General features: G+C 36.8%; 4 protein-coding genes and 1 long non-coding RNA gene across 7 annotated transcripts; 3 read left to right on the plus strand and 2 right to left on the minus strand.

The window, feature by feature from the left end:
* Nucleotides 1-6049: 6049 nt before the first annotated feature.
* Nucleotides 6050-23107, plus strand: LOC310728703 (discoidin, CUB and LCCL domain-containing protein 1). Its single transcript, XM_083546506.1, has 15 exons — nt 6050-6472; nt 9589-9810; nt 11222-11359; nt 14624-14675; nt 15187-15259; nt 16960-17093; nt 17300-17337; nt 17698-17880; nt 18041-18153; nt 18675-18843; nt 19110-19199; nt 19804-19897; nt 20013-20053; nt 20155-20262; nt 21994-23107. Exons 1-15 carry the CDS (start codon nt 6370-6372, stop codon nt 22383-22385), a joined length of 1950 nt encoding a protein of 649 aa, XP_083402632.1. The 5' UTR covers nt 6050-6369; the 3' UTR covers nt 22386-23107.
* Nucleotides 23108-26024: 2917 nt separating this feature from the next.
* LOC310730341 (ras-related protein Rab-39B-like) lies at nt 26025-30093 on the plus strand. The gene is made up of 2 exons (XM_083549245.1): nt 26025-26514; nt 28792-30093. Exons 1-2 carry the CDS (start codon nt 26297-26299, stop codon nt 29231-29233), a joined length of 660 nt encoding a protein of 219 aa, XP_083405371.1. The 5' UTR covers nt 26025-26296; the 3' UTR covers nt 29234-30093.
* A 2475-nt stretch (nt 30094-32568) lies between these two features.
* taf12 (TAF12 RNA polymerase II, TATA box binding protein (TBP)-associated factor) lies at nt 32569-38696 on the minus strand. 2 transcript variants are annotated; one of them, XM_083549498.1, is made up of 6 exons: nt 38537-38696; nt 36175-36402; nt 35577-35654; nt 35154-35268; nt 34121-34209; nt 32569-34037 (listed from the first exon to the last, which is right to left on the minus strand). In XM_083549498.1, the coding sequence occupies exons 2-6, from the start codon at nt 36343-36345 to the stop codon at nt 34002-34004; spliced, it is 489 nt and encodes a 162-aa protein (XP_083405624.1). In that variant the 5' UTR covers nt 36346-36402; nt 38537-38696; the 3' UTR covers nt 32569-34001. The 2 variants fall into 2 exon arrangements, with proteins under 2 accessions (XP_083405624.1, XP_083405625.1); XM_083549499.1 differs by lacking the exon at nt 38537-38696 and adding an exon at nt 37993-38062.
* Nucleotides 34227-35234, plus strand: LOC310730927. Its single transcript, XR_014535015.1, has 2 exons — nt 34227-34483; nt 34623-35234. It is a non-coding gene; the product is annotated as an uncharacterized lncRNA (long non-coding RNA).
* Nucleotides 38697-39781: 1085 nt separating the features above from the next.
* ctps1b (CTP synthase 1b) lies at nt 39782-47827 on the minus strand. Of its 2 annotated transcripts, none has more exons than XM_083546571.1 (18): nt 47651-47827; nt 47053-47233; nt 46794-46964; nt 45369-45469; nt 45157-45273; nt 44911-44994; nt 43340-43420; nt 43065-43216; nt 42818-42950; nt 42549-42637; nt 41941-42035; nt 41787-41849; nt 41668-41711; nt 41429-41525; nt 41242-41297; nt 41044-41140; nt 40820-40964; nt 39782-40572 (listed from the first exon to the last, which is right to left on the minus strand). In XM_083546571.1, exons 2-18 carry the CDS (start codon nt 47216-47218, stop codon nt 40494-40496), a joined length of 1770 nt encoding a protein of 589 aa, XP_083402697.1. In that variant the 5' UTR covers nt 47219-47233; nt 47651-47827; the 3' UTR covers nt 39782-40493. The 2 variants fall into 2 exon arrangements, with proteins under 2 accessions (XP_083402697.1, XP_083402698.1); XM_083546572.1 differs by lacking the exon at nt 47651-47827 and adding an exon at nt 47484-47592.
* Between the last annotated feature and the right edge of the window lie 24262 nt (nt 47828-72089).

Below are 72089 nucleotides of genomic sequence, written 5' to 3' on the forward strand. Positions count from 1 at the left end.
CAAAAATAGACATACTGCCTATACTTCATAGATTACACCTTAAGAACTACTGTTCTATAGAAAATAAGTAAGTGGATGAATGGATACAGTGTAATTGAGGTCACACACACATATGGAATGGACACCTGACCATATCACCCATATCTGGTTCTTCCCCAAACTGTTGCCACAAAGTTAAATACACACAATTGTCAATAATATATCCATATGCTGTAGCATTACAATTTTTCTTTTCTGGAACTAAGGGGTCAACATGTTTTGCAATGTGTTCTTTACTGAGCCACGACCTCAACCCTACTGAGCAGCTTTGAAATTAACAGGAGCACCAACAACAAATGGTAACTAACTCCATATGAATTTCTAAAATTTTGCAATGGGATGTTCAAAGTCAGGGGTCCACATATAGTGGAGTGAACTTGAGTAGTTGTAATTGGTTACTAATGGCACATTTGTACATTATGATTGAAATACTGTACTCTTATGTCATTTCATGTCCCAATTACAGTACAAAATATACTCCTGTTATTTTTACATATATTTGTCCTGTTTTCAAACCCTCAAGGTTTTCATTAGCACTCATAAAGGGTTATTTTTCTCTAAACCAGCCCATTAATGTAGAGCCACATATCAGTCAAATGGCTTCAGATTAATACCTAATCCCTTTGATTTAGCATTCAATTATTTTAGTTTAGCATCCAATCATGTTAAAATATAAAAAATCGTGACAGTTCATCACTGGTGCTGACCTTCTCATGCAGAAAAATGTAGTCCATGCTGTAGCATTTTGCTTTTACAGATGGATAAGCTGCCAAACTGCAGAATGGAATTTGAGAAGGAGCACCCACATGCAAGCTCAGAAAAATCTTTCTATATGCTGAAGTAAACCAAATTTTGTGAAAATGTAAGGTTTCCTTAGCCTCTCCAAAGGCAAACTCAAAGTCTGTTGACGTATTTTCCAAGTAATGTTAACTAGTTAGCAAAGTTAGCCTGTCTTTTTTTTTCTAATGCCAGATTTGGCTAACACTCTAAACAGTTTCAGAAAATGAATAAAAGTTAACAAATGACATTAAATGGCAACAACCTAATTTGTACAATTGTAAGATTACAGATTTACATGTCCCCATGTTCACAGGAATTACTTAGTACTTTGCCATATATAATTACTGTTTGCATACAGTGTGTGTAAAAACAAAACAAAAAAAACCACAAAAAAAACTTTTGCTTTGTTAATATAATGGATTAGAAAATTCTATTTATTTATTTGTTTTTTTATTATAATAAAAGTCTCCTTTAATATTTTATCTTATTTTTTTAAATAAGAATGTTGGACTGGTGGCTTATGACTGTTGTTATGTGGAAATAATCCAATTGGAGTTGGAACCAGCTCTTCCATTCACACTGGGCTAGATTATTTCCATATACCACTTACATCATGAAGCCAGTGTAAAAGAGTTCAATTAAATTCTATCAAAACAGTGTAGGTAATTCCTGACCAATACAAATTCCCATAACTTTCCTTAAATAAGTGAATTTTAAGTAAATGCAAGTAATGTTTTGTGGGGTTTTTCAGTACAGACAAACAAGGCACACTTATTTTATGTGGCAGTGTTGCAGCTACACTACAGATGCAGTGAATGGAGTTTAGATATAATAAAATCCCATGATACAGCTTGTAACTTGAATTACTTTCCTAAATAAAAAATGTCGCTTTGTCCTTGTATACGACAAACTGCTGTTGTCGAGAACTTGTAGTCCATTAGGCTTTACACTTTAATATTGATTTTTTTGAAATTCAAACCAAGGCGTTGCTTTCTTGTCTGCGCTGATGTACCCACAGTGTCTATTCTTACCTCCCTACTGGTTGCCCTAAGAGACACTTGAGATGTATGGTTTATTGTGCAAGTCATTTTTATCATGTTTCTTAATTCTGCTATGTTTTGTATTTTAAAACTCCCATTTTCTGGAAAATATGATTTGCATGGAAATAATAAAAAGTAGCTATTCATCATTTCAATGTATTCACAGTATTGTTTTCATTATCACTGTGGCCTTTTCTTAATAAACTATTTTTTTTTGCCATTTGTTTATAACAGCACTTGAAAAACTTTTTTTGTTTTTATGTTAGTAAAGTCCGTTTTGGTTGGTTGCAGATAGCCTTCTGAATCGTAACAAAGAATCAAGGTATGTATAGGGCTTTAGAGTGAAGGAGAAAAAATTTAAAGCTTCTAATACTTATAATCAATATAATTATAGGCCTTTTTTTTTAAGTGAACATAAAGGAGGAAACAAAGAAGAATACTGTTGACAGGGGGATTTTTTTCAGGATGTTTATGAATCAGTGCTTGAGAATAAGATTTAGATGTAATATAGTACAATAACTTCTTGTATCCATTAAATTAAAACATTAGCAATAAAAGCATAAAGTGTATTATATGCATTGACACTGATTGTTTCGATGTATATGGTACGATAATATTCATATTTTTTTAGTGTGTTTAATATTCCACAGTTTAGGTTAACAACAAATTTATGATTCACATTGTCCAACACTTTCTTGATAACATCAATTGTTGAACACTGGATCCACAGCTTCTTCTTTCTATCTATAGAATAACTCTCTTTCGGCTTCTCCCGTTAGGGGTCGCCACAGCGGATCATCCGCATGTTTGATTTGGCACATGTTTTTACGCTGGATGCCCTTCCTAACGCAACCCTCCCCATTTATCCGGGCTTGGGACCGGCACTAAGAGTGGCTGGGGTTGGTTCACTGACCGGGGATCGAACCCGGGCCGCAGCGGTGAGAGCGCCACATCCTAACCACTAGACCACTAGGGGACCATGCTATCTATAGAATGATGTGTGCTTTATTTGCATGTAGTCATTAGTCGTATAGATACATTTTATATGATGTGAATCACCATTTGCTGGATTTTCTCAAATCATTAAAGAAAAGTAAAAGATTCTGCAGTCTTTTATCTTATTCTATAGCCATGGGGACACATTGCAAATATATGAAAACAACTAACCTCTTTTCCTTTTTTTCCAAGTGAGATTTGAGCAAAAATACCTCCCAGTTTGGAACATTTCTTCATCTTCTTATTCTGCTCCCACTGAAGCCATTTTCATCCCTTAACAGCTACAATGTTTGTATCTTTATCAAATAATTTAGTTCATAAGTTCCTCCTAATGGCTCATCTGTTCAAAATGCAGAATACGATTTTATATTCACTCAGTTTGGTATCTGACCTTTAAACGCCTAAAATTATCTGGTTTCTCATTCTATTGCTTCCTGCAGAAACATGATGACCTCAAAATAGATAGTCATTCGTTAGGCAAAATATGTTTAATGTATTATGTCCCAGCATCGCATTTGGTCTGGTCAGCAATGTCATGAGCTTCCCCTAAATATGCCGCAGATGTCCTTCTCCTATGGACCATGAAGACAGGCCAAGTTTCATCTTTCACCTATGTTTTACCACGTTATCCTGATGAAAAAGAAAATGGGCTGAACGTAGTTGAACACATGCCCATGCAATTTGTATGTGTATTTTTAACACTTTATTCCCCATTTAGTCCCCATTTGCTGTTAAATTGACATCCTTAATAATCTGTTTAATGTACAGGTAAGATGTTATACTAAATTTTTACAAGGGCATTAGTAAAGTCGGGTACTTGTTTACAATGAGAAGGCCTGGGGTGCAGTCAGTGTTCCAGTTTATCCCCCAAGGTGTTCAAAAGGATTGAGGCCAAGCCTCTATAGGAGGCCACTGAAGATCTTCCACTACAACCCAGGTAGATCATATCTTTATGAAGCTTGTTTTGTGCACAGGGGCATTGTCATGCTAGAGCAGGTTTGGGTATCCTAGTTCAAGTGAAGAGAAAATGTTATGCTACCACAATTGTGTGCCTGCATCTTTGTGGTAACAGTTGGGGGAAGAACCACATATACACTACATTGCCAAAAGTTTGCAGACATCTGGTATGTGGTTTTTGGAGTGTGCTTGTGGAGATTTGTGCTTATTCATACTGACACGGGGGTGTTATTCAAGTCAGGTACTGATGTAGATGAGGTGAGGAGGCCTGGGGTTCAGTCAGCATTCCAATTTATCCCAAAGCTGTTCAATAGGGTTGAGGTCAGAGCTCTATAACTGGAGATCTTCCACTCCAACCCATGTAAAGCATCTCTTCAAGGACTTTGCTTTGTACACAGGGGCATTCTCATGCTGTAACAGGATTGAGTTTTCTAGGTCAAAGTGAAGGGAACATTTCATGCATATCCCTATCCCTATACAATTGTGTTATAGGGATATATATATATATATATATATATATATATATATAGGGATTTGTTTTAACTTTGCAATAAAAACACATATGACTGGAAATGTCCAAAAGTGTCCAACACCTTTGTCCATATAGTGTAGCTGGAAAAGTCAGGTGTCCCAATAAATTTGCCCTTATAGTGTGTCTTTCAATGTCATTATGTCCATATCCACATGACTTAAGGAAAGGGACATCAGGAGCAATTTATATTGTGGCTGCTGGAATTTTAAGCAGCATAAAAGTGATGTGTTCTGTGACATTGCACCTAACTGTTTATTTGTTACAGAGAATATATGTTGATTACAATGTTATATTACAGTGAGCCTGAATGTCACCATCATCCAAAAAATGTGCTATGCATACCTGTTTTCAGATGACAAAGAACTGAGAAGGACCTCTCTGAGGTAGCAGAAGACGCCAAAATATACTGGAGCAGTAATAGGATCATGTCAACTGTCAGACTAATACAGTTATTGCACAGTGATTTTGTAGTTTGTCTTAAACCATTTATTTGTTTTAATTTGAATAAATAATGTATTTTACAGCTACGGGCAAGTCTGATCCTGCTGGTTTAGGGATAACCTGGTACATAGCAAAATTCAGGATTATGATATGATCATGGAAGAGAGAGTGTGTGAGAGAGAGAGAGAGAGAGAGAGAGAGAGAGAGAGAGAGAGAGAGAGAGAGAGAGAAAGAGAGAGAGAGAGAGAGAGAGAGAGAGAGAGAGTGTGTGAGAGAGAGAGAGAGAGAGAGAGAGAGAGAGAGAGAGAGAGAGAGAGAGGAAGAGAGAGATACCATCTTATTTGACCAAATCTTAGCAGAACTCAGACTTCTTCCAGCTACTTCTATCAGTAGTCATATCATCAACAAACACCAGTGACCCAGATCCCCATACAGCCATAAATGTCCAGGCCATAACACTGTCCCCATATGCTTTGGATCTTGAGTTTATGAGTTTGATTTAATTAATTAAAGTTTCATCTGCCCAAGGAATCAATACAATCTTGAAATATTATGACTAGTTTATAATAGTCAAATTGTGAGTTTTCAACCAGGCCTATTCTATTATTACAGTGGGTTTTATTTGCTATACAGCAAAGCACAACAATAGTGTAACGAAATTGTCAATTTATTGTGATCTTTTGTACATGTTTGTATGGTTGCTTTTCTGTGGCGATAACTACCATCCAAAAAACTAACCCAAGGTGTCACCCAGATGAAGATGGGTTCACTTTTGAGTCGGGTTCTTCTCAATTTTTCCATCTGGTAGTATTATAAACTTATAAATGCAGAATTTATATTTGTAATCTATTTATTTCTAAAAAGCTGCTTTGAGACAATGCACATTGTTAAAAGAGCTATTAATAATAATAATAATAATAATAATAATAATAATAATAATAATAATAATAATAATAATAATAATAATAATAAATTGAACTAAACTGTTGCAGTACAGTATGTGCTTTACAGCGTTTTTGCATATTACACCAGTGGATGGCGCTGTATCATTTTATGTGTTTGTTGCTACCATAAAGCGTGCATTTTTTTATTTGATTCAGTCTGTCCGTGGATAAAACTGCATCTTGTTATGATCTAGTTCAAGGTGGGCTGAGATTGAGAAGTCTAGAAATAACAACCATAAATGGAGATGTTTTCATGTTCCTGTTTAGTTCCCAGCTGCTGAGTTGAGTGCACAAGGTTCAGCCTCTTCTTCTTTATCTACAGTAAAACCTTTAAGCAGTTTGAACGACGTTCTGTTTTATTATATCATCGTTTAAACGTAATCTGGAAAGACAAGCTGTTACCCAAACCCTTATTTTGGGATGGTAGTAATCAGTGTTAAGTGGCACACTAGGAGGCCAACGAGAGAGTTAACAGTGAGCTCTGTGATTCATGCCCTGCCCATACTGCTTTCCCACACACAGCCTGAGGAAGTGACAACACTACTGCACAACTTTAAATCCAGATCCTTCTGTGTGGCTGTTACCGAGGGATGACAACATTTCTAGAGTGTGGAATTTGTCCTACAATGCGAATTAAACCATGAAGACAAAGTTCGGGATTATTTGGGATGCTGTCCGAGTGTTAACTGCACTTTGGTCTGTGTTCAGTGTTCACACGGTTCTGCTGGTCCACGCGCAGGATGGTATGATCACTCATCTAATATTACTCACAAACATATGTATTAGGGTTATTAATCCGTATATTGCTACATAAACTTGTCATCTAACATCATTTGCAAAGAAAGATTCTCCATGCAATACGATCAGGAACGTGTGTGTGTGTGTGTGTGTGTGTGTGTGTGTGTGTTATAAAGAGCTATGTGGAGCAGTACCCCAGTACTCTGTGCATGTAAAACTCTTTTTTTGTTTGTGTTTTTGTTTGTCTGCATCTTGTGAAAGAAGTGTTTTCGAGCACTCATGCCTTGTTTTTTAGTTTACTTATTCATCATGCTCTTTGTCAGTAGTTATTAATTTACTTGGAGTTTACAAAGCAAATCAAGATTTTCTATTGGAAATGCTTTAAACAATTCTGCCTGGATATTTCTGGTCAAAATAATGTAAATTTTCCTTAAAAGTTTGACATGTACATCATATATATATATATATATATATATATATATATATATATATATATATATATATATATATATATATATATATATATATATATATATATATATATATATATATATATATATATATATATATATATATATAATGCTGAATGCTGGTTTTGTTTTAAATGGGTTATTTACGTATTCACTTTGACAAGTAAAGTGGCACAGAGAGTGAATATCACAGTGGATAGTTTACATATAGTAAAGCTAAAACTCTAAATATTTAGAGATCAGTACGTCATGACAGACACATCACGGCCCAGTAGTGGTAAGATTAGTTATGGTTAGACTGAGAGCGAGTGTTTGTTATAATGCTTGCTCTACCAGCTAGTGATAATTCTGCAATGTGAAACTTGTTCAAGATTGTAATGGACTGTCTGAGCTTCAGTCTCCTCTGTGTTTACTCTTACACACACCAGTTTGTTCCAACATGAGTGGGGTCAGTGTGAATCACCTTGGCCACGTCCACACTCTAAAGAGGTAAGGATTACTGGGTAAACACACTCCAACAGAGCCATGTCTCTGTGTACTGTGTCTACACAGTAGGGAGCAAACCTCTGGATTCTAGCTGCATCATCCCAGAGGAAGTTGACTGATGCTAGGGTCATTACTTTACATGATTCATTTGCTTTAACAAGCCACAGACATTTTACAAGACATCGGAATTAGGCAGCATAAGGAACAGAATAGACGAACTCCTGAGGTGAATTTGCTGTCACTACATGATGGACAGAAAGGTATTACGAAGGTGACAGCCTAAACAGCTGAACATCCTGGCAGGCCTGTGGGGACCTGCCCACACCACTGAGGTGGAAATAAAAATGACATGTTCCCAGACAGTGTGTGAAGAATACCTGACAGATATCCAGAGTCCTTGTTTTAGTTAGCCTTTGAAGTGATTCCTTTTGAAAAGATGAGATTCATTTATATGAAGAAATGTGCATAGCCCATTTAATCCGCTGTGACTTTTGTAAGAACCGAGTCATCTCATTCATGATGATGGTGATGATAATGATGATGATGATAATGATAATGAAAAATGGCAAAATATTTTGCTTTATTAACTTGAAAATGCTGATATATATAATAATGTTATGTTCTTTTATATATATAAGAATATGTTCTTATATTTAGCTACATTAAAGGCAAAGAATCACTGCAAACTCTGCAAACACACCCAGACATGTCTCAGCATGACTGGGGTCCTGAAAAGTAATTACAGCAGAAATTCCCAGTTGTTCCCAGTTACCACTTTGTTAGCCAACAGGAAAAATAATAAGACAATGATACTAAATAGAAACAAGACAGAAAAAATATTACCTACATTTGTATTACCTACATACAACAGCATCATAAAGATCTAAAACTTTTAAAGATTTACAGCAATCGAATTTCCTCATCTTTCATGTGGGTGGTGGCAAGTATAGCCACTCTGCCGTCCATGGCTACAGACCAGAGCACTGGTATTTCCAGGGAATCTCAGGGGAGGTGTGTGGGAGGGAAGAGGGCGAGGAAACAAATGAGCGGTACTAACCGATTAAGAACAGAAAACAGAACTCTAAAACATAAGATCACCTCATCATGGACCCTGAGTATGGACAGGGGGGGAAAAACATCTTAAAACAATATCCATTGTTTATATGGCACAGAGATAGAAAACTATAGATTTTGCTCTTTAGCCACAGTGAGTCATACTCATAGGCTGCTGAACTTCATGAAATGAGGGTCATTAACTGTCTGGCCACAAATGTGTGTTAGTTTTCCTGTGCCGATGATGAAGACTTGTTCATAGCAACAAAAGTATTTCTAATCATCCTTACATCAAACATAGAGAATGCAATGTGTCAGTGGAATCGAACCTGTACAGTCATCAAGCTATGTGGGAATATCAGCGTGGGTTGTGAATAAGAAGGAAAACTATAAAAGAGACTTAACTTCACATTTATAAACACACACACACACACACACACACACACACACACACACACCTTTTAGATTTTGCCTCGAAATAGGTCGCTTTCTGGAACTCCTTCTTACTCACCTTCACACAAACCCTATCATTAACAAGGACTTACTGTAATTATCATTTTAATTGAAATGTAAACTGAAAACCCCCTGGAGTATAACAAACACAAGGGAACTTGGCAAACTCTGGTTCCACACAGGACTCAGCTGTTGTGTACGCATTTGCCCAGACATTTTCACAGTTCTTATGCCAGCATGTCAATGTAATGTTATGGATAAAGCCAACCACCTGCACACTGCTAACAGTGTGTTATAAACACAACCACAACACCAAATTTGCCTCTTACTGGTAGTCTGATTAGAAATATAGACAACTCTACTTTGGAAATACATACTGGTTAAAAAAATTTGCTTTTTCCCCCACACAGGAAACAGAATTTAGACATGTTGCAATTGATAGCTGTTGTTTAGCGATTAATCATCATTCAAATTGAATAAACAAAACCATTACAAGTTCAAGTTATTAACGTTTCGAAAACAACTGTTCCACAAGACCGCATTTTGTTTGTCCAATATTTAAACAGCATTTATCTTGAGGTAATTATGTCTTGTAAATAAGCCAATGTGGTTTTAGAAGAGGAAATTCTTTATTTATTTATCTGTTGGTTTCACTCCAGGTAATGGGTGTGGACACACAATCCTGGGTCCTATGAGTGGCACCGTGGCATCTCGGAACTACCCTGGCACGTACCCTAACCACACGCAGTGCATGTGGAGCCTGAAAGTGCCTACAGGATACACACTGAACCTCATCTTTGGAGACTTTGACCTGGAGTGGAGCAAGGACTGCAAAGCTGGCTCTCTCACCATCACTGAGAAAACTAAAGCCTTCACTTTGGGTAAGAAATTCAGTCTTTTTTTTTTTTCTTTTTTTATACACAATTTATTGGAGCAAAATTAAATGCAGTAAAATATGGTCAACTTTCTAGATGGTTCCCTGTGTGTTTTGTATGAATCTGTATTGGCTTTAGTTATTTTTATTACACCAAATTACAAGTATATGCCAGATATACACTTATAGATTTTGGTAGCTGGGAATTTTTTTTTTCGGCTGATGTGTGTATACTGATTAGTTATAAATGATAATATGCATTCACATGACATTCACAAAAACATTCAAAACAGAAGCTGACAGAGAACTGAAACTTCTAAATGGTTAATGATTGACTCATTTCCAACAAGGTGTATTAAATCTTCCAGTAATACAGTTTAGCCATTGCATTGTGTGAGGTAGAGGATATAGAGATACACAAACACCTTTTGCTTTTATAGGGTGCCATTTCTTTTGTTTTAAATAAATAAATAGTGTTTATTTGATTTAATTCATTCATTGGTTTTGGATTGTTTTCTTTTCAGTAATTAATCTGAAACATGACATTTACATCATTTATTGAAATGTATTTGTTTATAAAATATAGTAACTGACACTAATGGCTTGTTTTTATGTCTTAAATATCAAGATCCACATTACTACTTAAATGAAAATTTGTGCAAACTCAATAGACAACCAGATAATTCTGGAGTAAATGCTTTTCCGAATGATTTACAAACAACTTGGTTCATATCCAGCGTGACAAATGAATTAATTATCCCATAGTGATCATGTTAGGGCCTGAAAACCACTTACGGATATGACATACACATTTCTTCAGATGAGTTCTTATCCTGAAGAGTCCAGTTGGTTCATCAAAGGTGCTCTTACATGTATATTACACCATACGTTGTGTTGTTGTTATTGGCAAATTCCAGACACCCATCTTCATGCTGTTCTCCAGCTCCTGCCAAGCCATGTGCCTGCCTACATAAGCAGGTTACATACCTCTCAGCAGAGGTTATGTGATAGTGACTCTTTTTACAAATACACACACATAAACATGAACATTTTGCAGGGGCAAGTGACAGTCATTAGCATGAGGAATTCAGGCTCCCTGGGGTCTGGGATATTTCTCAGTGGTACTTCAGCATTTTGCGTGTGAAACAGTCAGTGCCATATTTAGCAGTATGTGATTGTGCAGGTCTAGTAAGCCCTCAGGCTTACTTGTGATTCTCGTACTGAGAGACATGTGCTGTTAGCACTGTTGGTATGAGTCAGTAATTATGCCAGCTTCGTTCTGAAACACATTCCCGGCAGCCCTATGTTTTGTGGGATTTTTTTAAGTTGTCTGATACAGTGGATCAGCAAAGATGTGTATTTGAAAGAGTTTGTGTGTATAACTAATTGCCAAAAACAATTGAATGTGTGTTATACAGGACCTCTGTGCAGGCATCTGGCTGCTTCAGAAAAGAACATGTTGGTGAACAGTAGTGAAGTGACAATTCACTATGTGTCCGGCACTCACCGGTCTGGAAGAGGTTTCCTGCTGTCCTACTCAACCAATCAACACCCAGGTACCACACACTGAGATTTTAAATCTCTTCTTACACAATCCATAATAACCTTCACACTTATTGTTTTACAGTGAAAATCTTAAAAATGGAAGTTTTACAATGTTCTACACCTCTATAGTAATGTGCTTTTACTGATCTTCAGCAATACCCAGAAACCTTTCACTCCTGTATTTACAAGCCAGATGTCAAATCAAATCAAATTTTATTCATCACATACACATACATACAGGGTACGACATGCAGTGAAATGCTTTATACGACTGTCCGGCAAGAGGGGAATAGGGTGGGGAGAAAGAAAAAAAAGCAGATAAATAAAGTATAAAAACTATATAAAATAAAATATATGGTATATATATGATATCTACATTGCTAGAGCATCTGGTACATTTCATCATCAAACATGGCCAGAAATTTCCTGCTTTCATATGATGAGACTGTTTGAATAACACTGCTAACAAAATGTAAAAAAAATAATAAATTATCAGATAACCTTTTCAAAGATTTGACAATCACCTTTTTTTCATTGATAATTTTCTGCTTTAGACTTCCTGTCAGAAACATGTGAGTAAACATACAATCCAATTGTGGATACCAGATTCACTTTTCGAAGCTTTTGAAGCTTGTAGAAGGAAAAGTCATATTAAAAGACATAAGATGGACTGTGAATTGTGGTTAGACCATCCGAGGCTAAGAGCAGTTTTACACCAAACATAAGATATAAATAAAAGAAAGTGAAAATGAATGCCACCTATTTTCTGATCATAAGGAAAATGCTACATTAATCCAATTCGATTCAGTTTACAATTTTTTTATAAAGCATCTTTACACAAATAAAGAAATAAAAATTTAACATTTAGAAATGTGTCCCTAGGGGAAAAAACTTTCTGAGACAACATAAGTTGTAGAAATTCCTATTTCAATAATAGTATACTAGGTATATACTGTGCCCTCCACCAAACCTGGCACCCTTGGTAAATATGAGCAAAAGGGGCTGCTGAAAAATGACTTTATTCCTTAACCTTTTGATTGTTTGTTAATAAATTGACAAAAATACTCTTTCATGGATATCAAACAATTGCAGACACCACACAGTTTTAGGTAAATATGTGTGTGTGTGCCACAATTATTGGCACTTTTAGTTCATATATTTTTTGCTACCACCCTTTGCAAAGACAACAGCTTTGTCTTCTATAATGCCTGATGAGGTTAAGAATACATGGCAATGATGTGAGATTCCTTCATACAGAATCTTTTCAGATCTTTCATATTTCAAGGTCCATGCTGACTCCACTTCTTTTTACCAGAAGATAAATACTTTTGGCAGATACTCTTGGAACCAAGAAGTTTTACGATATGGACAGTAGTTCCAATTCATGAATTCTTCATGAGATCAGGTCCTCTATACCATGATTCACACTGATTGACCAGTATTTATAGTGTCTTGTGCTTCATCCTTCCTAAGGGACCGATTGCCAAAAGAATTCTATACTATCACATTGCAGCTGCATGCTGTGCTATAAAGGTAAAAATGCTTACGGCCTAAGAGGCAAACGCTATGTAACCATCAAATAATCTGAGAGGCACATATATATGTGTGTCTTTGTGTGTTGAGTGAGGCTAACATATTAGAATGTGGCTGTCCTGCTTCGCTGAGCTAAAGAGTGTTTGCTCTGTAAGCAGACTAGCAGGCCTTCTCTCTTAACCTGAATAGAGAGACAGAGGCTTTTGAGAGTGGCCACACATAGGGAGCTGGGGATTAGTGATGTTCCCCTCCTCCTCTACTTCCTCCTCCTCTACAAAGCACACAGCATGGCAGGTTAACCATCCCTTTGCCACACTGACATGACAAATAGCTTGGTTTATTAGCTATTTTCCAAAGTTGATCTAAGAAATGAATATTTGTTTGTAGCAAGTCCCTACAGTTGTTGTACACTATTAATCATATTTAATCATGCATGTGGATTTGGCTTTCTCATTTAATTAAGCATTTTTGGAGGGGTAATCATGTATAATAACTCAGGGTGACTTAGGATGGTAACAATTCAGTTCAATTATAAGAATCTTTTAAACAAAATGTTTATGAAGATTACTGTCTGTATACAATGAAATTCAGTCCAGAAATATGAATGGAGGTTTAATATTGTAAACAAAATGAACTACAGTTTTATTGTAGCTTAAAATTGTAGCTGTTATTATATTTATGAACACAATGCCTGGGGCTCAAATTAACCCAAAATGCGAGCTCCAACATTGACTAAAATGTCTGAGTTATCCTTCCTCTTTCTCGGGCACTGTAAATTGGAACCATATAACCTGTAATGCATGTTGGTCATTGTGAGCTATCAGTCCCTTCACAATTAAGATGATTTCTAGTAATTCGACAGGCTCTCCAGGAAAGAATGTGATAATGAGATCTGCATGCTTTCCATATATTTTACCTCTATGGGTTACACAAATAGAGAACACTGCTGTTCAAACAGAGCAGTTGCATTCCATACAATTATTAGATGGTTAATTTTCACTATGTAAATCACCCATTTCCACGATGGATTTTTTTGCATATATTTATGTAGTAGTTTGCATACTATGGTGACTAATTTATTAAATTTTAGCTCATTTGTCTATTATTACAGTCAGTATTTATATGATACAACTAATTAATGTGATAAGGGAAAGAATTATATTTTAACCGTATTATGTTTACTTACTCAGTCTACTTTGTAAATGATATTCCAGACTTAAACTGACAAAAACAAAAAGGTACCTTGGGGTGCACAGGCCAAGTTATTATACGTAGGGAACAAATTAAGAGTTTTCCAGATAGCTGTTGTGTTATAGAACAGAATTCAGCAAAGCAAGAAGTCAAAAAAAGGTCAGTTGTTCAAGAACAGAACCAATACTCTTTACACACGTTAGAATGTTTCAAGCACTCTGGGTTCTGTAATGTGAACACGTGACTTCCTGTTTTTTATTTGTTTGTTCAAATCACATCTGGAGCCAAGATCGTATCCCAGAGAGCTCCGATCAACTGCGCCACACTGTGTTGAGACACTGGGCTCATGCTCACACCCACGTAAATGCCTTTACGTATATATACATAGATCACATGCACACACCCTAATCATTACACAAGCAATCAACGTCATCATCACAAATTGAGGGACATGCAGTTAGTATATAAGAACAAGCATGTGGGATTGTGGGAATGTGAGCAGATTTATTTTGTGGCTTTGTGATTGATGCAGTCGTTTCTTTTTTTCTCAGACCTCATATCATGTCTTCACAGAGGAAGCCACTTCACCTCCCAGCAGATCAGGTAGGAGGCCGTTTCACACTGACTCATCTCAGCCGCAATTATAATTATATATTTTTTTTTATTCTCCCGAATGTGCATAATTTTTTTATATTCTCTTCTCTGTCATTTAAGATATTTTTGTTCCTTCTTCCTTTCTTTACATTGCTTTTACTTTTTTTTTTCTTAGTTATTCTGAGCATGACATAGGAACAGAAACAAAACCTATATATATATATATATATATATATATATATATATATATATATATATATATATATATATATATATATATGTGTGTGTGTGTGTGTGTGTGTGTGTGTGTGTGTGTCTTTGGCTTTCTCATTCTCTCTACAAATAACGACTCACCTCTTTGGAATTGAGTTCCTTAGTATTATACTTATTTTTCTATTTTCCACATTATCCTTATTATTTACGATAGTATATTCTGTTTATTTTTACAATGAAAGTAGGAAATCTGTACAATCCTTGTGGATTTGTTGTACTAATCATTCATGACCCTCCTGTTTTTCAGAGCTTTTTGTCCTGGGGGATGCAAGGATGTGGCAGGGGAAATCTGGGGTCAGCATGGGCAAGGCTACAGAGATGTAAGTACTCTTTTTCTCAGGCCTTATAGGCAGAAGCATTATTATTATTATTATGATGCTTGAAGCTAATTACATCCACTTGACAATGAGGATAGCTGTGCAGGGTGTCCATTTTGACAGAATTATTGCTTGATAAATGAGCAATGCCTGCACTTCATCAGGGTGAATGACAACTAACGAGGCTATGAGCTGTATTTTCTCGGTAGCGAAACTAGAATGTTCTGACATAATGTTTGTGTGTTATTATAATTTGTTGGGGTAAAAGCTATTCTTTTCATATTTCTTTTCCATTTTTCATGTTTGTATTCTGTTGTTATTTTTATAATGAAAAATGCGAATACTTGTGCTGTTTGCAAATGCTGTAGAACAACAGGGGGTGGGAAATTTGAAATCCACAGGACTGGTTGTGCTTTCAAACCAACTCTGGGCCAATATTTGGTGCTTTTGTTACTGCTTGCTGAGAACTCCTGTAAACACAATCACAAAGCCAAAATGGTATTTTTTCGCTAGTTTTGAACGCAGAATAAATCCTGTCCGGATTCCTTGGTTGTCGGCCCATTCAACATAAATCTGCTGTGCCACACAGCCAAACAAATACAACTGATTTATGTTATCTGCAAGAAATAAGAACAAATCACAGACAGAATCAATAAAATGTATAACTAAACTAATTAAATGGCAGAGTTATAGAGCCAAGGATTTAGAGTAGGATGAAAACACATTTGTTGTTTTGTCAGTCAGCTCGTTATTTTACCTCTCTCTCAGTGAAACTAATCGCATGCTATTATCAAAATGTCATTGCACCAAGTCATCGGAGCATGCTTAGTTTTGTAGAAGGAGTGGAAGCTTTCACAAGGCAGAGGCACATGGCTGTGTATGTATGTGTGTGCGTGTGTGTGTGTGTGTGTGTGTGTATTTTTTTTATTTTTTTTTTTTAACAAAAACATCCTGTGAGTGTATGTCCAGGCAATGTTTCTCCAATCTTCAACTGCCTAATTTCAGTGAAAGACTGCCCAGTTGCCTCAGATTTCTGTTTGTGGCTGACAGAAATGCAACCTGATGCCCAACCAGCTCACAATTCATGTAAAGAGAGCTATCTGTTCTCCTCTGATCTCCTCACCAGCCAGATATTTCCACTTGTAGAACTACATCTCACTGTATATTTTTATACTTATTTTATACCAATGTTCCTATGAACAATGAGTATACGGACACCCTAAACGAATGTGGGTATGTGTATATGATGGAATTGAAATGTGATGGAATTGCGTGTGCACGTTATTAAAAGAATGTAAAAATTTGACAGTATAAATACACAGGTGTGACAGAGAGGTTCTATTCAGAGCTGTTAATGAGAGCGTCTGCCTTTGGAAAAGAGTAATTTTGTATTGCAGCTTGCCCTTGACTTGAGCAGAAGCAGCAGGCAATTATGACTGAGGTCATGATGGAGTTGCTGTGTAGAATTGGACCAGTACTGCCTGGGGGGAGATTTTTTTTCCAAGCTGCCGCAGGATGAATCGCCTTTTCTGAGCCTAGAATCAAAACACTATTTTGGAATGCCAGATACTACAATGAAAAAGGCAGCAATGCCACATAAAGTGCTGTAAACCTACTATATATTGGTGCTTTCTTCATGATTATGAGCCTGTGTATAATGTAATTACTGCATTTTGTTTGTGTTGTTGTTGTTGTTGTTTTAGACCTCTGTGCTGTGCAAAGCTGCAGTGCATGCAGGGGTCATATCAGACAGCCTGGGGGGCATAATTAATGTGACCCAGCAGAGAGGCATCACGCTGTATGAGTCAAGTTTTGCAAATGGAGTTCTGTCCAGAACGTGAGTGTGCCACTCTGTCAGCTAAGCACACATACACTGTTCCCTGCTGGAGACCTCAATGTACCCACTATGCAAACAAATTTCCATCCATACTTATCATTTCAACTCTGTGGTAGCTAATGTAATAGTTGCTCAGCTGTTTGAGTGTACAATTTAAGAAATATGCAAATCCCACTTTCAACCAAAAATCTCTTCTTTCCCCACAGAGGGTCATTGTCTGATAAGAGGCTAGTCTTCAGCAGAGGTAAATCCAGTGCTGCTTTCAGTTATTACAAACATGAAACTTGACAAATAGCAACACTTTTAATAAACACCAGTAATTAAGTGACCACAGGTTTTTGGGAAAATGTAATTCTATGATTCTTTGAGTATGACCAATGGCAAGACGGCTGTACACAAAATTATAGAGTATCTAATATGTAGTTACAACTAGTGCTTGGTACTTACATATTACGTATCATCATTACATATGAGACAATTGTACATTTCCAGTGTACAAGGCATACAAAACATCTGCACTGTTTATTTATTCGCTGACTCGTAATGTATGAAATTACAGTCCAGTTCTGCCAAGTTAATTTCCCTCCCATGTTTCGCATATCAGCATGTGACAGCGTGCTAGCAGTTATGACCTACAACGCGTCCTCCATGTCAGAGGATGTGGACAGCCTGAACTGGATTCCAGAAAATGGGGTCTCGACAGTCCAGTTTGTGAAATGGCACACCAGCATTGCGGATCAGCAGCCATGGCTGGAGCTGGAGCTCTTTAATCGGAGCAGCGTAACAGGTCAGGAGGCCAAGAGAATGCCTTTTAAATGCCTTTTGTGTGCAGATCATAGAGTTCTCTTTTGTTTGTAAGCCTCTTTTTGACTGCAGAATGTTAAGATCACTCAGTAAAACCTGTCTGTGTTGAACACTGGGTTGATGATTCAAATTATTTTTTCCAGGAATAATAACAGAGGGAGTGTCAAAATCTTTCATCAAGACTTACACAATCAAGTTCAGCAAAGACCGCAAAACATGGAAAATGTACAAAGATGCAACCAGCAAAGAAAAAAAAGTACCCAAAAAAATGTAACATTCCATACCATGATACAGTAATCCCCCGCTCTACCGCTGTTCGGACATCATGTCCCCAGGTTTATCGCGGAATTGTATTCGCCACATAACTAATTTGTTTGGCTGATTTTCCCGGTCTCTCGCGGATAGCACTATAGACCAAAAAACCTATAGGGAATTGTTTTTATGGAGTTTTAAGTTAGAAATATCATTTTTTATAATTAATTGAAGTAAAATGTTAATACAGTACAGTTGTGCTCACTATAAATATGATAGTGTTCTGTATTTCTACAAATGTACACAAAATTTATCTCGCTATATTCTTGCAAATGTTTTCTGTGTGTGTTTAAAGTGTGTGGGAGGATGATTTCCGGCTTAAACAATTAAAAACAAGCATTTTTATCGCGGGTGTTTTTGGAACGTAACCACCGCGATAAACGGGGGATTACTGTATATCCATGTCAGCTGTACCCTAATTCAAGTGTATTGCTGGATTTTTACTTTTTTCTTCTTTGTGTGCAGGTGTTTGAAGCCTCATCTGATGGTCAAACCACTTTTAACAGCCTGTTTCCCCCAATAACAGCCCGCTACCTCCAGATCTGGCCCCAGCTCTGGCACAGCAGAGTCTCTGTACAGGTCCAAGTACTCGGCTGTCCGTTGTCTGCGTTTCGACCTCGATCCAACATTGGTGGTAAAATTCCATCTCTCTATTCTCACATAGGCTTTGCTCCATGTTTCTGCTTTATGAGGCAGTATATGAATTCCTTGTGTAAGTTTCTTCTATATAAGATCTTACAGAAACAACAAGACTATATACAGCGCAAGGTAATAAGGCCTCGGAATTTCAGAGCAGATTTTTTTTTTCAGAGCTGATAATTGCATGGTGTCCAGCATTCCACTGAGTCTGCTTAGTTTCCTGAATGCCATACTTATTAGTTCAGTCAATCTTCTCCTCAGGATCCAGCGCACTGAATCCAGTTCCCACAGAAACCGTGCTGCTGAGTGAGTTCTCCACCGAGAGTCCTTTGGTCATACACTCGAGCCAAAGTAAGTTTAAACACGTACAATTCTATCATTTCTAGTTCATTGGCTCGCTGTATTAATTCTTCAGCATGGGCATAAAAGCCGAGTAAAAACGTGTACATAATATAGTTTTATTCCTTTAACTTCCCGCTATGAAGTATTGAGGAACTACAGTAAAAAATAATAGGGAAAGTGTGCAGTTGGAAGAATGACATATAGAAAGATGAGCAACAGAAGAGTGATTACACGTGTATGTCAGTACATTTTTGTGTGGGTGCCATTGCCCAGTCTGGCTGCCCATCCTGCCCATGTCTGAATACACCACTTGGGCAACTTGCTCCCTGTTTTTTAAGCACCTGTTGTAGCTACAGTACTTAAACAGTAGGTGCAACAGTAACGCTCTCTAAAAGCTTTGTTTATTCAATAAATTTTTGCTATTTCATTAAACGTACACAATTTACAAGGACATAAATTGTGTGTTATTGTTACTGCACTCAGATCACTTCTGGTACACATTTTTTCTCCTTTTGTTTTATGATTATGGTTAAATGGTTCATGTGTTATATTGATTATAACATTTTTATCCATTAAGAAGAAAATGGTCACAAGCAAGTCTTTTTCTTTATAGGCTTTAACCTTCTAGTGATATTAGTGGTGGGTTTGGTTCTGTGTTTGGCTCTGTGTGTGTGGTGCCTGTTGGCAGTACTGTTGTGGAGAAGAAGGTATGTTTTCACACATGTGCTCTTCTCATTGTATAGGATCTTCCCTTGTGTCATTTGTAACAATTGCTTTTTAGTTACTTATAATCCAGTTTTTTCATTCAAACTTTTGTTTCAGGAAAAAGGGTGCGCCCATGAAAAAGTCATGCCTTAACAAAGGTAAGCCCTGGATATAGTGAATAATATTTCATGCTTGTTGTGCCAAGCTTGCTTTCCTGTGGCTATTTGCTTTATAGTTAACTGCATTTGTCTCTTGTCAGGTTGTCAGAGTGTCCACGGGACAAAATTGCCATATACAGAATCAGAGCTTGTGTCCTACCCTCTGGCTAGGAACATCCATGATAGCCTGCCTAACCCTCCTCTCAATGGTAAGATGCACTAGGGTTTTAAATCTAGCTTAAAATATATAAGAAGCTTCTCAGTACATTTAAGATCTGTCTTAAAATTCATGTGACAAAAACAGTGATTTAACTGTTGCTAACATATTGCACCGATCAGGCATATCATTATGACCACCTGTTCATATCATTATGACCACCTGCCTATTATTGTGTTGGTCTCCGTTTTGCTGCCAAAACAGTTCTGACCCATCGAGCATTAACATTAACTTCTTGAACAATTTGAGCTCCAGTAGCTCGTCTGTTGGATCTACACGGACCACGTGCATTAATGCATTACACGGAGCCTTCGCTCCCCACGTGCATTAATGAGCATCGGCTGCCCGTGACCCTGTCGCCGGTTCACCGCTGTTCCTTCCTTGGAACACTTTTGATAGACACTGACCACTGCAGACAGCAAACATCCCACAAGAGCTGCAGTACTGGAGATGCTCTGACCCAGTCGTCTAGACATCACAATTTGGCTCTTGTTAAACTCGCTCACATCCTTACACTTGCCCATTTTTCCTGCTTCTACCACAATAACTTTGAGGACAAAATTTTTACTTGCTGCCTGAAATATCCCACATACTAACAGGTGCCATGATGAAGAGATAATCAGTGGTATTTACTTCACCGGTCATAATGTTATAAAGTACATTAAAAAAGCTTTCAATCTTGGACTAATAACATTTGATCTGCAGTGAATAAAAATCTTGACGTTCATCTGAAGCTTTACTGAACAAACATTCTTCCAAAGCACACAGACAGTAATGATTCAGTATGATGGAAGAGAAAGTTTAGGATGTCTACAGCAGCAACAGTTCAGGCAGTGAGCATGACCTTTTTGCTCCCATTCTGCTGGTTCCATGGTTCAGCTCAACAGCCAGAGAAACCCGAGAGAAAGCCCGAGTGCATTTTTCTCTTCCGTTCTTTATTTCTTTCACTCTCTCCCTCCCTTTTAGTCACTCATCAGCAGCATAAATGTGCCTTTCTTTAGTCAGCTGAGCCTCTGTGAAAGGGTCTCTGTAATTGGTTCCCAAATGAGGGGCACTTATGCTAGAGCAGCGCTCACGTCCTCCACCACCACCACCACCACCCCCTCTCCCGCCTTCAGGCTAACAGACTCTACAGTGAGGCCTTTAGTCACAAAAAGGACAGAGGGTCAAGACAATCAGACTCCCTTCATAGTCATTCTAATTAAAGCACATTCATCCAATTGAGATTCCTCCAGTTATTATGAATAATAGACAATAAGATATGCATCAAGACATAAATCATGTATAACTGTATACTGTTTATATCTCCCGTGTATGTGTGAATATAAATGGGTAATACAAACATATCTACACAAATTCACTGTCATAAAGGCGAATTGAAATGTCTGCTAGTCACTGATCCATCCATAAACAACGATCTAATAAGACCTTTTTTAATCACTCATTTTTTAAATGAATACACTGATTTGCTTTGCTTGTTCTGTTTGCACTTATTTGCCTACTAGCTTTGTTTTTTATGGACTTTCTAATAGACCCAAATAATATGTGCACTTACGCATGAATATCATTGAATTGATTACATCTCAAAATTAAAAATATACTCAAATGGTTTTCATGAACTTGTCACTGTAACACAATGTGATACTCGGGTAATTGAAAAGCAGCACAATTCCTGTAAGACTACACACTTTTATTCGTATACGTTCTACCTTTTTTTCCCCAGACTACGCTGAGCCTGATGTTCTCGCAGGTGGACAGAAAGTGGGTGTCACATTCCGACCACCTCTGGATCAGGGCTACACCGTTCCCTTTTCCATTAACCATTATGACACACCGAATCAACTTCCTGAATACGCCGAGCCCCTGCGGCTCGAGCCAGAATACGCCACACCATTCAACGAGCCGGTCGTCGATCCCTCCATTCCCACACAGCTAAAAACTCTGCAGAACCTTTCTCACCTTCACACAGCAGCCGGTACCTTACAATATGACTGCCCTGCTCACCAACGCCTTTCTAATGGATACTGCACTCCTTTTAGCAACGGTGCAGCAAACTACAAGCAACCCCAGCCTGTAGATTTGGTTGTGCCGCATACATATCACAAGCCCCTTTGAGCGCCGAACATTTGGCTGTAAATCTTATCGGCAAAGGTCATGTTTGCAGTTTTCAACTGTAAATATTAAAAGTTTCCAGGCTACTGTGAGAAATAATGAATCAACTGTGTCTCCTTTGAGAAGCCTTGAGAAGTTGCACAAATATATACTGTATTTATTATCGTTAATATTTAGTAATGGGAAAAAATATATATATTTTGTACAGCTTTGTTAGGTGGGGTTTTACAAAAGCCCATTGATTCACTTCTATGCCATTCTTACACACACACACAGAATATAAGACACATAGCTGCAGAAAAGTACAGTTGGTGACATGCACTGTAACTACAGCTTTCCTCATGTTATGGACATGTTTTACACTTATAATTTATGTATATACTTGTTTAATTCAGCCTTGTGTGTATAAAAGAACCATTGTATATCCAAAGCAAATATCAAATTATCTTTCATAACAGTGAATTAGATTTATGTATTAAGGGTGCAATACCACTGTATGTGTTACTGACTAATGACTGTTTTATATGAAGTTCAGAAATGTAATTCTGTGATGGACCACTGATCTTTTTGTGACCTGTTTTTACAAGTGATTTTTCTTGTATCGAGACTAATATTAATATACACATGGTGCATACTATATGTGCTGGTGATACACAAGTATGCAGAGGTACAAAAGTTGCTATATTGACAAACAATACATAAAGATATAGTAATTTTATAGAAAACAGTGTTATCTATGACTTCATTATTATTTAAGTATTATTTGGGCCATTTTTATTCTGTATTGAAACCATTTTGACACTGAATACTTTTGGTTAATTACAATTTCACTAAGAAAACACTTTTTACTCCATAACTGTGGACCTTCAAAGAACAAATCTCACAAGTCTCTTCATTTTTCATCCAGCCAATCATTGTGTGCTGTACAAAAGTTAAATGAACTTTATTGAGCATCCAATTAGGTTCAAAAATGTACAAAAAATTTGTCACAACGTAGCTAGTCATGTGTGTTTGAATAGAGATAATCCTGCAGACTGCATGAAAGGTGCAAATAAGCACCTCGGCCCTATTTTAATAATTATTTTATATGCTGATGTAAGCTAAGACTTAAAATGAGGTGTCTTGTTTGCATCCCTTCATGAAGGCAGAAATTTGAAAAGGCATACCGAAGTAGGTTTTGTTCATTTCTTTACAGTAGCTAGCTATGTTGAACTAATGTAGCCTATTTACTTTGTCGAAGACAAGTTAGTGTGTAAATGACGTTTTCAAGCGAAACATAAACAATATATAAAATAAAAAATGTCTTCATATCAAAACATGAACTTAATGCTGCGCTGAAATTCTAAAATAATGCGCTGAAATAATCCCTGAATGTGTAAAGACCAAATTACAGACACTTGAAGAGCTGCAGATAGTGAGGAGTAGGGATGTGTCTCCACCTTGTGGCTGTTATAAATAATAGCTTTAAATGAAATTAGATTACGTAACTTAACAATGTACTGTATGTTGTTTCTTAATTTCGGATCAAAACATTTTTCAGAACATACACCAAAAATAAATGAACGTACATATTTGAATAATTATGTATTTATTTTCTTTAAAATAAAACTAGTTAAATTAATATACTATATGCCAAAAGTTTAAAGACATCTGTTCATAAGTTTGGTACCGTACTCAACATTTAGTCCATATTTGCCCTTATAATTCACTCCAGTCTTCTGGGAAGATGTTCCACTTGATTCTGGAGTGTGCTTGTAGAGATCTGTGCTCATTCAGACACGAGGGTGTTAGTAAAGTCAGGTACTGATGTAGATGAGGTGAGGAGGCCTGGAGTGCCGTCACCGTTCACATTAATCCCAAAGGTGTTCAATAGGTTTGAGATCAGAGCTCTATAGCAGGAGATCTTCCACTCCAACCCATGCAAAGCATCTCTTCACGGAGTTTGCTTTGTGCACAGGGACACAATGCTCTCTTATGCTCTAACAGGTTTAGGTCTCCTAGTTCAAGTGAAGGGGAGATTTCATGCTTCTGCATCCAAAGACATCAAATGCATATCATGTGGCTTCATCTTTGTGATAATAGTCTGGGAAAGAACCACATATGGTTGGAAAAGTCATGTGACTATGCTACCCAAACTATAATAGCAGACTAATAAATAGAAATTGAGTAATTGTATTACTAACTGCAAATGTTTATTCACCTTTGGCCTATAATATTATCTCATATCAGCTCTTTGGCATCGCTCCATCTGTAGGCTTTTCTAAGTTTCCTGGACTTGAAGCTGCTTAAGAAGCCTGTGCATGAGGCCATAAGTAGGCATGTCTAGACTGCAAAGAAAAACATTTTTCTTTTGCAGTGTTACCTTTTTCACATTACTCAGCTTTAAGCTTTTAATGGTTAAAAGGTTGAAAAAGATATATATATAATTTCCATATTTTCTCTTCCCCCTCCCCCCCTGAGTGCTCTAAAAGCGATATGCTTCTGTACAGTCACTGTGAACCTCCTAACCACATATCATTTCTAACCACATATATATATATATATATATATATATATATATATATATATATATATATATATATATATATATATATATATATGGAAATTTTATATATATATATATATATATATATATATATATATATATATATATATATATATATATATATATATATACATATATATATATATATATATATATATATATATATATATATATATATATATATATATATTTTTTTTTTTTTTTTTTTTCATATTTTCTTTTCCCCCTCCCCCCCCCCTGAGTGCTCTAAAAGCGATATTCTTCTGTACAGTCACTGTGAACCTCCTAACCACATATAATTTCTTGCATTATTTCCTAACAAAAGCAGCCTGCCACATTTAAAAACGAGAAGTGACTAAAAGATCATTTGAGATATTACTAATATGACTAACCTGAATTTTAAACAAACAAATTCTATTCTATGCAATGTCAATCTATTCTATGATTAAGGGTGGGTGTTGTCAAAAACTGCGAAATGTTTGGCATGATAGGAAGGAACATATGGTCAGTTTAAAAAAAACAAACAAACCTGTGAATGGTTGTTGTGAATCTCTCTGGGCTTTCTTCCATAAAACTGTCAGTGCTCTAAATTGACTGAAATCTCGACTTCCGTATTTGGTTCACAGTTCAACTTCTGTTTATTACCTGATGTAAATTATTTACACTGGTACATTGCCTTTTCTGACCCTGTGTGTACTAGTGAAGAATATTTGAAAAACAGTGAACAAAGTGCAATACATTTACTTCGGTTGCTAGTCCCTCTTGTCTGTGTCTTGAGGGAGGAAGTGCACTTGAAGTCCAAATCTTGTATGGAATGCTTCATTAGAGCAGAAATGAAAGGGAGGAGAAAAATAATTTTAGTTTTACAACCTTAAAATGTATTGGACCGCACAAGAACATCACGTGTGTTGACCTGAGTTTATTACTGCTGTGTATTTCTAGAACTCAAGAATTTTTTATTTGTGTATACATGGTATGAGTAATGTAATGAACTAAACTCAACAGGAAATACTGGGTTTGTCCTGATATGAAATTGCTTGGTCTGGCACTCTAAAGAATTCTGCTTCTCCCAACGAAACCACTCCCTCTAACAAGTATGAGCAAGCAACAATGATAAAGCACATCAGAACAGGGTGGTTCCTCCCTTTCACAAACTCAGTTGCTCTGCATGAGATTATTACTCCAACCTGACTGGGTATAAAAGGACTTTATAGACAACAGCTATGCACTGTAATCATCTGACTGAGGATGTATGGTGAGAGCTTACACTGGATCTACAGCACAAAAACTATTCTACAAAGTAGCACTGCAGTTGGTGATTTTGAATTGGTGAGTCTTGGCTGTGGAAGTCTGCTGTGAGTCTACAGTCATGGACCTGACACTGTGGAACTATCAGTTCCGTATCATCATGCTGGGCGACTCAACGGTGGGCAAGTCATCCATGCTGAAGCGCTACACAGAGGACCGGTTCCTGGAGTGTATAAACGAGACGGTCGGAGTGGACTTCTATGTGCATTTCCTGGAGGTGGAGCCTGGCATGATGGTCAAACTCCAATTCTGGGACACAGCTGGACAAGAGAGGTTTAGGTACAATACAAACTATTCATGTATAAAGTGTTAGATACTCCTAGTCTAGATACTCTTACAATTATATTAATTCAATGAATTGGATTCTGTGAATTATGTCCTTTCCATAAAGTTCTAGTTGAGCAGTCTTAGCCCAGACTTGGTTGGAATGTTAATCTTATTGTTTTTTTAGGTTTTAAAGGGATAATAATTAAAGAAAGCAGTTTCTCTGATTAGTTAAAAAAAAAATTAAAGATACACTTAGAGACACACTTACAGTGCAAAGGCTCATCACAACTGATCACATTTGCGTAACCCCATGTGAGTGAGAGAGCAGAAATGCAAATAGTTTTTCTTTTGACTCACACATCACTTCAAGACTAGTTACAAACATTTGGAAACATGCCAATTCATCATATATGTTTTGTTTTGTTTTCTAGAAAACACGTTCACTTAGCCTTTTTTAATCTACTGTGCATTTTGGTTTATATTCCTATTTACACAAAAGCTGTTGTTTTTATTTTTTTGCTGAATGTTCTGGCAAAAGCTGTCATGGAAAATGATGGCATGCAAAAAACATTTACCATTTACTTTAATGGTACATCTGTACACCTGCACTTATGCAATTATCCAATCACTCAATTATTCAATCATGTGGCAACAGAACAAAATCATAGTATATGCAAATCATGTAGAAACAGGTCAAACGCTTTAGCTAAAATGTCATGGATTGACAGGGGAAGAAGAGAGTATGCCATTCCTTCCATGAAGAGTGCACAGAGACACTAGCCAATCATGGGCATCTACCAGGTTTGTAGCTGTTATATAATGCAGCTGTATTGTACTGTAATGGGATGTTCAAAAAGGACATACAATATGGACATACAGTACGACTAGTCAAGTGTCCACGCACAAATGCATGCACAATTGTTTGTGTTCAGTTGAGGCTTCTGTCTTATTGTAAATATGATCAAATAATGTCTAATATCAGTCGTAGTTTTTTTTTTAAGGTAACAAAAGAAAAAATTCTTAACAAATATTTCAAGAGGACTATTTGAAGCACTCAAACACTCAAATTACAACCAATACAGTGGTGTGATATCTTATTTTTTTGCATGTTTGTCACACTTTAATGTTTCAGATCATCAAACTAATTAAAATATTAGTAAAATATAACACAAGTGAACAAAGCATGCAGTTTTTAAATGAAGGTTTTTATTATTGAGGGAAAACAAAATCCAAAACTGCATGGCCCTGTGTGAAAAGATGTTTGCCCCCCCTGTTAAAACTGTGGTTTATCACACCTGAGTTGAATTTCTCTAGCCACACCCAGGCCTGATTACTGCCACACCTGTTCACAACCAAGAAATCTCTTAAATACGACCTGCCTGACAAAGTGAAGGAGACCAAAGATCCTCTAAAGCTAGACATCATGCCGAGATCCAAAGAAATTAAGAAACAAATGAGAAAGAATGTAATTGAGATCAATCATTCTGGAAATAGTAATAAAGCCATTTCAAAAGCTTTGGGACTTCAGCGAACCACAGTGAGAGCCATTATTCACAAATAGCAAAAACATGGAACAGTGGAGAACCTTCCCGGGAGTGGCCGGCCGACCAAAATTGAGCGACGACTCATCCAAGAGGTCACAAAAACCCCACAACAACATCCAAAGAACTGCAGACCTCACTTGCCTCAGTTAAGCTCAGTGTTCATGACTTCACCATAAGAAAGAGACTGCGCTAAAATGGTCTGCATGGCAGAGTTCCAAGACGAAAACCGCTGCTGAGCAAAATAAACATAAAGGCTCATCTCAGTTTTGCCAGAAAACATCTTAATGATCCTCAAGACTTTTGGGAAAATACTCCTTAAAAAGGCGGTTTATGCTCGAAAACCCTCCAATGTGGCTGAATTACAACAATTCTGCATAAATGAGTGACCAAAATTCCTCTATAGCGCTGTAACACACTCATTGCAAGTTATTCGCAAACACTTGATTGCAGTTGTTGCTGCAAAGGGTGTCCCAACCAGTTATTAGGTTAAGAGGCAAACACTTTTTCACACAGGGCCATGTAGTTTCAACCTTAATAATAAAAACATTAAAAACTGCAAAAATTCATTTAAAAACTGCATGTTGTGTTCACTTGTGTTATCTTTTAATAATATTTAAATTAGTTTGATGATCTGAAACATTAAAGTGTGACAAACATGCAAAAAAAAAAAAAAGAAATCAGGAAACACTTTTTCACACCACTGAATCCCTGCTAATACTTAACAACTATTGTTTACCTGTTGTAGGTCAGTGACACGCTCCTACTACCGGAACTCCGTAGGAGGCATGTTGGTGTTTGACTTGGGGAATCGAGCCTCATTTGAGCATGTAAGAGAGTGGTACGAAGAAGTGTGCGATCATGTCATGCCTCATTCCATGATCTTCCTGCTAGTAGGCCATAAGAGTGACCGTGAGTCGGATGGAGAGCGCACTGTCTCCACAGTTGAGGCTGAGAAGCTGGCAGCTCAATATGGAACACCATATGTGGAAGCCTCGTCTAAAACGGGTGAGAATATTGAAAGATGCTTTGAGGTACTGACACGTCGGATCTACCAGGGGCTGCTGAGTGGAGAGGTCAGGATGAGAGAGGGCTGGGATGGAATTAAGAGTTCGGTTCTACAAGCACAAAAACAACTACAGAGTCTCCAAGACACAGAGCAAATGCAGGAGAAAAAAAGCTGCTGTTAGGCCTTTATAGACTGTCTAATAATTATACTATAATGGAACTATTGAATTATTAATGTCTATTGTGGAAATATTCCTCAAAGAGATTACTCTGAATATTGGAACCTGATGCTGGTACTTACAAAGCAGACCATTATTCCCAAAATAATTGATTTTGCCAGGTGGATTTTATTAAACTAAAACTACTCAAATTAAAACTAAAATTGCACTGAAATATTAAAATCTCACAGAACCTAACAAAAAACGGCTGTTGGACATTTCTAACAGGAAGAGTAAATCTTCTTTTAATTAATAATTTTTTTCCTGTTCCATGGTAACACTTGTCAGTTTTTTGTTGTTGTTGTACTTAATGTTGCTTTGTTAAGATATAGGAAGTTGTCAACCACACTGATCATAATCATCTGCATCTGAGATACATCAGATATATTTATAGACTGAAATAATGTCTATTTTTGTGTCCACTTTATCTTAAATCGCAGTTTTCTTATAGGACCCTATAGTTCTAAGGTTTTGGTCTGGTTATCTGTTTACTGTTTTTTAACTTCTGTTTCTCCAATGCATTATAGCCATTTTATCATAGCCCTCTGTCTAGGAATTCGGTAGCTCAGTAGTATAGCCGTTGGCCTTCTGATTTAAACAATATTAGTTCAAGTCCCAGCACCACAAAGATGACACTGCTGGGCCTCTGATCAACGCTCTTAACCTTCAAGTGCTCAATTGTGTAAATGAGATAATTGTAAGTATAAGGGGGTCTGCCAGATGCTGTAAATGTCATATTTCACTTTGTTTAATAAGACACTAGACATGGCAAATGACACAGGATACATATTTGAATATTTTTTAATAAAACTATAAAAGACAAATCTAATCTTTGAGGTTCTTTTTTTTTTCTTTAGTACAGATGCATAGTGATTACGCTAATAAAAAAGATGTTTATATATTAAATATATTTGATATTTACTGTTATAAGAATTTAGACATTTTAAATAAAAGTATGTAAATCTAAGCTTTATAAATGATTTAATTTAGTCAGTGAGGTTGAGGTAAGGGTGCTGTACAAACCATATTGGTACTTCTACCCGCAAACAATGACTTTCTGGACCTCACTTTTGTTCAGCGGAATTTTATGCAATCATATAGCCCAAATGTGACACCATTTTGAGAAAAGCTCATATATTGGGGTCATGGTTAGGATTCCACATACTTTTGGACATTGGTGTATTTTATTACTTTTTATTCTGGTGTCCAATCTGCACTTGAAAAATAAAAGGTCTTGAACATATTACATTTATTAACCTTCTGTTTCTCATGTATATTTAAGAATAAGTAATGATTATGTAGTAATGATTAACTGATATAAGGCTACATTCCAAAAACAAACAAAGCTCGTGATGTTATATTACATAGCTATGTGCCAACTTCTGTTTCCTGCTTCCCTATTTTCCCCCCTCCTTTTTCCTCCCTCTTTTCCAGTTGGCTTCCTCTTTGGTCTTTGGCAAGACCTTTGTATTTTAAACCGTAAATCCATTCAAATTACTCATGCCAGTCACAAATATGCTAGAGAGATAAGGAGTCTTTAGGAGTGTAAACATTTTGGACAATTCAGGCTCAGGTACAGCTGGATGGGCAAAGGCTTGGTAAAGGATATTACTATTACTATTACTAAGGGTTGACACTTAAATAGAGGTTCAAACCTGTACACTTAGTATTAATATATATATATATATATATATATATATATATATATATATATATATATATATATATATATATATATATATATATATATATATATATAAAGAAGTTTATTCTCTTCATTTCGTAGTGTTTCTCATGCTAAAATTTTATTCTGCACAGAAAATGCCCAAACAGCTAGCTCCAGTATTTTCAGTATATTTAATAGCATTCAAGCGGGGGTTTTTTCCCCTTTCTTTTAATGCACAAATGCATTGTTGAATAAAACTAAATCTTTGGCTGCTGTATGAAATGATTTTGTGTAGGAGTATGCTGTACTTTAGTTGTAAAAACATTAGGGCTGTCAATCGATTTAAATATTTAATTGCAATTAATGACATATTTGCCATTTCTTAACTCGTGATTAATCGCAACATAACAGCACATTTTATCTGTTCTAAATGTACCTTAAATTAATACTTTTAACGTTTTTAATACTCTAATCAACATGTGCATGGACAAATATTGATGCTTTATGCAAATGTATGTTTATTATTAGTGAAACCAAACTTAACATAGAGCATGAAGACAAAATATTCTTGTAAATGTTTTAAATTAATGATGGTGTTTTAAATTGTGTAACTCATCAGGATACCAAATTTAACTTTTGCTGTTTCCACACGGACCTTTTTAATTGCCGGATGTGTGCATCATGGTGGATTTTGGTGCTTGATTTGAGACTTGGCGCATAAACAAATGTTTAGTGATTTAAAATATTTTGCGGTGGAGTTTGATTTTAAAATGGCTTTACTGCTGTACTACTTCACCTTCATGTAGTTCCTTATTTAACTCCTTGTATATACAAAATAATATTTTACTCATGGGACATTGAAGGGCTCACACTAAACATACTATTAACCCAATAAATATAGATGAACTCATTCATCTAACTTTAGAGACACCAATACATCACAGGGCACTGCAAACACCTCCACACACATTCACACATAAGGGACATTTAGAGTCATCAGTTAGTCCAGCATGCTTTTGATGTTTTTGAAAAGTGGAAGAGAACCAGAGAACCAGAGGAAACCCCAGACAGTAATGAGAAGAATAAAGGAAACTACACAAGTAACCTGAACTCAGGCTCCAAGCTATAATGGGAATGCAAAGAGTTTCTCATGTTTCAGGCTATTCTTATTTCTTTCTTTGTGTACATGCTTTAATGTACATGTCTACTACTGAGGCAAGTATATCTTTAACTGAGATATGTGTTTGAATTAGTAAAAATCGAAATTTAACTTTAAAATAAAAAATAAAAAAACCTGTTGTGAACATCCATTTCATAAGCACAGATATAAATCATGTTGCTTTATATTGTATAATCCAATCTCAAAAATCCACACAATTTTTTTTCTTCTAGATTTTTTCTTTCAAGTTTAAGTCAGTTTATGGCATTTAATCATGTTCTTGATCTCTTGTTCCACTCTGCTTACAATGTCCAGCCATCATCTTGCACAATGATACATATATAAAAAAAAAAAAAATTGCTTCCTCATATGCTGTCAGTTGTCATCAGCTTCCGTTTGTTTCTCGTTTTGCATTTCTGCTTTTCCTCCTGCTTCCATTACAAATAAATAAGACTAATATAAAACATTGAGCTCTTTAGTTTAAAGTTCTATTTATTTTTAGCTTAGACAATAGATGGTTTGCACATGTCCTAACCTTCTGTAATATTCGACGTGTTTTTGCTAATATACATTTTCTTTCAACAAACACCTTTCTATAGCTTTGTCATGCATGTAAAGGAAGTAGGAAGATAATCAAATACATTTATTTTTGCAAAACAAACCCAGCCCCTCCCAACCAACCTTATTAATATACAGACAGACATTGTTTGGCTACACTATGACTGCAGCGCTGAGAAACAAAGCCTACATCAGATCAAAACACTACAAAACACTGCATAAACGCATGCCACGGGTGACTACGTGCCCTGGGCGTGTACTTTTTTGCAACAAAGCAATTGTGTAGAACATTTAATTCTAATAAGAAAGAAACTGCAAAAGACCAATGTTAAAGTACTAAAAAAAGTACTGCATATGTGAAGTCCCTGATGGAACATGATCCAGCTCCAGTGCAGAAAGTCTTAATACAACCACCATGACAAGCAAGACTACCGACCAATCACATAATGTGCATTTCTGCTATATTAAGCTATACTGGAGAAATACATTAACATTCACTTGACCAAGCAATCAAAATCATATTTATTATTATTAATAATATTATTAATGAAAAGCTAGCTACACGAACTAAATCGGAATAGCATTTATGGATTGAATTTAAATTGCTATGTAACCCACATGTATTGTTGTTACAAAATTACTGCATTAAATAATTCAATTTGAATTGAATTTACTGAAGAAGCAAAAAAAATAAAAAATAATAAAAAATAGCACCTTAAAAACAACAAACTTAGAGTGAGCCATTAGGGAAAGTCATTATACACACACAACAAAATTAAAAAGAAATTAAAAGATCCGAAGCAAGCTTCTTCTAATCACACAAAAGTCTATCATTTCTGGCCCAAATAATTAATGACCCCATTGTACACACTTAACTTGTAAATAATACCTCATCCTGTGCCCAGAACTCTTTACCACTAGAGGCAGTATTAAACTCTTGAAAAGATCATGGTCTTCAGAAATGAGAATTACAAGAGGGTGTATGATGTTGAACATGCAGAGATGGTTTCTACACAAGGTCATAGCGGCTGGTGTAAAAAAATCAATTAATGGCCACGGTGAGATGATCCAATCATCACGTTTTTATGCAGCATTTGAGATTCATTACAATATTCTGGCCTAGAACAGTATAGTTTATCAAATCATACAAAAACAGAACACAAATGACAACAGATTTTGGAAAATGATTCTGACATGTGTAAAGGTAAAACATTAGAAGCAGTTGCCTAATAACAGTGCTTCCATTAGGCTGCTTTTCAACACAAAAAAAATCTTTAGAGACAAAAACCCACAGAGCCAATTAAAAAAAAGAAAAGGAGAGAAAGATATGAAGGTCTCCTGCATTCTTCCTATTTTTTGGTCGTCTTGCGGATCAGTGCCATTCTCTGAAAAAACAAGTGACATTGAGCAAAATTAGCAATTTGCTCTTAATGGTTGCTTTGTGAGATGTCAAAGCATGAAGACCGACCTGTTTGTGTGCTTCTGTAGTGCACGCCTTTTTGTATGGTCGGATTTCATCGGAGCCAAAGCCAGGAATCCACATGTTCCACTGACGCTCTGTGGAGACACCGCACAGAAGCAGATCTTTAGATCGGTCGAGTACTTTATTAATCCCAGAGTGTAATTGTAATACAGTGTAAACCTCGAAATCACATTGCCAATTACATATTGTTAAAACCAGCTTAAACCTAGAAAAACACCAATCAGAGTCCTGGATTTCGGGACACTTATCTGTTGAAGGACAACAAGCATGGATCAAATCAACTTGTTGGCAACTAAGTAAACTAGTACACGTGTTCATGTGACCAATCCCACATCCTAAACAAGTCAAGTCAAGTTTATTTGTATAGCGCTTTTCACAACAGACATGGTCTCAAAGCAGCTTTACACAAATCAACAGTTAAGGTGAATGGTGTGAATTTGTCCCTGATGAGCAAGCCGCTGGCGACTGTGGCAAGGAAACACATGAGAATGAGGACGTCTGATCAATTCCTTCACTCGGTTTAAGTCCAGCTTATTTTTTTACACTGTTACTACTGTACTTTTCATTTCGTTCATACGTTGTCTAAACACGTGTGGCTCATCGTCATTGTCTATACATGGGGCAGAAAACCACAAAATCTACTTCCCTCAAATGCACAACAATAAAGCATGTTCAACACAACAAATGATGAGCGTTCATCGCATTTCTTTTAAAAAAGTCAGATAGTTCCACTGTGATTGAATGTATTTGGATGGTAACTGTTATGCGCTCCCAGATATTAATAGCATTACATTTTTCTTTCCTGAGTATGTTGAGTGTAAAATTGAAACTTTTTTTTACATTTCTTTTTTATACCGTGTAATATTTAAAGAATGCATAAAAACTAAAACAACTCGGAACCTTTAGACACATTTCCTATAATGCAGTATTTGGATGCATGCTTCCCATGCTTAAAAAAGAAACAAATAAAACATTTATTTAAATTAATTTCAATTTCTTTAATGTAAAACAGACTCACCAAGGTGCAACTGCACATCCTTTACTTCTAGAGTGTTGGATTTGCGGTGACGGGCGAGCTGACAAGCGGCAGTCACAACACTCTCTATGAAATCATCAGCAACCTGAAGCAACATCTAAAAGAAAGGACGAAATAAAGAGTCCCAATTGGAGCAGACAAACAAGAGGAAAGCATGTTCAATATTTATACAAACACTAGTTTTAATGCTTATGTATGTTCTTGTGTCTGTGGCACCTGAGAGAAAAAAAGCAGTATAATCTTATATTGGCATGTGAAATGTATCGTATGTGAGGTTTTTTTAAATAGATCGTCATTGGTTAGCTACATAAAAATAAACACAAATAAAACACATCAAGCGCATCTCCAACCCATTTATACAATTCTGTTTACACGTATTAAGCTAATCGGAGACTGATAAATTACCTCCTCAACATCTTCATCAAGCTGCTCGTTGGGGTCAATTTCACGCACAAGGTCCTGAAGTTTCTTCTTACTGAGCACCTGTAAAGCACAGAGCATTTAGATACATGCATCAGGCTTGTGCTGGGGTGTGTTGAAGTGCAAGAGTTTTTTGTATTAGTTAAAAACTGTTCTTAGAGAAAAACACATTTGAAGCAACAGAGGTTCAATTATGTGATCATATATATTAGGTGTATATTAGGTGATCACTTATGATTGATTATTACAGGGATGATTGTGTTCAAATTCCATTCATAAATGATCATCATTCATTCGAAATTCACAAAACACTTGTTATGAGGCGAAGTCATGCAGTGATAAAGGATAATCGAAAGCTGAAGAACTGAATGATCTACGAGTGACCACACCCTCATCGTTTAGCCTCCAAAAGATTAGTGCATCTGTTAAAAGGTTCGACAAGATGCAAACATCAACAGCGCTATTTATGTGCGCTTGTCTTGACAGTCCGAGAAAATGAACTCTAATCTAGTCAGGAACAACCGGGACTACAGCATTTTAGAACTGACTTTGTAACTTGTTTTGGCGGAGTAGACAGCCTCACCTGAGTTCCCTCAGGACTCACCCTCCCAGCAGGCCCTGGGGTTCCCAGGCCTTTTCCCGGAACTGCAGTGCTATTGGCCATGCTGGTGGCGAGGGGTGGAGTTGGTGAGCTCTCAGTTTTCACAGCGCTGTACAGGTTGGAGCGGCCAGGCTGCTGTTGATACTGATTCATGCTATGATCAGCAAAGGTTATCAGTCATTAGCCTCCTGTCCTCCAAATTGTGTTGAACTGTTTAAAAACACAAACACAATAATGATCAATGTGCTGATATGAATGAGATGAAATTGGACTAATACAACAATTTGAAATAACACACCATCAAGCACCTCATAGGGCTGGAAGATACCCTAAGTTGAGGGGGGGGAGGTTAGTACTTAATTTTGGAACAATAACAGTAATGATCATCCTTCATGTCTTACCTCTTTTCCAAAAAAAACCCCACATAGTGCACTGATGTATAGTGACGCACCGCTCACATGTGCTCACACATCATGCAAATGGACTAAAGAAGGCAGCTGATTTTGGGTCATTTCTTACAAAAGCACACAAAAGTAATGTGACACCAAACTGACAAACAGAAGTAGAGGAAGCTGCATACGTAGGAAGAGAGTGCAGATGACTACTGTGTTGTGGAGTAATCTGGGTTACTGGGCAAAGGTCTATTTATTGATTTCAGGTTGTTGTATGTGTTACGTTGTTTAATGGCACTCTGATTAGGCCTGGTGTTCTGATGTTTTTTTTCCCCCTGCCCTGTCCTCTTCCTGAATTACCTCTCACTGGGTACCTCACATTTTACAAATTAAGTCCTGCTGAGAGTGTAAATACGAGTTCACAGCATGGGCAAATTAGATCTGAAGCTCTCGGTTACATTTGTCAATTCTCTGGATGACACATTCATTCTTGAATTTTCCATCCGGTAGCATTAAACAGTACCTAGGGGGGTTCAAGGAGGCCTGGGGTACCATCAGCTTTCCAATTAATCCCAAAAGTGTTCAGTGCGGTTGAGGTCAGTGCTTAAAGCAGGCTCCGCAAGTTTTGGCTTCTCGAGTAACCTTAACAAACCCATGTCCTGTAGAGCTCACGCTTTCCACACAGAGGAGAACCGTCATGCTCAAGTTGTGGCCTCATAGTTAAAGTGAAGGAAATGTTAATGCTACAGCAAACACTAGCAGCTCTGCGTCAAAAGTTTGGAGAAGATCTGCATACGTACAGTCAGGGGATCACATACTTTTGGCCTAGTAACGTTTTGTATATTCTTCTCCAATCTTTCCAGCTTTTTACAATATTAACTTGCATGAGTGTTGTGTTTCTAAACAAAATTGTCTTTTATTAAAAAGTTTCAGCACAAAATATTAAATTAGGGTAAATTTTATGAAAGTATTTTGTACTCCTTTTGTAATTCACAAGGAGTAACAGAGAGAGAGAGAGAGAGAGAGAGAGAGAGAGAGAGAGAGAGAGAGAGAGAGAGAGGGAGAGAGACAGATAGAAAAGGGGAGAGAAAGAAAGAGAGACTAAGTGACAGGGAGAAAGAAGTTAGAGAGAGAAAGAGTGACATAGAAAAAAAAATAGAGAAAGAGAGAAAGAGTGACGGGTATAAAAACCGAGAGAGATTGACAGAAAAGGAGAGATAAAAGATGAAGGGGAGAAAAGAAGAGAAAAAGAATGACAGGGAGAAAGGGAGAAAGAGTGACAAGTGGATAAGGAGGGAAGGCGAGAAAGAGTGACCGAGAGAAAAGCAGAAACAGAGAGAGAAAGAGAAAATGACCGAGACAGACAAAGAGAGTTTGTGTTAACATTTGTTAAGTGTTGACGCCTCACCGGAAGTTTAGCACGCAATGCAACATGGGATTGAGTGAAATGTTTTGCTTTCCCACTCCGCACCCAGAAGCTCCTCTGTGTAACAGAACACCACTAAATACTACAGCGATATAAAAGACCGAGTAAATCATAAAGTATCAACTCAGTATATTATTAACTCCCAACACAAATCACTAACAGACACCAGAACCGCAATATCATCATTTACCCACCGTTACATTCAGCTTGATCAACATACTTTTAACATATAGAAATAAAAATGCGTCTGACATCACAGTAACCTTACACACACACAAATATACATCACACAGTGAACCGTTCACTAGGCAATATCACTCACTACAAGCGAATATGTGACTAATGTTTCTGTCCATATATGTAAAATATTATAAATATTGAATATTCCAGGTTTTCTCCATGTTTGTCCCACATTCTCGGCTCCACTCTGTACTACAAAGCAGCACAGCGCTAACGGCTAACGCTAATGTTAAACAGAGGGCGCAGGGTGATATCTTTTAGATTCACTGTCTTGCGAATACTTTACCTTATATTCAAAACGCGTTATTATTTCTCCATCTTTTATAAATCTCCACTATTAAATGGTTGAAATTGAAGTCTAATTCAGAGCCCCTCCATTCGCGGTGCAGCTCGTCAAGGCGGTATTAAATACAGTGACAAGACTGACGGACCGGAAATGGGACATTACAAAATAAAAGTTTCTGAACGTGTTCTTCACATTGTAAACAAGAAACATAGGAACAAAAAAAATTCACGTTTATTTTGTTCATAGCTACTTTATTTATTACGGGGTTCATCATGGACAACAAAACCATTTTATTGGTAAGAACGAAGAGTGTGAATGCGAGGTGGGATTATTCTGGACGTTGGTATCTCACGTATTACATGATTTCTTGGAGACATATTTTTCATTTCTGTACTAAGGTGCACTTGTGGAACAGAGATAAGTTACAGCTTTAAATAATTTAATCTGGACGCTGTAGAATTGTATCAAACTCCGGCTGTAATCAATTCAATTATATTGAATTCTGTGAACATTGTCCCAAAGCAGTTTTACAGAGATTACAAATGAAAAATTTAGATTATTTATTTATTTTATTTTTTTTAGAATATATACTTTTATCCCTAACGAGAAAGCTAGTGGTGACTTCTGGGTGATACAGAAGAACTATTCTTGTACATAATCCATGTATATAATCATCATGCATCACACGATTCCTTGGAAGCATATTTTAATTTTAGTCAAAATGTGCACTCCTGGAAAACAGATTTTTTTTTTTCTGGATTCTGTGTTCAGCACTTTTAACAATGGACATTATCCCAAAGCAGCTTTAAATAAAGAAATTATTACAAATGTATATATTATCCTCACATGTATACAAAATGAGCAAGCCAGTGGTTACAGTGTCAAGGAGAAACTCCGAGATGGTATGAGTAAGAAATCTTTAGAGGAACCAGACTCCGACTGAGACCCATCCTCATCTGGGTGCCACCTAAATGTCTATTCACTATACTTTCATCATTTCTGAGGTCATAGAGCTTTTTCCTGTGACTTACAGAAACAATACAACACACAGCTTTACAATTAAACCATTGTATACAGTTATGTTTTATAGTAAAGTCATTATGTGGTATCACCCAGTAGAGGACAGGTTCCCCTTTTAAATCCGATTTCTTCTAAATATACATCCAGATTTCCGTACAGTTGCTTTGTGACAATGCCTACTATTACAAGCTCTGCAAAACACAACAAACTTTATGCAGGCAGTACTGCATTTCAGAGGTTTATTAACACTGCAGCAACCAATACATGGAGAGTTTAAAGAACACCAAATTAAATAAATAAGTGACAATTTTCAAGATATGAAAAATAGTTTTGCGACCAACACAGGATCTGCTACATTGCTGTATGTTTCAGAATCTTACATATTAAAAATAAAAGTTTAATCCATAATAAATATCAGTACCTTTATACCTCATAGAGACAATGTATGTCTGCAGGCATGTGCTTTTAATACTATGTAGATATTTTTCTTGTACATTTACTAGTATTTCAAAAGCAGCACAGAATTGTATAGGGCTATGCACTACATTAATGCGTAATACAGCATAAAGCTGTGAATGGGGTTAGGACAATCGTTTGTATTGTTTATTTAAAGATGTACTGTGTATTATCCACAAGTGACTAGGATATCTTTCCACATATGCAAATATATATATTCTTATACATGTATAAATATTTCAACCCCCTATTATAACCCCCAAACATTAAAATAGACATTTAAATGTGTAGGAGTTTATTAATTCTGTGTTCTGCTGCACTGATTACTTAAAGCATTAACACCTTGCGTTTCAAAGTCAATAGGTCTCTTCTGCTCTCATACAAAATGATCAAAAGTACAGTCTGTAAAAGTAATAAAGTATAATAAGCTATGATGCTTTTAAATTTCCTTTGTCCATGTCCATTGTGTGTAAGCAGATCCCTATGTACTTGGTGGGAATCTAAGTTCAGAGAGCTCCAAATCTGGAGAACTACTGCCACTGTGGTCACTGTATACGTCCCTGAGACAAGAGGGGAAAAAAAGACGAGAAAAAAGTTTTTCAGAAAATTGTTCACATTCTGAACATCAGTTTACATGTCTTTTCGTTCATTACAACTAATGGGCTGATAAAATGGATACACATTTCCACCTTTCTATTTCTAAGCACTGCATGCATACAGGGACAAAAGCAGTGATTATAAGATATGAGATGGTTTCAGTAAAAACCTGAGTAAATGAAATATAAGATGTGAGTGTGCTGGGTTTACCGTGGTGAAAGTCTGCACCCTTTGAGCAGATAGCTCTGTAGTTTCCCTGCAGCTGCTAAAAGCAGACCAAAGTAAGGAGGTGAAGGCTTAAAGGGGCGAGAGGTGAACTCTGGATGGAACTGCACCCCTACAAAGTAAGTATGATCTGCCAAGACAAAAGAGGAAGCTGTATTCCAGAACTTCCACCTTACAGAGGATATTGTAACTACTGTATCTTCACCAACCTTCTATTTCAATAATTTCCATGCGCTCGCCCTCCTGATCCTGGCCAACAAAGCGGAGGCCTTTTTCTTCCAAGCAGTGCTTTAGCTCCGGGTTCACCTGGAGGAAGCACATCAGAGAACAAATGTATACAAATAAAAGACTGCCCAAGCCCAAGCACATAAAATGGTTCACATTGTATATATGTAAATTCTACATACCTCAAAACGATGTCTGTGACGTTCATCGACATACTCAGCATCTCCATACAATTTCCCTGGAAAGTCCAAAGATGGGAAATTCATTTCAAGCAGCATCATTGAATTTTGTTCAATCATCATTTTAGTGATATGTACTCTCTAAAAACAGCATGAATTATTCAATACTTCATCACAAATCATAACATACTGAGAATACTTGAGGTGCTTTTGAAGATGGTTCGCCTTTTCCCCAACCTCATAGTGCCACCCATTTGTCCAGGATTATGTTCTGGCATTTCAATCACCTGCATTAATATATGCATCAGGGATTCTTCAGAGAAGCGTTGTCGATATACTAATTATTATCTTAACACCTTTGTTTTATCCATAATAAAAGTATAACTATTTTTCAAAATAACCAACAATGTGGAAACAATGTTTGCTTACTACAGGGTGCGTTGTGTCAGGATCAAATTCAGTTGAGTTGGCATCTGTACAAAGACAATATCTGATAAATATAAGCACTGGTAAGATAAACAAAAAACTGGTTTGGAAACACAACTTGCCTTTCCAGCCTAGCACATTGCGAGCAAATTCGCACACAGCAAGCTGCATGCCCAGACAAACACCTGCAAAACACAGTTAAAAAATCATATGCAGTGATATATTTAAGCTTTAGAATAAAAGACATACTAAAGTAAGTATGAACTGTCGGTTTACCTAAAAAGGGCTTTTTATGTTTCCTTGCCCAGTTAATAGCATTAATCTTTCCCTCAGTGCCTCGGACACCAAAGCCTCCTGGCACCAAAACACCACTGGAAGATTAAATAAACAGCCGTAAGCCAAACATTAGATATTAAACAGTCTACAAGTAGGCCTCATTTGAAGCACATAACAAAAGAATAGCATTTTTTTTTCCAACACAGAATTAAAACCAATATTGTAATATTTATTATTATAATTTTTTATTTTTTTTACTGTCACAAATGAATGATTTTGTGGTTGAGAAAAAAAACCAGCTGAAAAGAAGCTGTAAAAAGTGCAGTGGCATTTAATTAATCTGTGAAATATAATTTACAATACACATCACTTTTCTTAATCACTTCACCCATTCACAGCAGGAGCCACACCTAGTGTCACCTGTTTTATTAGTTACTTTTGGCTTTGAGTAACTTCTGCTTAGTTGGAATGGAAACCTGCTTTCACACTGGCTCTTTCTGGATAAGCTTGGCTACCCCTGTGCCACAGCTAGAGCAGTTCTACAAATCATTGCGTTTTCACAGAGACAGCAGGGTGTATAGCCATGTGTTAGGTGAAACTGGGCTCACTCAGCACTGCAGAGCTTCTGCCAGGCTTCGTGATACTTCACTGGGTCATCCTGCTCTGTGCTCTGCTCCAGATATGCAGAGTCTATGTACTAAGACAGAAAAAGATTTCTGAAGTCTACTGGAAGTAATAAAGTAAATATATTAATATAAATGAATCTTCTCAGGGACACGAGCTTGAAAGCCAAATAAAACTAAATGAAATATCTTTAACAGCACTGATGAGCATCAGTTACTCATAAGTGAAGTCATGAATCAAGAGCATGGCTTACTTTCACCTCAAGCTTGTAGTTGATTGCAAGGGCAGAATGTTCCAGTGCTTTAATCACTGATGCGTAGGAGTCTGCAAATTTGGTGTACTTTCCGACTAACGCAATCGATGTGCTTTCCAAAAGGCGGTCAGTTCTGTCAAGAAAAACACACCAGTCTAAACAGAATACACAGGAAATAGTCAAAACATTCATGAAGCATTTGTTTGTATGTTAAATGTAAATGTAAGGAAAAAACAAAGATCCTGACCTATCTGACATTTCTTTCCATTTGGTGAGCATCCTGTGGGGTTTTGTCTCAATGGGGAGATTCAGGCGATTGCAAAAAAACCCTACCATTCCCTGATTCTCCATGAGCAGTGGAACTCTGTAGACTGAAAACACATCATGTATACAGATGACCTACAAAAAATAATAAAGTACATTAGGCACATTTAGAATTTTCTAAACAGATCTGATTCATTAAAATAGACAAAACTGATCTCTCAATAGCAATATTTCTCAGTTGGAGTCAGGTGAAGCTACCTGCTCTGGCTCTACATGACAGAACATTGAGATCTTCTCTTTCACTGCAGTGTCCAAAGGGTTAGCACACCGGCAAACGATCTAAAGAAACAGACACATTGTCAAAAAAGAAAAAGTTAGATTATAAGACAGTGGCAAAAATTTTGCTCTGGTTTTGTATTAAGACGTATAAGCCATTTTGACGTAATGTTTGCGTTTAAATTTGCAGCATTTGGCAGATGCCCTTATACTATACTATTATAGTTATCTTATTTAGGTTGAGGGAAGAGGTGACCATCTGTGAGCAACAGTATGGTTTCATGCTGAGAAAGAGCACTACGGATGCAATATTTGCTTTGAGAATGTTGATGGAGAAGTATCGAGAAGGTCAGGAGGAGTTGCATTGTGTGTTTGTGGATTATAGAAAGCATACAACAGGGTGCTGAGAGAGGAGTGATGGTACTGTATGAGGAAGTTTGGTGTGGCAGAGAAGTATGTGAAGGTGCAAGACATGTATGAGGACAGTGTGACAATGGTGAAGTGTGCAGTAGGAACGACAGACTGGTTCAAGGTGGAGGTTGGATTGCAGCAAGGATCGGCTCTGAGCCCTTTCTTGTTTGCAGTGGTGATGGACAGGTTGACGGACGATGTCAGATAGGAGTCTCCATGGACTCTGATGTTTGCGGATTTGACATGATTTGTGGTGAGAGTAGGGACTCTCCAGGTACGTGCTGGAGAGAAGTCGAATGATAGTCAGTAGGACAGAGTACATGTGTGTGAATGAGAGGGAGGGCAGTGGAGTGGTGCAGTTGCAGGGAAAAGAGGTGGTGAAGGTGGAGGAGGTCAGGTACCAGGGGTCAACAGTGCAAAGTAATGAAGAGTGTGTTAGAGAAGTGAAGAAAAGAATGCAGGCAGGATGGAGTGGGTGGAGAAGAGTGGCAGGAGTGATTTGTGATAGAAGTGAAAGGGAAAGTTTATAGGACTGTGGTGAGACCTGTGATGGGACATGGGGTATATCGGTAGAAGAATACTGAGAATTGAGCCACTAGGAAGGAGGAAAAAAGTAAGGCCAAGGAGGAGGTTTATGGATGTGGTGAGGGAAGACATGTGAGTAGTTGGTTTGAAAGAGGCAGATGTAGAGGACAGAGGGGTATGGAGACTCGAGTAGAGTACTCCTGGGTTTTGCATATGTGACCATCAGATAAAGTTTCCAGAAGAACTGTGCAAGATTGTTTAAAACGCTCAGAAAACTTTTGTTAGTTTTATCCTCATAATTAGCAGTCCAGAGTCTAATCTCTGCATAAGGAAATTTGCTGAAATTACACCATATTGACTGTGTTCAGTTTAATAATGGTTTCAGTGGATGCTATTTATTTAGTCTATTTAGATTATTTACTGTATATAGGAACTACTGTTTATGTGTTATAACATTACTGATATTTATAAATGTCCCACAGGATGGATGGATGGATGGATGGATGGATGGATGGATAGACCCCCCACAATAATGGAAAGCAGCCACTTGCATATTCATATATGCAAATGTGGGATTTGTGCATAAAAAAAAAAATAGGTAAGGGAATTTGACTGACCAGGTCAGGTGAAAGGCCCAAACCACGGAGCTCTCGCACACTGTTTTGTGTAGGCTTAGTCTTCTGCTCTCCTGTAGTACTGGGCTGAGAACAGACCATTATTTTTATTATTACTGTCATTATTATTATTAAAGCCACAACATCAGTTTCCTTCAAACATCAGTAAGCAAAATAGGTTAGTGTAGGAAATGCTGTGAAGCGTGCAGGTAAATAAATGACATAACTGTAAAGTGGGTTGTCTCTTACCTGAGGAACCAGACTGACATGAATGTTGCAGAAGTTCTCTCGTTTCACCTTAAACTGAAACTGCCTGAATGCTTCTATGAAAGGCATGCTTTCAATGTCTCCCACGGTACCTCCCAACTGTGACATACAAGTAAATAGCTGTTCAAGGTCAACAACACGTGGGTGACCTATCAACACTGTGAATTGCGTCAAAAATGGCAAAAAAAATGCACCTCTATTACACAGACTTGTGGCTCGACCCCGTCATCATCCACTGACACTTTGGCTTGCCACATAACCCATTCCTGAATGGCATCGGTGATGTGTGGTACCACTGGGAGAAACAGCATGGATCAAATCACCATAAACCTCCAACATTTTTAGAAATCCTCTATATCCATTAACTTCATTGCTTGTGATTTGTACTGAAGTCTCAGCTCAGGCACCTCAATGTTAAACTCTTTTGACTGTCAGATTATTTATTTGGAAATTGCTGAAAGCAACACTGAGAAAAACGCTGTCAAAATGCAGAATATAAATATATAAATATGTTGCGCAAAATGTTAAACTTTATATAGGGTCTATATAGGGTTCAACCATATATATCATGTCTATACTATCAGTTCATTCAAGCTGCATTATAATGGTGCACACTCCACAATCAATACATCGGCGTTTAGAATATCTGTCTGTGTTTTTTCAGAAAAGAAAATGCTATTTCTTTTATAAGTTATGAAATAAATTGAATTTGGTGAAGGTTTCCATAAGGAGACATTTATTTCACATGTATAAAAGGAGTTACGGCTGATAGCGTAGTCAGTTTTCATTTAGGATGGACAATTTTGTATGTTCCATTTGGACATTTGTCTTGATAACTATCATTTATTTTATTATTCTTGTCTTAATATCTATGAATTATTTTGTATTATAACTTTAAGAGAGAAGCTGGTAAAGGGGAAGCCAGTGTGCAATTTTATTTCGGAGTTAAATGAAAACATGTGGTAAAGTCAACGGCTCAATGTCATTCCGCAACATTACCTGCAACTAGAAACAGTAAAAAAGCACAATGTGTTGTTCATTAATACCTTTGAAAGGGTCAATGATGGGAAAATGTGTGGTATAAGAAAAACTAAATACTTTAGGGCATGCTGATATTGAGAAAAAAACAACCCTACACCACCATGATTTTTTTTCCTATGACAGCAGGTTATTACTTCCTTAACTGCAATGATTAAGTCTTCTTCTTTCTTCTTCTCCCATTAGGTGTCGCCACAGCGGATCATCCGTCTCCATACCCCTCTGTCCTCTTTCAACTTAACTACCTGCATGTCTTCCCCCACCACATCCATAAACCTCCTCCCTGGGAGCTCCATCTTCAGCATTCTCCTACTGATATTCCCCATGGCCCTCCTCTGCACATGTCCAAACCATCTCAATCTCGCCTTCCTCATCTTGTCTCTAAAACGTCCTCCATACGCTGTCCCTCTAATAAACGCATTTCTAACAGTGTATGATTAAATGCGGCAGAAAATCTCCAAATACTCATGAGATCAAACTAGTGCTCCAAACTCGCCAGGCGTAAACCAGAACAACAAAAAAAAGGTTGTTGTTGTTGTCAGCAAACAGGGAAAAAAAAAAAGATGTGACGTGTGACACACCTTGCACAGTTTTGCCAAGATAATCTCCTCTCCTCTCTTTCGTTATAACTGACTGATAAATCTTCCCGGTTGTCAAGTTGTTGTCTTTGGTTAGCCGGATATCCAAAAAGCGTTCATAGTTTCCTAAATCTAGATCAACTTCACCCCCATCATCCAGCACAAACACTTCACCTGAAAGACAACAACAGTGTGTGTGTGACGCTGAACAGCAGAATACAAGGTAATGCAACACAACTGGACTGCATGCAGGTAAACCCACCGTGCTCGTAGGGAGAAAATGTGCCTGCATCAATGTTAATGTAGGGATCGATCTTGATGGCGGTGACGTGGAGGCCACAGGATTTGAGGATTGCTCCCACACTGCTAGCAATAATGCCTTTCCCGATTCCTGATATAACTCCACCGGTGACCAAAATGTACTTCATGTTAGGGATGAAAACCTGAAAAGAAAACAGCACAGGTTCACAGATATGATATGTAGAGGCTGCACGTCTTCACATACAAACAACACCTGCGATTTAACCGATATTCAAACTTATTTCTGTGACGTCGTCAGGTGCTTTTTCAGCATGAGCCCCCCCCACACACTGGCTAGTGCTCAACTCATCGTCATAACTTTACTTAAAGCTCACGACACTCTCCAACTTGTTCCTACTTTTTATGTAGGGCGTTAAACAGTAAATATCTTACAGATATACGCTCTCTTATCTCGCGCGCAGGTCAGCATGAGCAGTCAGGTGCACTGTCAGTCCGCCAGCACGCGAACACGAGGTTGTTGTGATTACATAACACTGCAGCACTACTCAACTGCAATCTATATAACAAACAGAATGGGGCACGGTTTGCCAGTATCTTACCTGAGCAAATATATGTATATGAAATAAAATCTGTGTACAGATCCTGGGCGCCGCTTCATAGGCAGATCACTCTCTCGTGCAAACTGATCCAGCACGAGCACTGTAATCAGAGAAAACCCAGCCATGCATGCGCTAATCTCTAAACATACGGACAGACCGCTCTTAGCAGCTAATGCCTATTCACAGTGTTTAAAGATCGGCAGTCACAATAAACTTCCGGTACAGCCTTTGACATATGAAGTCCTTCTCTGTGTGTTGCGGTATGTGAACAAAACTCATATCATTCCTGGGATTATATTTACACCTCGGTCCAAAATTTACTTAAACTAAACGTCACGGATTGTTTTTTTCTGTCTTGATTTGGCATGTAACTTTTAAGGCAGATTTGTTTTATATATAAAAAAAAAATTCACCCATTTTATTTAATTGAATAACAAAAAGCCCAAAAGCGTTTGGTTCTCATTTGGTTCTTTCTTTCTGGGAACGATATAACAAGACCTTATAGTGAACTTAAAAACAAACAAACAAATAAAAGTATAAACTTTCAACTAATTTTGCGTTTACATTTATTTATGTATTTATTTATTTATTTATTTATTTATTTATGTGATGATACGCATGTCTGGTCCTGAAGTATTTCCGGTTTCCGGTTTTGACAGCATGGAGCGGTCAAAAAATAAATTAATTAATAAATTAATTAAATAAAAACACTAACATACTTTCTAAGTTTAGCTAAAACAGAACAGATAAGAGCTGATACAGTGAAATTAGCGGACTTTTTAAATCAGATATTGAGACTACACATTTTCACTCAGAACATTAAACATGTGCCTGAAGTACTAAATCCAAATGTGTATTAAAATCTGGTTAAGACCTTGTGTGTCCACACGAGAGTAGCGGTAAAGACTTATTGCAGTCTCAATGCCTACAATTACTTCCTTAATTAAGCAGAAAAATCTAAAATATTTGGTCCTACAATGCGGATGATGTTGAGCTTGTGTTGTATGAGGGTTGGGGTGTCACACGCGGTTTAAAAACGTCCTCTGGTTGGGTCGTTGCTATGGTAACCGCGGAGGTTATTAGTGCTAATTGCGATCACATGGCCGGGTAATTCTGTATGTCTATGATAATAATAAATCACATTGCTAAATGAATTCTGGTAAATGGTAGGAAGTAAAATGTAAGGTTATAAATGACATACTACAACTTTAAATAAGATCTGGAGATAATAGCGTGAGAACGGTGATTTGGAATCGCAGGAAAGAGCAGTCCATGCGGGAGTTGTGAGAGTGCAGAGAGAGAAAGAGATGAGATGAGATGCACTGTTTAATCCGCTGTGTCTTATGTACGGGTTACACCTCCTGATGTTCAATAAACATCAGAGTGTTGTAATCTCCCGAGCAACTTGTCGGGGTCTGGACTGCAGTTATAAAGCGATCAGCAGAACAAAACCAAGAACCCATGAACACACGTTACAAAATTGATTGTTGTGTTCGATCATAATTTTTTGCATAAATAATGAATTAATGTGATCCTTGTTGTGGAACAGTGTGTGTGAAATGCTCCATCTGAGCCCTGTGTATGGTCACGAATAAACAAGAGCGTGCAATACAATGCCGGCTAATGAGTCTAATCTAATCTAATTCTAATTTATATTAATCTAATTCATCATGTGTTGTTGGTTTTAGATAACAGTATATATTCTCGAGTTATTAGTCTGTATAAGCCTCCTGTCTTCACTGCTGCAATCCAAGCATCATGTTGTTGTTGTTTTTTTCAGAAATCTGAAAGCTTTAGCATGTTAGCTAAGCGAAAAATACCAAAGACATCACTTCCTTACATGAACGAATAGCAGTTAAAATTGTATATAGATGCATGAAAAAAGATGAAAAAAAGATGTTTCTAATTGTTTCTATTTGTGTTTTGTTTTGTGCTGATTAGAGGTTTTTTTTTTTTGTTTTTGGTAAAATACTTAACAAGTATTCTACATGTAAATTTAGCTTGGTTTATGTATTATATGTACAGTAGGCTAAAGTTTAAAAGTAATAATAATAACAATAATAATAAAGAAAGAAAAAAGCAAAATAAAACAGATCATAAACGTGAGCCAGTCATTGTTTTCCACCAGCAAGAAATACATAAGCCTTGCATGTTAATAATACTAATATAATAAAGTCCTATAATTGAGAGACATTGAAGTCCATTGTGATTTAAAGTGAATGTTTTGTCCGCTAGATGGCGCTTTTATGTTATTCAAATGCAAAACTGCAATACTGACAATCTGGACATGCTGTTTACAGCTTTTACTGTTAATTATGTGCTAGGATTCAATAACCATTCGTTTTTACATTTTCTGTATAATTTTATAAAAAAAAATAAGGCTTTACATATTTTGGGATGTAGAAGTTCATCACATTATCACTCCTACAGAAGCCTAAAGGACACTTTAAAGACTTTGTTCATTTGGTTGCTTTTAAACATTACGGTTTGTTAATTGTACTTCATGTGTTTTATAGTTTTACCAGTCTGATAGTAAGACAAAAGAAAATGTGCTTATATTTCTGAAATAAATCACTTAATATAAAAATTTTAAAGAGCTCACTCCATGAGTCACATAATAAAATGTGTGATTTAACCTGGCATTAAACGGATATTCCCACTTCCTGTTGGTTCATTGTGTTCAGACCTTAGGGCTCCTGAGTATGGTCTGTGTTGCATGGGAATTACATAACCACCAAGTAGCTAATGATTATAGATAAATGCTATTTTAAGCTATGATATTAGAGTATTTGGCCAGTGCTTATGCATTTATACTTTATAAAAGTATGTGCAGTTTGACTATGAGTACAGTATCAAAAAGACATTGGCATTGTATAGAAATAAATTAAAACTGAATAAAAATGACAAGGAAAATATTTAGTGGTACAGTTCCATGTACTTAGACACCTCCCACAACATCCTTTTCTAGGAAAACAATACAGCAGTTGGAGGGTGTAGTCTAGTGTGTGTCCATGCACAGCCAGCATCCTCCCTGTGCCTGGATAAGCCTAATTTGATTATGGGGGCGGGTAACGAGAGAGAGAGAGAGAGAGAGAGAGAGAGAGAGAGAGAGAGAGAGAGAGAGAGAGAGAGAGAGAGAGCGTGCACTGGATCATGCTGAGAGCTTCATCTGTCCATTTATAGCCTTACAAGCACAATCTCCTACATTATATTAATAACTATATTCATTTAGCAGATAATACAGTTTTGCTTTTGTTTCCTGGGCTGTTCAGCAGTGCCTCTGGTCTTCTAAACACAATTATCTAAAGAATGTGTTTTTTTTTTTGCTGGCATAGACCCCACTGTGAAGACTATGGAGGGGCTATTGACAGGAAATATTGTGCAAATCTAACTGTGTAATTAAATAAAAACATGTGGGTGCTTGTTTGCACCATGTGCACTCACACAACTCTGTGCTCTGTGTTTATTAGGATGGTGAGCAAAACCAGGCTTTCATGTGCCTCAATAGGTAGAAGAGAAACCTGCTGTGCGTGTGAGTGTGTCGGAGAGCGAGAGAGAGAGAGAGAGAGAGAGAGAGAGAGAGAGAGAGAGAGAGCGAGAGAGATGGGTTAAATGGGGTATTGGAGGCCTTGTACATAAAATGTATTATAAGCAATCATTCCATTGGGGATTGCAGTATGTGTTCACTTATCATTTATCGATGGGCAAATATTAAGTGAATAAGGCAGTTGCCATACGATTTTCCCTGGAATACATACCATTCTCAAATCAGGTGGTAAGCTAATGGAATGAACTCTTTGACACTATTGTTGCTATTCAATCGCAATGCTTCCTGCTCTAAAACAAACTGAACCAATTTTCTTTTTTTTTAATAAACAGCCGTTGTGATGCTGTAAGCGTAAGGATATCCTGGATATTTCACAACTCATTTCCATTTCTACCAGTAGATAACCAGAGATGGCAAAAGTACACACATCCTTCACTCGTGTAGAAGTACAGATACTCGTCTTTTAAAAGAGTTGAAATACTGACTGCACTTTTTCACTAAAGGTAAAGAAGTTTGGGTTCTGACTTGTATTTAAGAATTCCATTATTACTACCTGTTTTAGTGTCACGCTGGTAACTGGACCTCGCATCATATCTTAATACAAAATAATTTATAATTTGGCTATCTAATGAATGTCTCACCCACGTTATCCCCAGACTTCTTCTTGCCTTTTTCATTGCTCGTTGTTAGCTTTATAAACTAGACTACGTATGTGGTCCCAGAAAACGATACACCAATGGTAGGTTGATGGGCCGAAAACGGTGCAGAATAAGAGGAAACATATTGATAATGTCACCAAATAGATGAAAACTAAAGTAATGAGCCTGGTTTTAAAATGTAAAAAGTAGAAAGTACAGCTATGTGTGTAAAATATGTAATGGGTAAAAGTAAAAAGTTGTCTGAAAAATAAAAGTAAAGTACTGATACCAGAAAAACTACTCTACTACTACTGTACTCTACTTAAGTACAGTAACAAAGTGTTTTATCATCTAGTGAAATTTATGGGTAAAACTCTGTTTTAGCAAACTACTATCATTATTCAGTGGCTAATGAGAAATGTGTGTAGCCTGTCCTGCCTGGGTAAAAACTGCTAATGTAATTTTTGTGTAAATGTTGTTATTCTTATCAAGCGTATTACTCATTGTTAACCTAAACTTGTATTATGATGCCATTTTAAGACAAATTAAATTAAATATTTAAAAAAAGATAAAATTTTTTGTCATTGATCTGCTACTGAACTCCACACTACACTGCTAGAACACTAATGACTCACTGATGCTTTACTGATTTTACTGCTAGTAATCGTAATGCAGTTCTGCTCCACGCTGTACATTCTAAATCATTCTGAACATTTATTCTGTATATAATAGCATTATTCTTTTCAATCATTCTATTTATTTATCCTGCATATAATTTATTGTATATCCTAAATTATCCTAATATCTATCTATCTATCTATCTATCTATCTATCTATCTATCTATCTATCTATCTATCTATCTATCTATCTATCTATCTATCTATCTATCTATCTATCTATCTATCTATCTATCTATCTATATGTATATCTCTGCTATGCCATATTGTAAATTGTTATATCCAACATTCTCTACACATTTTGTGCCTTACACACATCCTGCTCTTATATATCTTCTCATATATGTTCATGTGTACAGTGGTGTGAAAAAGTGTTGATTTGAAGTCCTGATTTCTTATTTTTCTGCATGTTTGTCACACATTAATGTTTTAGATCATCAAGCTAATCGCGTCTTAGTTTTGCCAGAAAACATCTTGATGATCCCCAAAAATACTCTGTGGACTGATGAGACAAAAGTTGAACTGTTTGGAAGGTGTGTGTCCCATTACGTCTGGCGTAAAAGTAACACCGCATTTCAGAAAAAGATCATCATACCAACAGTAAAATATGGTGGTGGTAGTGTGATGGTCTGGGGCTGTTTTGCTGCTTCAGGACCTGGAAGACTTGCTGTGACAAATGGAAGACTTTGGAGTGGCCTAGTCAAAATCCTGACCTGAATCCTATTGAGATGCTGTGGCAAGACCTTAGAAATGCCGTTCATGCTCGACAACCCTCCAATGTGGCTGAATACCAACAATTCTGCATAGATGAGCGACCAAAATTTCTCCACAGCACTGTAACAGACCCATTGCAAGTTATCGCAAACACTTGATTGCAGTTGTTTTTCTAAGGGTGTTCCAACCAGTTATTAAGTTTAGGGGCAAACACTTTTTCTCACAGGGCCATGTAGTTTTGGACTTAGTTTTCCCTCAATAATAAAAACCTTTATTTAAAAACTGCATGTTGGGTTCACTCGTGTTATCTTTTACTAATATTTAAAGTAGTTTGATGATTTGAAACAAACATGCAAAAAAAAAAAAAAAAGAAATCAGGAAGGGGCAAACACTTTTTCACACCACTGTATATATATATATATATATATATATATATATATATATATATATATATATATATATATATATATATATATACATGTCAATATTCTTAGTGTACTTGCTGACCAGCTCCCACACATTTATACACTGCCCATAGCCTTTATATTTATTTGTACTTGCTCATCAGTTTATGGACATGTTTTCACTGCCACAGCCTTTACATTAATTTGCTGTACATTTATCCAGTTATATATTACATGTTTTACATATATTTGCACATTTATCGGCACTTGTCAACTTGCACTTGCTACGATTTGCACTTTTTTTAGATGCTAAACTGCAATTTGTTGCTGTGTACCTGTTTTATCTATCTATCTATCTATCTATCTATCTATCTATCTATCTATCTATCTATCTATCTATCTATCTATCTATCTATCTATCTATCTATCTATCTATCTATCTATCTATCTATCTATCTGCCAACCTAAACTATATCAGAAACACTGACTTACATTTTAATATGTTTTTGTCCATGAATATGTATACAATTATGCCTAACTGGTCTAACTGGTGTCCAGTCACATCAGCATTTTCAATCAGAGCTTACAACCACATCTGTAGCAAACTGCACAAGCTTAAATATATTCCTGTGGATTTAATAGCTGTTTTTTTTATTTCACAATGACTGACATAGAAGAAAAATGCAATCACAGATAAACTTACAAGGACATTTAGAAGAGACTTAAAAAAAAATAATCTGGACATCATAAGGAAAGCTCAGCCAAAACATTTTAAAACAGTTACTAAGCTTTTACATGATTCCATTTATACGTTTGCATTTTCTTTCCTGTAGAATTTGAACAGAAACATGCCATTTGCCTCAGTTTTAAATCCCCAGGAAAACTGTTGCAACGGCATTTCTTCTTTTTGCATGAGATACCTGCTTGATGCAGTGCTCCTATACTGTGTTTCTGTATAATATTTCTGGTTTCTATAGCCGTGGCGTAATAATGTCTATCGGTATTAAGAGGTGGATTAATTCAGGTAAGACACAACTGAAGGTGTAAAAAAAAAAAATCCAGAAATCACAATATATGATTTTTAAACTATTTATTTGTATGATACAGCTGCAAATAAGTATTTGAACACCTGTCTATCGGGTAGAATTCTGACCCTCAAAGAACTGTTAGTCTGCCTTTAAAATGTCCACCCCCACTACATTTATTATCCTAAATTAAATGCACCTGTTTGAGGTCGTTAGCTGCATAAAGACACCTGTCCACCCCATACAATCAGTAAGAATCCAACTACTAACATGGCCAAGGCCAAAGAGCTGTCCAAAGACACTAGAGACAAAATTGTACACCTCCACAAGGCTGGAAAGGGCTACGGGGAAATTGCCAAGCAGCTTGGTGAAAAAAGATCCACTGTTGGAGCAATCATTAGAAAATGGAAGAAGCTAAACATGACTGTCAATCTCCCTCGGACTGGGGCTCCATGCAGGATCTCACCTCGTGGGGGTCTCAATGATCCTAAGGAAGGTGAGAAATCAGCCCAGAACTACACAGGAGAAGCTGGTCAATGACCTGAAAAGAGCTGGGACCACCGTTTCCAAGGTTACTGTTGGTAATACACTAAGACGTCATGGTTTGAAATCATGCATGGCACGGAAGGTTCCCCTGCTTAAACCAGCACATGTCCATGCACGTCTTAAGTTTGCCAATGACCATTTGGATGATCCACAGGAGTCATGGGAGAAAGTCATGTGGTCAGATAAGACCAAAATAGAACTTTTGGGTCATAATTCCACTAAACGTGTTTGGAGGAAGAAGAATGATGAGTACCATCCCAAGAACACCATCCCTACTGTGAAGCATGGGGGTGGTAGCATCATGCTTTGGGGGTGTTTTTCTGCACATGGGACCGGGCGACTGCACTGTTCTAAGGAGAGGATGACCGGGGCCATGTATTGCGAGATTTTGGGGAACAACCTGCTTCCCTCAGTTAGAGCATTGAAGATGGGTCGAGGCTGGGTCTTCCAACATGACAATGACCCGAAGCACACAGCCAGGATAACCAAGGAGTGGCTCTGTAAGAAGCATATCAAGGTTCTGGCGTGGCCTAGCCAGTCTCCAGACCTAAACCCAATAGAGAATCTTTGGAGGGAGCTCAAACTCCGTGTTTCTCAGCGACAGGCCAGAAACCTGACTAATCTAGAGAAGATCTGTGTGGAGGAGTGGGCCAAAATCCCTCCTGCAGTGTGTTCAAACCTGGTGAAAAACTACAGGAATCGTTTGACCTCTGTAATTGCAAACAAAGGCTACTGTACCAAATATTAACATTGACTTTCTCAGGTGTTCAAATACTTATTTGCACACTTTTTTTTTTTTATTTAATTTCATCTTCTCCCGATTATCCGTAATTCGGGTCGCGGGGGCAGCAGTCTAAGCAGATTCCCCAGACACTTCTCCGTGTCCAGGGATCGGGCTGTCAAGGCCCCCGCCTTCGACTGCTGCCCAATCCTCTCAGCACCGGTCCCTTACGATCCCTCCTGCAGGTGGTGAGCCCACCTGAATATAAATATATATATATATATATATATATATATATATATATATATATATATATATATAAAGAGACTCTCTTTTTCTGTTTTTCTGACTCTGACTATGACACACACACACACACACACACACACACACACACACACACACACACACACAAACACAGTGTTACATTGTAAATAGGATCTCTGCTGACTCACCACCTGTCACCCAGGTGCAAGTCCAAGTGACCGGTTCGGTTCGAGTCATCACACAAAACAACACACATTTCTCTCAGTCACAAGCATCCCAGCATGTCTTTTTTTTCAGTAATCCTGTTACATCATTTTACAACAGTGCATTAATGCACACCTACTGTTAGAATGAAAAATAATTTCATCTATCCATTTGTATCAATCAGCAGCAGCTTCCGAGCCCCATTATTTATTTCCATCAGGTACTCAGTAGGAGTAAAGTGATTCACAGATCTATCTATAAAAGGACAAGTGGGAGCAACTAACTAATACCACACTCACTCTGATAAAGTCCATTGTGTTTTATTTTCCAAGTGTAACACGTGTGTCTATGCTATTGTATGTGTGTATGTGGACGCGTGGGTGGATATTTGAACCGCAGAATGACTGGTCCGACCATCTGGGCCTGAAGAAGTCGGCATGCTGTCAGTGTTTCATCCGCCCTTCTTGTCAAGCTCTAATCCTGCAGTAACCCAGAAGCAGATGCCAGCAGCATGAGGGAGGGAATAGTAAAAAGGAGCTGCAGCACAATGTTGAGCTCTGTCCAGCCTGACGTATATAAACACCATAGGTGTTAATTCAATATTAGGGGTTCTGCTTTATAAATGGCAGGTGGTATGACTTGTATTTGAGAGCACTTCACTGCTACCAAAAATGACAAAACAGAAAATAAAGTAGATTTTTATTTTTTATTTTTTTTACAGCAGAGCACTTTTTAAGGTGAGTTTTGACCTAAATTCAGACTGAGTGCAGCTTAATGAAAGCTCTTTGAATTCTAAGCAGAAGACAGACATGCTTGATTAACCTCTGCATTGTTCATGATAACTGTAATATTACCAAGTGCTTCAAGAGTTTCTAGAGTGTTTTTTTTCTATGAAGAATAATAACCTGCTGTGAATGATTGCATACTGGAAATATACCGCAGAGCGCGATCTGGCACTGTCAAGCTTGATTTCCATCGTTTTCCTACAGTATCTTAATTACCTACCCTTGGGATAGACAGGCATCTGAACAGCAATTTAACAGTGTCGCTTAGCACATAGTCTGTCAGCTATTGAAGCAGCTTCAAAAAGGTGATGCCAGAACATATACATAACTGGAGACTTCTGGAAAAATAAATCTGTACATAGAAAATGATGAGTTCTTGAATTTACTTAATTTTCCATATCATCTCTGATGATATACAATCATTTTAAGCCTGTAGAGTTTGAGATATAACTCTTGGGTTTTTACATTTTCTCTTAGCGTTGCATGCTCTGACCTTGTGAGAAATTCCTGGCATGTCCACTCAGGGGAAGATTTGCAACTGTCTTGAATGTTGTCCATTTGTGAATAATGGTCCTCACTATGGGATGATGAGCTTTAAATTGTTTGGAAACGGCCTTATAACCCTTCCCCTTTCCCCGGGCAGTAATACTTGCTTCTTAAAGATCATTGCTGATGTCTTTCCTCATTGGAGTTATGTTACTCACCTAAATGCTTCAGGCCATCAAACTTATAAAAATGCAGCTTTTATAGTCGTGGTCACATTGCTGATGATCAATTAATCAAGACCATTTGATTAGCAGCACTTGGGTGCTACTTAGCATCTAAATCCCTATGAAAGCAGTAAGGATGTACTTAATTTTTCACAGATGATTTCTCTATTTCTGCTTGATTTTTGTAAAATAAATAATAACAAGGTGTAATTAGAATCATCTTTATTGCCAAGTATCATGGGTTGCATGTACAAGGAATTTGTCATGGTGTGCTGGTGCTATAAAAATATCAAAAACTATTTAAACTAAGACATGATTTGTATTATCTACTGATACAAAAAAAAAAAAAAAAAACAGAATTCAAAGAGATAGTACTTTTTTTTTTTTTTTTTTTATAAATGACTGTCATTTAAAAGATTCACAGATTTTTTATTATTTATGTGCACATTTTAATATGGCATCATTAACAGCTTTCTCACAAGAAAGTTTATGGTTGACAATCTGCATAATAAACCTATAATAATTTACAGATTTAAAGTATGATATATAACAAAAGAAGAACATATAATCATTAATATGGTGCACTAAGGTTTTATTAAGCATTATAGAACGAATCTTGATTTGTGACATATGAGAAATAAAACCACTAAGGATAAGGAAAACAGTACATGTTGGGCATTATGTACCATGCTGCCTTTAACAATTCTGTCCTATAACAAACAGCCCTATTGTGTTATGTTCCTTATTTATTAAAACACTTTGCAGGTGTTTAGCTCATCTGTTGCACAGTTTGTGAGCCTCCCACTATCCTGCCAATTAATGTAAAATAGACCACCATAAGACCACCCCTATCCAGATAATATTAAATCCCTGGTCTTTTCTCAAGCAAGCAGTGATATAAAGGCGATACAGAGCCCACTAACTTTACGGTTCCTGATATATTCATGCCAGAAACACACAAACTATCACATCAAAGTTGCTGTAGTGAAAATAATCCCCCTGCAATAATATCTGCTATAAGGTGGTATGATAGTTTTTTTTTTTTTTTTTTACGAGAGTTTTTATTCCCCTCATCAAAACAAGTATGTTTAATAAGTTACTGAGCTTATGGGCTTTACTCATAAAAGTGCCCTTGTGAAATTTAATGAATCAAATTTTACTCTTTAGTGTGACATTTAGCAGAATAGACATTTGCTTCATTGAAAGCTGCCTCTTTTAAACCCTGCACTTGAAAAGGTTAAATCTATCATTCCTATGATGTTTGACCACGTAAGATAAGCTAAAAACACTAGATCTTTTTCATAAATTCTGAATGTGTGGCACACTTCAGACGACTGCCTGTCCACTTTGTTCTCTCATTTTCACTCCCTTCACCAACCTCCTCCACCACATGTAAAGCATGCTGCTCTTCAGCTGGGCCGAGTGGAACAGACATGGTATTAGCATGTCAAAACCAGTCTGGGTCCTCATTGAGAGTTGGGAGGAGCGAATGAAACGACAAAGCCACAACAGAGACAGCTGATCCACAAAAGGTGCCTGTTTAAGCACTCTTCCTCTCCGAGTCCAGCTGCTCTTCAGAACTGCTGCATCACAATGCGGAGGCGACACTGATGAGTACCATGGCAGACTAACCATATGTCTGAAACACACACACACACACACACACACACACACACACACACACACACACACACACTCCACTCAAAGAGGACAAAGACTACTAAAGCTGTATACTATATATGAGTATAGATATAGATATGAGTATAGAGATAGATAGATAGATAGATAGATAGATAGATAGATAGATAGATAGATAGATAGATAGATAGATAGATAGATAGATAGATAGATAGATAGATAGATAGATAGATAGATAGATAGATAGATAGATCGTGAACCCTTTACAATAACTCTTTACAATTGTATATTTTTCTTTCGTCAGTCAGATATTAGTCCTAAAAAGAGGACAGAATTAAAAGGTGTCACAATTTTTTATTTTATTTTATATCTGTTGTATTTTATTTATTTGTTTGTTTGTTTATTATTGTAAGCTAAATTATTAATTGTTTCTTGTTCAATTTCTTTGAGAATATCCAAAGTATATCAATCTTTGCTTTCAACAAGTGGGTAGTGGCAATAACTTCAACCATTTGGTGATCAGTCCTGCACAGTAAGCTTGGGGGATTTTTGGCCCACTCCTTACAAAACTGTTTCAGCGCAGTATGGGGCTTCCTTGCATGAACTGTTCTTTTTTGGTCCTTCCACAAAGTTTCTACTGAGGTCTTGACTTTCCCCTTACATTCTCCTGTATAATTTGCTGGTACAATAAAAAATTAATAGGCCCATCAATAATGGCAAGCTATCCTTGAACTGTAATCAGCAAAGCAGCCCCAAACCTTGATACTGCCTCACCTATGCTTAATGGGTGGAATAAAGCTCTTATGCTGGACTGCAGTGTTTGGTTCTTACCAAACACAAACTTTTATTTAAACCAAACAGGTCTATTTTGTTCTGTCCACAGAAAATTCCTCCAATTATAATCTGGTTTATCAATGTGGTCTTGAGCTAACTTCAGAAAGCCTGTGGTGTTGTTTTTGGAGAGTAGTGGCTTTCTCCTTGATATCCTGCCATGAACGCTGTTCTTAGTCATTGTTTTCCCAATGATGTACCCTGACATTATGAACATTGACACTGATTCAATGAAAGAGTGACCTGTAGGTTCTTAGACATTACCCTGGGGTTCTCTGTGACTTCCGGTTTTATTATATGCCGTGCCCTTGAATTGATTTTTGCTGGATGATCATTTATTGGGTGAGTAAGCATGGTCCTGAATTTCCTTTATATGTATACCAGCTGCCTCATAATGAATTTGTAGAAGCCATACTTTCTATAAATAATTTTGTAACCTCTTATTAGTAAGCATCAAAACCTTTCTTAGGAATCTCCTTTGATTAGGGTTTGATACACTCCCATAAACTTGGGTGGTGAAGACCAGACTTTGATAATGTTGTTTATGTTCTTGAAACATTGGAGGACCTGCTACACTCACTCCTGATTGCCTTCCTCTTGAATTAAACACATGATTTCAGTTAACTTTTTAAATGAACACCTACTCCTAAAGGTTCTCACACTTTTAGCCTACTAATGAATATATATATATATATATAAAACAAAAAACAGTAAAAGTAAAAGTAATCAACTTCTACTTTTTTATATGTATACATATATATCATTTTTATTTTTTTTTACTTTTACTGTTTTTTGTTTGCTCTGTTCTGGCACCGAGGTGGTGGAATAAACTTCCCCTAGATGTCCGTACAGATGAGTCCCTTACTATCTTCAAGCGACAGTTGACCTACCTCTTCCTGAAATACTTAAATTAGCACTTTCCAAGTTTGCTTTGTAGAATTCAAGAGTTATATTTATAATAAGTGTGTAATCTGGCATACCAGTGTAGATTTATTCATTGCTAGATACTCAAAGCACTTTTGTACGTCGCTCTGGACAAGGACGTCTGCTAAATGCCGCAAATGTAAATGTAATGTAAATGTAAATGTAAATGAAAAGCTTGTCATGTTCTAGGTGAAATATATACAGATTTACAGAATTGTATGTATCTTTTTGTGTGCATGTGCAATATGTGTGTGAACTCTTTTTTTAACCACATCCCAGCTGTAGTTTCATCCATGTAGACTAATTTGTCTGTCAAAGAATGTCCAAACTAATGCCACATGTGTATACACATGAAGTAATATACAGCATATTTACAACAAGCGAATGCATCAATCTCTGCCATGTGTACGTTATTGTCTTAAGCTTGAATGTTAACTAGTTTCCTAAGTATTAAAAGGTAGTTCTGTGTATTTAACAACAGCATTCAAATAATACACGTTGCTTCTTGTGCCTTTACACCTGGCACCCCAGATGTTGACAATGTAATCAGATGTTTTATTTCTGCCTAAGAAAGAGTTGACAGCTACAGCCATCGACAATGCAGCACAGAAATGAGGCACATTCTCTCAATGCTAGGAGATGATTTTTCAGACCTGCTAATGGCTGCATTTAAATGTGTTTTGCAGCATTCACACCTGGCCATCAACAACTGATTGTGCTTCAAATCCAATCAGTGATGCATCTCAGTATCAGGAATGCACAATGCGGCAAGATTGTAAACAGCTTCCGTAGTCAGAATGTTGTAGATATTCATTATATGGAATAAATAACAGCTGTATATTGCAAGAGGAAAATGAATACTAAAAAGTAATGCTTCAAAATGGAATGTTTAAGAAATATCATTAAGGCTAATCCAAATGTATATTATATAAACACCTAAAAAATATTTCATATTGTGTTTCTATTTACCAAATAACAGGACCACATGAATAATTCATAGATAAATTGCTGTTCAGATGTCACTGTAACAAATAATAATGTGCAGCTTATGTTGTCACTTTTGTAGTACATATCAGATAGTTAGACCAGCTATAAAATGCATTGTCTTTAGTCAATCTTTCAGTGTTGTTTGGGTGGAACTGTTGATCCACTAAAACATCACTGATAGAAATGCTCCAGTGAGCCTTCCCACTTCCTCTAGGGCTATTGTGCACAAAATGACAGGATGCAGCGAATAACTTGGAGCAGAACCCAGCTTGTTTTTCACAGAAATTTACTCCACCTTTAAACCAGTTTACTACACATATGTTTCCCTGAACACAAATTTTCTCCGGCACATTCACAATGGTAGATGCTTACATCGATGCAGAATAATTCCATTAAATAGAAACAGAGTTGAACTAGCTAATGTTGGATAAATGTATACAAGTAGATTTTAAGGCCAGAGAATATGTGCTCATTTTGCTGCGGTGATGTAGGCAGTCTATATTTGGAATCTGAGCTGAGAGACACACACGTCTTAAAATAGCTCTAATACCCCAATTTGGCCACTTGTGCTATTCAACTTCATCAAGTTCTGACTGAGAAGACTCAAGCTGTCATAGCAAAAAAGAAAAAACAAAAAAAAAGAAGGCATGAAAGATTTTTTGAAGGTCATTCCAGAAACCAACAGAAATGCCACATAACCTGGACCTGTCAAACCCAACACAATAGCGTTGGAACCTTGCAGTCAAAAGAAATCTGCTATGAATTTTATAATCCAAATTCTAATGCCGTCATCTGCTCTAACAGCATGTCATTCTGAGAAACACAACAGCCAGAGGGAGAGAGTGTGTCAGTGTGGCTGAATGCAAAAGGAAACCTAATCTCCTGGCAGTCGGTGCCCTTTGCTCCCCCAGAGAGAAGGGCGGCAACAAGAGAAGCAGCTGTCTCTTACAATGGAGCAGCTCAACAATTCTCATTCAAACCTGCTTCACCAATTCAGCATCAATGCTCAAACCCAGCTGATAATACTGGCACATAGGAAAGCCAGACTCTGGTGGGGGAGGTGTTGGGCATTGTGTTTGGAAAAAAGACACCAGGGTTGCATCATCACTGGATGAACTGCCACGTCGAACACAATCAAGCCCAACTCAACACTTAATCTGCTGCCAAGACACCAGGAAACACATGCACGCACAAGTCTTACCTATTGCTATTTATTTATTTAAGTTTGTTCATGACAAATGTCACCTGTAACTGTGGGCCTGTTAGAACAGTGCTTTTTCTATTGGCCATGTGTTACCATTACTTGTATGTTTTGAAGTCTGCATAAGATCGTTCAGTGGGGACTGGTGGTACTTCCTAAACTCAAACACTAAATGGAAAACTAAATAAAACAAAAAGAATGATTAGACATATTGGATTTGTTTGTATTTTACATAGCCTTGTTATGTAATATCCTGCACAAAAACAATTTCCCAAGTAGTAGTAGTATGTAGTAAAGTTGTATGTAAATTCTTTCATATGCCCAACTGAACTAAACATTTCTTCCAAATATACAAACACTACAGTAAGACTGGTTTTCTTCATGCTTATGCCTACATAAATAAACTACATGTCCAAATCATGACCATTACACAAATTAAAATCTCTCAAACTTAGTGCACCACCTTGCACCAAAATGAACACAAACGTAAAAGGTCTTATGCGATACAAAGATTTTGTAAGCTAGCTTGGATTGTCATGAATACCCCATTACATTCATAAACCATCCTATAAAATAATAAATAACAAATTGTTTAGTATTAATAGATAAATTGAGCTCTGGTGTGAAATTTATTTTACTCCCATCATATTGCTGTCAACTCATATATGCTGTGTTTATAATCTTGTTCATCTTGGACTTAAAAGTTATGTCATTCCACACTCTATCTATGTCAATAAAACCTAGAACCCCAGAAGCTTTTGTTGGTTCCTGTTTCTTGTCTTTAAATGTGTAATGGGGAAACACCCATATTTCACAGGGACAGTGTTTCTTTTATCTCGCTTTGTGTGTTTAGTCATTAGGCATCATTCGAGCTGGTGCTCTGGGGAAACATCCTGCAGAGTTAGCCTCTAGTTGCCGTAATTACATCCTCGTCACCTGAACTCACAGGGCTGTGCTCCCTAGGAGGTCTCAGGTCTTATCACGGTCCTGATAACTGAGGGGGAGAAGGACAGCAGAACATCCTGCAATTACTGTCCCACTCAGATACACTCATTATAAAGTGGTAGGGATGTGTAAAGGACTCAGCAATAGCAAAATACATACAGGTCATGCATGGCTGAGTGTCTTGGCAGGGGCACTAGTCGGTGGACTCTGGTCTGCATGCTAGATCAGCAAAGTATTTCGAAAAAACAGTGTAGCAGAGCTTTTTTTGTATGAAAAAAATTACCATAGTTCAGCGACATGAACCAGTGCAGCTCCTTTGTGTATTTTATCAAATCACAAGCATTTATATTGAATATAAAGAGAGATCAGGGGAGAGGGGAGAGTTTTCACAGAATAGTTTTTTAGTTGTTGTTGATGTTGTTAATTTTTACTCTGGTTTACTTAGCAAACCGCTGACATGGCTTGTGCAAGGAAATCGGCAACATATCGACAACAAAAACAAATGTTTAAAGCAAATGGAAAAGACTTGGGTGTATCTTCTCCCTGTGGAAAATAGCAAAGATATGTCTTTTGAGTTCAGAGTGCATGGCGCCAGTACCAATGGTAACATAAAGCACTACGACAAAAAAACACAACTACTTCACAGACTCTTATTTGTTAAATGTGTGAACATTTAAAGGAAACTAGTGTTGCCATGTAGTCATGTCCAGACCATTGGTTGAATTATGGTGAAGAACATATTTTGGTAATTGGACCCAATTTATTTTAGTTGAATAACACTTTTATAGGACTCCTGGATCATCATAAAGAATAAGGCAATAATTATTTCTAATAATTTTGTGCTACCACCTGGGAGTCTTTTTTTATGTGGTATTCCATTTGTTGCAAAACAAATTGACTTTTCCATTGGTTTGCCAATAAAGAGTCAAGGCAGATGCCCTACGCTCTGATATGGTTTTGCCTTTTTGTGTCTGGAGCCTCTCCAGGGACAATGTCTCTAATACAATAGACACACGGCTGCGTCCTGCCTGAAGCACTTCTCTTCTATCAAGTAGAGAAGTAACAGCCATGCCCTGCCCCCGTCCAAGACACTTCGACCTTCTCTCCCTTTCTTCTTCTTAGTCACTCTTTCTCTCTCTCCACAATGAAACTCTTCCTGTGTTTACCCTTTGCTGCCCTGTTAGTGTTAACCGTCTCATTAGATTTTAATTGTATTACACACTCCTCCCTTAGTGATACATACTGCATAAAAAATGTCTGCTTTTAACAAAACATCAAATTAAATGAGATTCGACATTTGCAGCTTTTTTCTTTTTCCTTTTCTGAAGGTAATTTCACCTCGCCTGGGTGACATTAATAATTCAGGGTTAAACTGATTCATTGCTTTAATTAAAAAATATATCCCTTAATTTTAACGGTGACATTTTCAGATCGTAAGTGTTTCAGGAGCACACTTGCTGGGGATTAGGACATAGGGCAGGAGCGTCGCTATCTCTGATTAATATGTTTGTGTTTGCCTTGTCTGCTATTTTTAACCAGTTGTCTCTGCCTCTGACCTCTTTCTCTCACTGATCTGAACATGTTTGTACTTCAGATGGGCATAACACCTTGAGTAATTTCCACAAGAAACCAATACATACAAATATGATGACAAGGTTAAACAGGTCAACAGGAAATTTATGAAATAATCAATATCACGCATGCACATTTTTGTTGGACTTTTATATTAGGTCATTTAGAGCATGGGAAACCAAACCAATAATAGTGGTAATTCCAAAAAATTCCAAGTTGAACATTTACAAAGAAATATTCTTTCTTTCTTTCTTTCTTTCTTTCTTTCTTTCTTTCTTTCTTTCTTTCTTTCTTTCTTTCTTTCTTTCTTTCTTTCTTTCTTTCTTTCTCTCTCTCTCTCTCTCTCTCTCTCTCTCGCGCTCTCTCGCTCGCTCGCTCTCTTCTCTCTCTCTCTCTCTCTCTCTCTCTCTCTCTCTCTCTCTCTCTCTCTCTCTCTCTTCCACTTAGGCACCTCACCCCCTCAGTCAGCTGAACAAACCCTTTGTTTGGGTAGAAATAGGATATGATGAGGAGGCAGACTTTGACCACCCCCAGCACATATACACCACACAGACTTACACAAAAGCACATAAATAAACACACACACACACACACACATGCACAAACACACACACACACACACACACACACACACACACACACACACACACACACACACACACACACACACACACACACACCTGTTTTCTCTCACATTCTGTCGTCTCTGGTCAGTGAATAGCTAATGATTAACAATTAGGCTTCAGTATCATGAAGGTAAGGAGTTATATTGACATTTATTTATTCTTTATAATTATCTATCTATCTATCTATCTATCTATCTATCTATCTATCTATCTATCTATCTATCTATCTATCTATCTATCTATCTATCTATCTATCCATATATACTATATACAGTACATACATATATATATATATATATATATATATATATATATATATATATATATATATATATATATATATATATATATATATATATATATATATTTATTTATATATATATATATATATATATATATATATATATATATATATATATATATATATATATACTCATATCTATTATAATTATTATTAAATAAATATGTAATTGTAATATTTAAGAAATCCTACCAACCCTTAGCCCATTTATTCACTGGATCAACCAAGTGTAGAGAAAACATTTTACTTCACTTTACTTGCTCTCTCTCTCTCTCTCTCTCTCTCTCTCTCTCTCTCTCTCTCTCTCTCTCTCTCTCTCTCTCTCTCTCTCTCTCTCTCTCTCTCTCTCTGTCCCTCGTTCACTCACTCACTTACACACGCACTCATGACCAAAGTACAGGATAGGTTTTGATGGATAGATTATAGCTGGAAAGGATTTGCAATGTCAAAACACTTGCCCTCGCCTTTCACCTGATTAAGCACTGAGCAAAGAGTTCCACCCAGACACAATATTTATGCAAAGTCCTTGTAACAACTTAGATTTCCTTCCAATACAACTCTTTTTGTTTTTGTCTTGGCAAATTGCTACTATTGGATTCAGCTCTCACAATCAATGGCAGCGATCAATGATCCTACACATCCTATTACTTACACCTCTTTCTCTGAGGATTCTCTATTCAAGTTCTTCTTCAAGTGACTGCATATATACGGATTGTGAATATCAACGATGCTTCTCACAACCCGCTAAAGAATAATCAATAAAGACACACTGTAATTTTTGTGATACATCAGCAGCTTGTTGACCAGTGACATCAATTCCCCAATCTGCACCACCTAGTACTCCACATCCTTCAAAAACAAAAAACACGACAACAAACCATTTCACACACAGAAAAAACCTACAAGTCCAAAAAGCCACTCGGTGACATAAACAAACAGGCTGTTTTCGAAATGTGAAAGGATCGCTTCCCATCCGTTTCCTCTGGCACACAATGTCCGGAAGCGATTAAATGACATGGGACTTTGTAAGGCTAGATGTGGACCATGAGCCTGTATAAGATTCGCTTTATATATCTGTCATCTTCTATTTGAAACATCATTTAGAATGTGATCCCCAGAAAAATCCTCCAACAGCTCATTTAGAATGAACATTTAATGTGACTACATGCAGAATTCACACATTCTCTTCTTACTGCTGCTGTGCAAGTGAAAAATGCGCCAGACATCATGAGCCATTACTGTACCTCTGAACATTATGCAAGGTTCTCTTGAAGTGAGATCGAACTGACTAGTCAGTTACAACAGAATTGCGCTACTGACTGAGTCAGTTTTTGACAGAGAGGTGTTGTGTCAAATGTGTCAAAAGCTGTTGGGCAGAATGAAATTAATCAATAAGAGATTCTAGAGTTTGATCATGATAACTAACAGTTACACTATTACTAATATTATCTTCTGCAATTCAAATGAAAAGTCTAGAATCATACTTCTCTTCTGTATGAGGATATGTGTCTGTTATTATCAGTGAAAACTAATCGTGCAGTTTAAAACAATTCCTAAAAAAAGTTTACTATTTACTTTATTCTGCTAATAAAACCAATGAATTAGAATATGTTTTTACATTTTTAGGAAATCATGTTGCATTTCTGTTGCAACTTTTTGCAATCCTGTTTTTTTATACGTCACATAGTAAAAGGTAGCTGATTTAATGTCATTGCAACACAAGCAAAGTTGAGACGTTTCCTTTTAAAAAGCTCACTTTGTTTCTGCTTATGCAACCCCATTTTTTCCCACGAGACCAGCGAAACTTAATCACCCTTAATTGCAAGTCTTATGTTAGATGATTTTTGTGATAGAATATGACAACTTATTGCACATTTCATCATCTGTTATAAAATATAGGGAGGGTTTTATTGTAAACCTTTTGTACAGTGTGAAAGGTATCTTAAAAAAGAGATTTTATCGAGTAAAAGATGTTTAAGACCATATTTTAATTCTTCATTCACTGCTAAAAAAAAAAACCCAGCTTGTATCATTTGTCCACCAGTCTGACTGAGATCATACAGTCAGCAAGGCCTCAATTGCAAGGTAGAATAGTTAGAGTCTTGTATTTAACCAAAAAAATGGTCACTTAGATAAAGTCTCTTTTACAAGAGTGACCTGGCAGACAAAAGACAAGAATTAAGATCAAGGCAGTGTTTGGGGAAAAAACATTCATATGGAAATAGAAAAATAAATAATAAACACAATAAAATCTCACAGAAGCATCTTACATTAAGGCTGTACTCAAAGTGCCATAAAGTTAACACGTAAATGGAATACAGTACATTATAAGTGTTATAATTTTTCATGTTGTTGTAGCTTTCAAATTTTAGACTAGTTAAGTTTTCCTAGTCAATTAGCATGCAAGCTCATAAGCATATTGCCTGATCAGCTAAATCGTGACCAAATCAGCACTAATAACCATAAACCAGCTTAAACCAGTATGAAATGCATGCTGATCCAAGCTGTTTTTTTTAAACCGTAATGTACTATGGCTGCTCTATAACAAATTGGGAAAGTACCATGCTAGTGTTTATGTGACATTACACCTGGACGTTCTCCTTTGACCCTACTCTTTATTGTAGCTCATTATGATGTCATCTGTTCAGGCAGCTTGTTTTTAATAAAAGTGTTTGTATAGCCAGGTGGTGAGCTATCACAATAAGCACCAGAGGATGTGGAAACATAGCCACTGTGTCTCTCCGGCCTGTTCTTGGCTTCTCAAGCTACCATCACATGACTATCAGATCAGTTTTGTGAACAAAGACTGTGTTTATACCCATGCTTCTGAGAAGGCGGTCAAATGACCTCCATGCTGGATTTTTTTTTTTTTTTTGTGAGAGTTCAGAGCTGACAACTACAGGTCATGCTGTTATGCCTGCACAAAGAAAAGCAATGTCTCTGTTTTCTGAGAAGCGACTTCTTATATGAAGTAGTCATCCCATCTCAAGCTTGGTAGTGTCTTAAGCACAAGGCTCCGTATTGAGTCTGTTCGTTTTTGTTCACCATAAATAGCCATCATTTTGTCATGTGTTGACATTTTGTCATTCTATATGAATTCAGTGGTCTAGCTTCTAGCTTCTTGTAAATGGCTAAACTAAATACATATGACATGTTGCACTTAAGTAATTACCATGTTGATATAGTGTCTGTCATATGCCCATTCAGAATTCCTACAATTACATTTTGTTATGTAATGCTGGGATGATTAATGATCATAAAAGGTGTTTCTTATTGTGATATAGTATATATATATATATATATATATATATATATATATATATATATATATATCAGTGACAACAAGAGAGAAAAGTAAAGGAGTATTTAAGATTTAAATAATTTCTAAAACTTTCCTTGGTAAAATTAATAACACAATAATATAATCAGGTATTAAATCAATCAAAGCAAAAACAATCTGATAGTTCCCTATATTTTAAAGACAATTTGCATTATAAGAGCTTCTTATAATTAATCAGAGAAGAGAAACAAGTGGAATTACACATTTTTAACAAGTAACATATGCTGTATTTTATATATAGATTTCTTTTCATGTTACATTGAAAATAAATTGAAAAACTGATTTCAAAATGTATTTATTATAAGTTCAAAAAAATATATTCATGATTCTGCATCACAAACATTTCTGGTCTCCTATTTAAATGTATTTACTTCTTTTGAAGGGAAGAGACAGTTAACCATCCTATGATTAAACACTTGTTTTAAAGAGTATAAAAAATAATTTAAATAATACAGTATGCTATGGCTTTCACAGTACCAGATCTCAATCCAGCTGACGTCTATTGAAGACTGGGGCACAAAACCATAAATCATTTAATGTTGCTTGTTGTTTAATTCATCACAAATCTCCAATTATAAAGCAAGCGACTCGATAAAATATACTAAAGTATACTAAACTCATCACACATGGTTTGGACATGTGCAGAGGGGGGACATGGGGTATATCGGTAGGAGAATGCTGAGGATGGAGCCACCAGGAAGGAGGGAAAGAGGAAGGCCAAGAAGGAGGTTCATGGATGTGGTGAGGGAAGACATGTAGGAAGTTGGTTTGATAGAGGCAGATGTAGAGGACAGGGGGTATGGAGACGGATGATCCGCTGTGGCGTCCCCGCTGTGGGAGCAGCCGAAAGAAAAAGAAGAAAAAGAAGAAGAACTCATCACATGTATATATTTAATTGCTCACACATACAGAAATGCAGAGTAAACATTAGTAACTCCAACTCTTATTGTAAAATTAGAGGATAATGTAAACATTTGGGTTGCATAATTTCTAATAAAATAATCTTGGCCAATCTATTTTTATAATCTATGATAGTCAAACCAAAAGGTCCAGTTGGATAAAAAAGCAGATGAGCAGCTGGGCTGAGGTGTTTTTCTGCCTACCATAAAAATGGACTGGAAAACATGCATAGGCAAATTGCACTTCCATGGCTAAATAAATTTTGAAAACAAAGAGCAACAATGGCTCCACCACACACACACACACACACACACACACACACACACACACACACACACATTTCTCCTGCATCCCCAACAGAGGAACACCCAGGCGTAATCGAGTTTGGTCTCCCTTGTGTCTTATCAGACAGATATGTAGCAGAAGCAAAGACAAAGTGGAAATTCACTGTTCCAGATAATCATATTGGCCCTCATTCAGCTGCACTCTCTTGCTCTTTTAGTGAGTCTGTGCTGTGATGTGCTGTTTTGAATGGAGAGCAAACAAACATCAGGCAGTGTTTGCACTAGGTTTAGGGTTCAAAGTGCAACACGCCGTCTGGCAACAGAGAACTACAGGGTCACATAAACAGAGTGAGGGAAATTGCTTTGGCATGCTTTATTGAAAATGAGCTGCTATGATAACTACTTACTGTTATTTTAAAATAATATTTTCCTAAATTAATTATGTAAAGCAACAGGTCAATTTTTCTTCCATTTGACATATCATTTTCAAGTTTTATTGAGAAATGAAATGAGTGAAAAAAGTGTTTTTTACAACCATTTTATACACTTTTATATAATCAATATACTGGTTTATATATATATATATATATATATATATATATATATATATATATATATATATATATATATATATATATATATATATATCTTTAT

Source organism: Silurus aristotelis, assembly GCF_946808225.1.
Source record: "Silurus aristotelis genome assembly, chromosome: 1".
NCBI lineage: Eukaryota > Metazoa > Chordata > Actinopteri > Siluriformes > Siluridae > Silurus > Silurus aristotelis.

Bases quoted from the DNA above. Each gene is read 5' to 3' on its own strand.
- ctps1b (XM_083546571.1), bottom strand. From the start codon at position 47,218: ATGAAGTACATTTTGGTCACCGGTGGAGTTATATCAGGAATCGGGAAA. The intron at 46,965-47,052 runs GTGGGTTTACCT...GTTGTCTTTCAG, and splicing joins ATTTTCTCCCTACGAGCACG to GTGAAGTGTTTGTGCTGGAT. The intron at 41,298-41,428 runs GTATGTTATGAT...TGGACTTTCCAG, and splicing joins AAGCACCTCAAGTATTCTCA to GGAAATTGTATGGAGATGCT.
- LOC310730341 (XM_083549245.1), top strand. From the start codon at position 26,297: ATGGACCTGACACTGTGGAACTATCAGTTCCGTATCATCATGCTGGGC. The intron at 26,515-28,791 runs GTACAATACAAA...TACCTGTTGTAG, and splicing joins GCTGGACAAGAGAGGTTTAG to GTCAGTGACACGCTCCTACT.
- LOC310728703 (XM_083546506.1), top strand. From the start codon at position 6,370: ATGAAGACAAAGTTCGGGATTATTTGGGATGCTGTCCGAGTGTTAACT. The intron at 11,360-14,623 runs GTACCACACACT...TTTTTTTCTCAG, and splicing joins CTCAACCAATCAACACCCAG to ACCTCATATCATGTCTTCAC. The intron at 19,898-20,012 runs GTATGTTTTCAC...CTTTTGTTTCAG, and splicing joins GTACTGTTGTGGAGAAGAAG to GAAAAAGGGTGCGCCCATGA.
- taf12 (XM_083549498.1), bottom strand. From the start codon at position 36,345: ATGAATCAGTATCAACAGCAGCCTGGCCGCTCCAACCTGTACAGCGCT. The intron at 35,655-36,174 runs GTGAGGCTGTCT...TGTGCTTTACAG, and splicing joins TGAGTCCTGAGGGAACTCAG to GTGCTCAGTAAGAAGAAACT. The intron at 35,269-35,576 runs GTAATTTATCAG...CCTTTCTTTTAG, and splicing joins TTGATGAAGATGTTGAGGAG to ATGTTGCTTCAGGTTGCTGA.